The sequence below is a fragment of the Delphinus delphis genome, chromosome 1 (assembly GCF_949987515.2).
Source record: "Delphinus delphis chromosome 1, mDelDel1.2, whole genome shotgun sequence".
Taxonomy (NCBI): domain Eukaryota; kingdom Metazoa; phylum Chordata; class Mammalia; order Artiodactyla; family Delphinidae; genus Delphinus; species Delphinus delphis.
This window is the reverse complement of record NC_082683.1, coordinates 22972178-23044266: the sequence shown is the minus strand read 5'-3', so window position 1 is coordinate 23044266 and position 72089 is coordinate 22972178. Positions and strand designations below refer to the sequence as shown.

General features: G+C 48.9%; 1 pseudogene; it reads right to left on the bottom strand.

Moving 5' to 3' along the window:
• Window positions 1-46462: 46462 nt before the first annotated feature.
• On the bottom strand, window positions 46463-67555 carry LOC132422708 (cytochrome c-like; annotated as a pseudogene).
• Between the last annotated feature and the right edge of the window lie 4534 nt (window positions 67556-72089).

Here is a 72089-nt window from a genome sequence, read left to right as displayed (position 1 = left end):
GGGCGCCCAGTGGAGAGTGGAGCGGATGGGTTCCCTGCGCCTGGGATTTTACATCATCACGGGGGACAGGAAATGGGGATGGAGAAAAAAATGCAGGTTCATGTGGAAAGGCCAGAGGTGAGAAGGAGTGTGACGCTAGGAGAAGCTGGAGGAAGTGAAAGGAGACCGGAGTAGCTGCAGAGGGGTGACCGACAGGGATGTCACGTGGCTGAAAGACCCTCGTCAGGGTCCCAGTCTTCATCCCGAATACTGGGCAACCACTCAAGGGAGGGGCCCAAGGACTAGATGACCCCAGTCTTGTGCAATTCTTGTGGAAAACGGGGAGGGGGGGCAGTCCAGACTTCCCAGCAGTGACATGGCCACTCGACTTGCCACTAAACCCAGACCCAAAACCAGGAGTGATGGCCCCATTGTCTCCTTCCCCAACAGCAGCTCCAGACACACCGGCAAGATTCACCCTCCTTATGCCGCTAGCAGCTACTCCAGGAACCTGCAATGTCGTATACGAGTGAGAAACAGCCTTAATGAAATAGAGAAAGGCAAATTGACAAGGCAAACTGACGAGGCAGGAACTGGAGGGACAAGGTGTTCCTGCTGCTGTTGGAATGTCCCTCAGGGACTTCACTGTCCTGTCTGGGTTAGGAGGGCAGGGCTCCAACCTCAGGCTGTTTCTGCAACAAGATGATTTATGACCCAAATGTCAGAGGGATAGAGCAGACACATGCTGGTGCCTCCCGGCACTGTGCACTGACTCTCAGGAAAGCCCAGCCAGGTCTGTGAAGCTCATTACTAAGTCACACCGATTTTTAAATGCATTCCATACTGGGGTCAAGAGACAGTGGTTTGGGAGATGTTAACAGTTGGCAACTTTATGCCAACAGACGACATTGGCCTTTTTTTCTCATTTTATGGAGAGCCTGTTACAATTTCATCTGCTGTGACATTAGGCTGGCTGTGATCAGGACCAGGGAAACCGTCATTCAATTTTCCCTCCAAAGCCAAAGGGGTCCCTGAGTGAGGTGTCTACTCCATGGCTTAATTTCATCCCCCTCCACCCAAGCCCACGCCTCCTCTCCAGCCCTGCCCTAGTCTGTTCCAGGCTCGGAATTATGGCCCAGCCAGCCCCAGGCCTTGGATTCATGTGGAATTAGGCAGAGCTGAGAGACACCAATCATGGGTCAGAACAAGTCCTGGTTCTGCCACCAATTCACTTCATGACCTTGAACAGGTCACATCTCCACTCTGGGCCTCAGTTTCCCAACTGGATGGTGAGGGTATTTAATCTACCTAGTTCCTCTCCACTCTAGCAGCCCAGGAATCTCTGATTCTGTGTTGGAAGGTCTCACCCAAGTATTTGAAAACAAATGACACAGGATCTATTTGTTTTGTTTTGTTTTGTTTTGCGGTACGTGGGCCTCTCACTGTTGTGGCCTCTCCCGTTGCGGAGCACAGGCTCCGGACGCGCAGGCTCAGCGGCCATGGCTCACGGGCCCAGCCGCTCCGCGGCATGTGGGATCTTCCCGGACCGGGGCACAAACCCGTGTCCCCTGCATCGGCAGGCGGACTCTCAACCACTGCGCCACCAGGGAAGCCCGACACAGGATCTATTGATGACGGTGTCTATCAGGGAGGTGAGAAAGGAGAAAACAGCAGCAGCCTAATCATGAACCATAATCAGAAACCAAAAGGCTTGACCTCATGCTGGTCGCCACTGACCCAACAGAGGGAAACTTTTGTTCCAGAGTGATTAAATTCTGCTAAACAAAGAAGATGTGCCAGGACGTAAGAATTTGACCCCTCCTCTAATACGTAGGGTGTAGAATTAACTGAGCCAGTAAAAGAAATGAAGCTCCTTCTTGGTATAAGAGCCTGGGGAGGAGATGGGTCAGGGAGGAGGGGGCCTGGCCTTTGAAGACAGAAAAGGGTGGTAGGAAATGGGGGTGGGGGCGGGAAATCACAACAATAATAATAACAGCTCACGTGTGCCACGCGCCAACCTCTTTCTCAGCACTGTTTGTAAAGCGGCCAGCCCAGGGCCCGGCACACACTAGGTGTCCATGCTGGTTGGACTGATTCATCCAGCAGCCACCAGTAAGGTCTATTTTTGCTGCTGCTGAAAGGGCACCTCCTCTCATATCTGCCATGTGCAGCCTAGCTATCAGCTCTCAGCAAACTTTTAAGAAATGATGAGATTAGAGCAGGAAGTGGACAAGGCTCCCCACATCCCCAGTCACCGCAGCACTCGCAAACACCTGCCCACCGTGAACACGAGGCTGCCCCACCACACCGCCAAGGTCAGACAGCGTCTTCACATCCTGAATGAGGCATAACGCAGGCATCTCTGAAAAGCTTGGAACAGATCCCGCCCGTGCGCTCCCGCCCTTCTCAGGCACCTCTCAGGCCCGACCTCTCTGTTTCCATCAAGGTCCAGCTATTTTAAAGGGGCCTTTAAATAATCCCTCTGCTGCCAAGAAATTTGTGTCCCACAGAGACGTGTGATGCTGTGAACAGACGAACAATGAGAGAGGTTCAAGGCCCGGCGGCTGTTGGACAATGAGTACGAAGTGCCCTCCCCTTCTTTCCATCCTTGGGGATGTCAGTTTCCAGTGACTCAGCAGATGTCACCGCAGAGCACCGGCCGTGTGCAGGGCATGGAGAGAAAGCTCAGTCATGTTCTGTGCTTGAGGAGGTCACTGTCAGATGGCGGAGGCTGACCCGCCAGCAACACACACCTTCCTACCCACAAAGTCCCAGACTGGAGGGCACAGCAATGGGTGCCGTTTCATGAGCACCTCCTGTATACAGCTCTGTTCATTTAGTGCCTACTACGTGCCAGAGCAGGCGATTCACAGGTATTGGCACTAACCCTCACAACAACGTTCCCTGCTATTTAGAGATGAGGACACAGGCTCAGAGAGGTTGGGAAACTCGCTCAGAGTCACACAGCCAGGGAGGCAGTTTGAGTCAGGGTGTGCTCAGTGGACAGCCGGCATCATTGCAGATCTGTGCACCCACGCCCCCTCAGAAGGAGGCCAGGTCTGCTGGGTCACCTGACCCAGAGGGTCAGGATCCGGAGGGGGTGCTAAATTGCAGGTACACTGTCACCTGATTGTGGAGATTCCTCAAAGTGACCCATGATAGCCCAGTTGAATTTGGTCATCCCAGACCAGCGGCCAAGCAAGAGACAGGAATCAGATTTACTTGTGTATCATCCTCCTTCCCTCTCGCCCCACCCTTCCCCACTCTTTATCTCGGTTGTTTGGCTGGGGCTGAGCCCACACCTGACTCCAAGGGTGAACATGTGATTCAGTAATTCGTTCCCCCCCCCCAGCCATAGTGATTGGCTCGGAATTGGCACATGACCCCAGGTGATCCAATCAGAAATAGACCTTGGATTTTTTTCTTTTTCTGAAAAATTTAGGAGTACCTAAATTGGTCAAGATGAACCAAAGTGGTTGGTGGACATCTTGAGAAGGGCCTACCTGAGAGTGAAGCCAACACAGACAAACGCAGCTCTGAAAGATGGAAAGGAAGAAAAAAGAGAGAGCTAGACAGAGACACAGAAAGAGAGAGAGAACACGTGTAGACAGGACCGTGTGCACACCCTGATCACACTGACCAAGAGCCCAGGGAAGGCAGAGGGTATTTTCTGCTTTGCTCCCTGCTGTAACCCCAGCACTGGGCACTGCCTGGCACAGAGCAGTTGCAACTGTTGGAACCCCCAGGTCAAGGCAGGCCTGGAGCCGGCAGCCTCCAGAGTTCCCTGAGCAAAAACATTTTCTTTTATATCTAAGCCAGTATGAGTTGAGTTTGATCATAACTCAATGAGTCCCAATCTTGACCTGTAGTTGCTCATCCCCACACATCTGGGGAAACAGTGCAGTGAACAAAGAAGTGAATGAACTTGACCATTTCTCCTTTCTTGGCCCCCTCAGCTCTCTCCACTTCCCTGAGTGTTACCCCACCCTCTCAAGTACAGAGGTCCTAGCTGGGACCATCCATCACGGGTGTATAAAGGAGGCTTGATGAACACTCAGCTGACTTCCCCAGGGCAGTGTCTGCTCCTTGAGCCCTTGCAAAGCACAACTGGGCTCAGTGAAGTGGCCAGTGTTTCTGTGTGGGAGCAGCACCCCCAGGACATACTGGAAATGGGCTCAGAACTGCCAGGCTGGGCACCAGGACCCTGCCCTCCTGGCCAGTGGATGATGGATAAACAGATAACAGAAGTAACTCAGCACACATCCACATGGAGTCCACATGGAGTAAATGAGCCCATGGAAGGGGGCAGGGCTGAAATCCTGGCTCTGCCACTTACCAGCCTTGTGCCCTTGGGCAAACCACATCCCTTCCCTGGCTCTGGGGTTTTTCAACTGCAAAATGGCCCAACTGACAGGGCTGTTATGAGGAGGGAGCAGGATAAGATTCGGCTCAGAGACTGCTGCGTAGTGAGTGCACAGTAAATCACTGCTACATTATTATCAGCTCCACTCAGCTCTGCGTCCTGGGCTCCTTAGGTGACAAGAGGTTGCCTAGAGTTTCAGGAGGAGCTGGGACCCAGGGTCCCCCACGTTCTAGCAGGGAACAGCTGCCTGGATGTGCATCGCTCAGCTGGGCCCCAGGTTGCCCAGAAGGGCTGGGATCCCTGCAGAGAACACCGAGAGGAAAGCTGGGTGCACAGTGGCCAGTACGACATGCCTGACATTCCCACTGGACATTGTGTTTTAACAGAAACCATACCTTAATTTCCATCACCTGAGAATGCAAGCGTGCACCAGAGGCTCGGATGAATGAATGAATGAATAAATTCAAATACATCATTTTAAGTAAAGAAGATAGAGTCCCAGGGAAGTTAAGTGAGTTGCTTAGGGTCACAGAGCTCAGATGGCAGAGCAGGTCGAAAGCCCAGGCTTCTGCCACTAAGGTCCATGCTCCATCCTCCACCCCACACTGCCCCAGAGAGAGTTAGGAGGGGAAGAGGCCATCATGGGCTGGAAGCATCTGGGAGGGCTTCCTGGAGGAGGGGGAGCCCAAGCTGGGCCCTGAAGGACAAACTGGAGGAAAAGAGCACTCAGGGAGGGAGAAGCAGCCCACAGTTTGCTGCTCCCAGATCTCTAGGCCTCTGGGTCTGGAATTCTCCATGAGAAGCTTCAAGGTCTTCCTCAAGCAGATGCCCCAGAACCTCTCCCCAGAGCAGGTGGAGCCGCATCCTGGGCCGAGCTGGAGGCAGCCCCCAGGTAAGCGGTGGTGGGCAGGGCGGAGCAGGAGCTCCTGGGAATGAAGTGTTTACCTAGTGTCTGTTCCAGGGGCTCCTGGATGGGAGTGAGGATGGCAGTGACCTTGCCCATATGCTCTGAGAGGACGACGGTCTCACAAGCGCTCTGATGAGGCCATTAGATCATATTCCGTCAGACAATAGGCCCCACCAGACACAATTCCCCAAAATGTCTCATCAGCACTAGAATTGCCCTGTCTACAGGCCCTGTGATTTCCCTTGCAAATTCCCCCATGGGATCAGCGGCCTGCGAAGGTAAGTATCCCCTCATTTTGTCCACAGCTGGGGACATTAGTCCATTTCCCTCAAGTTCTTCCTCTGCAGCCCGTGTTGACAGCCCATCTCCCTATAATGAGCGCGCAGAAGCCGAACGCCGCCACGCTGCATGAAAACACACGTCGGCTGCTCTGTGGGGTGTTCTCCTCTGTGTGCAGGTGGAGCCAGCTAATCAGGAACTATTTTGGGAGCCAGATGCCTGAATGGGGGGGAGACACAGCCATTCTCTGCACAGCTTTCCAGATCAGGCCCCAAAGCTGAGTCAGTGATTCTTTTAAATCCCTGATCTCCTTTGCCTCCTGCCTGCCTTTCTTTGACAAGCAGTTACTGATGCCAGTTCAGTCAGAGCTCTGAGGGGACACCTGGCTGTGGGGAGACAGATTCCTGCCTCCTGGGGTCCACCTGTCTTAGGGGGACACGTACACTAATAGAAGGAGACCCTGCAGGGAGACAGCAGTCATTGCATTGTCAAGGCGGGTTCCTGTGCTGCCTCTCAGGGTCCCATGAAGGAGCCAGACTCTGAAGGGCAGGCAGGGTCACGTCTTCATCTCCTTCTGTCATCTTCCCTCCACACAGGAAGCTCCAGGATGCTTCCCTGGGCCTGGAACAGTGAGGAACGCACAGCCCAAGCTCATGAATACTGGAGAGAAAGAAGGGAGTAGTGAGGGCCTCGCTTCAGAGGTAGGGAGTAGAACTGGAGGCAGAAGAGGAAACTGGAAATTAGTAGGTGGTGGGAGTGAGGAAATTGGAAAATATTCCACAGTAAAAATGGTCCGACGGTGACCTACGACATTTGGCTCAATCAGGAACAAATTACTCTGCCCTGCGTAGATCTGAGAGTTTCTGGTGCAGAACAGTCCTTATATCTCTTACGTTTCGTGCTGAGCTGGACACGCCCCAGATTCCAGGAGCCCGAGAGCGATCCTGGCACTGGGGCCCAGGGAGGAGCAGGGGGTCTGAGCGCAGCCCCTCCTCACCAGCCATGTAAACGCAGACAAGTTCCCATCTGGCGGATGATCCTCCTGTTTCCCAAGCTTGGGAGGGATCAGAGTGATGGACGTGGGGCCCCAGACACATGGTCTGTGCACTGTCTGAGTCATGGAAACATTTGTGGGATGAAGGTCAACAGCAGAGAGACCAGCCAGGGTTCCGAGGATTCCAAGACACTGACTCACCTCCTCTCCCTCACTCCTCGCCCCAGCCCCTTGGGTTGGTACTGCTCCCACATAGGCATGCGGAAACCAAGGCTCAGAGGGGTCACGTGCATTGCCCAAGGCCACACAGCTAGCCCACGAGGGTCCAGGTCAGATCCTGCCCCCATGCTCTTCCCATGACCCCGGGTTGCATTTCTGCCACCAAAGGCACCTTCTGCAGCCCTTAGGGTCATATCCCTGGGGGTGAGAGGGACCTCCCAGGCCATTCCATAGGACCCTGGCACTCAGCCAAGCCAGGCGACCAACTCCTCTTCCTCACAGGCCCTGACCCCTCCCTGATCCATGAAGGCAAGTCGATCCCCGCCAGGCCCTTCCTGCGTGTGTGACTTGACCCCTTCGCCCCACCTCCCTGGGGCCACAGTCCCTCCTCTGTAAAACAGGCAATAACAGTCCCCAGCCGCTGAGGTTGTTTTGAAGGTGAAGTGAAGTAATTTGCATAAAGCTGGGGGCACCTGATCAGCAACCTGTCCTCTCTGCAGGAAGCTCTTCCTACCCTGCTGCTCCCCCATCCCTCACTCCCTTCCCAGCCCCCCACCCAAGGTCCCCCAGTGGCCTCCCCAAACCTGGCATTTGTTTTTCAGCATCCTTTGTTTTTTTTCCTTCACAGCACTTTTCATAGCATGTAATTTTTTTTTTTTTTTGGTTCATTTACTCATTTTGTTCGGCTGTTTCCCAAACTGCCCAAGAGCTCCTTGAGGGCAGGGACCTGTCTATCTTGTTCACAGCTATGTCTGAGTGCTTGGCACAGAGCCTGCCACCCAGAGGAGCCTTATAAGCACCTGCTGGATGAATGGTTGGATGAGGAGTGGGACTGGTTTTATCAGTCAGTACAGGTGAGGTGCTGTAACAAATAGCCCTCAGATCCCAGTGGCTTCACCCGGGAAGAGCTGATTTCTCTTCCACGTGAAGACCACGTGAATGTTCCTGGTCTGAGGATCTCCTGAAGGGAGGCACCTCCTCTGAGCAGTGATGCAGGGATACAGGCTCCTTCCATCTGTGATGATGTCATCTCCACACATGGCCTCTGGGATCACCAGGGAAGGGGAGTGAGTGAGGTGAAGGTCACCTGACGATTAACATTAACCAGCTCAGCCCAGAGGGGTCCATATCATTTCCACCCACATTCCTTTGGCCAGAAGTGTCACCTGGCCCCACCTGGATCTTGATACACAGGGAGGGGCAACTGGGAAATGTCATCCCAGGCTGGGCAGTCACCCCCCCACCCTGCACGTGGAAGGAGAGAGTGAACCAGTGGGCAGCAGCCGTCTCTGCTCCTCCGCGGTGGCAACTGACAACTCCCATCATTTTTCTCCTCTTCCTGAGACCCTTGGGCCCGGAGTCCTCTCTCTGGGCCTCTGGCTGGCACCATACCTGGGTCAGGAGGGCACAGAGGGAGGAGCAACGACCCAGGAAAGGGCTCACAGCGCTGCTCCCCACACTTGGCTGGGTGGGGAGAAGTTCTGGCTGGTTTGAGCTGATTGTGTTTAGAACCTTCTGTATCTGCTGAGCCGCTAATTCCGGTACCATCTGCCTGTGTTCCCAGCACCAAAGCCCTGGGATAAACAACTTTTTTTCTGTGGTTCTTAAAGAAAGTTTCATCAGGGAGTGGGGAGAGGGAGAGGAGGGAGGCCTCTGAATGTCTTGCCTCTGAAGAGGATGTGCTGCCCAGCCAAGGGATGAGTGACATTGGAGGGACTGTACTGTCATTTGCGTGGAGCTCAGAGCCTCCTAAGAATCACCTGAGACGGCTGTGATTTGCCCCATTTTACAGAGGAGGAAGCTGAGGCCCAAAGAAATTAAGGAATTTGCTTAAGGTCCAACATCCGTGATCGCTGAGCAGAGCTGGCGGCTCATTTTCCGTTACTGCCTCTTCACACATCAGTCCCTCCAGCTGGAAGCACCCTGCCCTTCGGCCCTCCCATGAAGACCCTCCCCCACTGCCGAATTCCAGGGATCAGAAAAGCTCAGGACTAGAAAGGGGGCTCAGGAGAGTAGCGGGTCTGGCAGGCAGGGTCACACAGCGTGGTGAAGCTGGGCGATGGAGGGGTGCAAAGGACATAGACTTGGAAGAGCTGCACTAGGAATGAATCCCGGCTCCGTTGAGCACCAGTTCTGTGATCCCGTGTGGGTTTCACCTCTCTGTGAAACAGCAATAAAACCTCTCTTTTCTCCACCACCATGGAGTGGCTGGCACGTGGCACGTGGTAACAGATGTTTGTTCCTCTTCCTTTCAGATGCACGACTCAGGGTTTTAATCATCACCTCCAAGAACACCCAGCCTCAACTCTCACCCCCGCCCCAACACAGTTTCTCAGGAAATCTCATTACTTTCCAAGGCTCCATGCAAATGTCGCTGTGATTTGGGTCAATAATAGTAACATGGAAAGGATTTGGAATCTGCCTCCCAGATCTCAGCTGCCTTGTTTCTGGGGTAAATTGACTTGAGACAGGATGCCAACTCTGTCACCTGCCCACCGAGTGAGGTAGCACTTGGGACTTCGCTATGCCAAAGTATGCTTACTCATGAAATGAGGCTTATACTGGAATCTCCCTCATACTGTATTTAAAAATAAAAACAAAACCCCAAATGTATAAAAGCTCTTCGTACTAAGCCAGAGACCAAATATTAACCATACCTAGGATTTAATTTTAATAGGCTTACTGACGGATAATTGGCATATGATAAACTGCATATTTAAGTGTACAATTCGATAAGTTTTGACATACGTGTACCTCTGTGAAACCATCACCACAGTCAAAATGATGAGTACATTCATCAGCCCAAACTTTGCTTTGTGTCCCTTTGTAATCCTTACCTACAACCCATGCTCACCCCTCTGTCCTCAGGCAACCATCCATCTGCCTTTTATCACTACAGATTGGTTTGCATTTTTCAGAATTTTTTATAAGTGGAACCATACCACATGTAATCTTTTTGTCTGGCTTCTTTAACTCAGCATAATTATTTTCAGATTTATTCATGTTGTTGCAATAGTGTATCAAAACATGTGTATCAAAAGTTCATTCTTTTTTATTTTTGAGTAGTTTTCCCTTGCATGGATAGAATTTTTTTCATCCATTTGATGACCCTGTTAATGGGCTGTTAGGTTGTCTCAGATTAGGAACTGTTACAGACAGAACTGCTCTGAGCCTCTGTGTACCATTTCCCTCTAATTTCTGTCTTAGCAGCACCTCACAGATGTGTCTGCGTTGTGTTTCAATTTTCATTCACTTAAAGATACTTCATAATTTCCCCTTGCATTTCTTCTTTGTACTATGGATTATTTAGAAGTGCGTTACTTAGTTTCCAAATATTCGGGTATTTTCCAGATACCTTTCTATTATCAATTTCTAATTTAATTCCATTGTGGTCGGAGAACATATGTTGTATGACTTGAACCCTTTTAAGATTTTTGAGATTTGTTGTACATAGCCCAGAATCTTGTCTATCTTAGTAAGTGTTTGTGTGCCCTTCAAAAGAATGTGTGTTCTGCTGTTGCTGGGTAGAATGTTCTCTAAATGCCAATTAGGTTCAGTTTGTTGATGGCATTGTTCAAGCCTTCTCTGTCCTGACTAATTTTCTGCCTATTTGTTCTCTCAGTTACAGAGAGAGGGGTATTTTGCAATCTTTAGCCAACTGAAGTTTGTTTATTTCTCCTTGAAGTTTCATAAGTTTTCCCTCGTGTATTTTGAACCTCTGTTATTATGTTCGTAAACGTTAATAATTGATGCGTCCTCCCAATGAATTGACACTTCTGTCATGAAATGGCCGTCTTTATCCCAGGCAACATTGTTTGCACTGAAGTCTACTTCATCTGCTATTGATAACACCACTCTAGCTTTCTTTTGATTAGTGTTACGTGGTATATAATTTTCCATCCCTTACTTTTAACCTATTCTGTCTTTTTATATTTAAAATGTGTTTCTTAGAGGCTGCTTATAGCTGGGTCTTGCTTTTGTATCTAGTATGATGATCTATGCCTTTTAGTTGAATATTATTTAATGTGATGACTGGTATGGTTGGGTTTTGGATGTACCATCTTGCTACTTATTTTCTATTTCTTCCATCTGTTCCTTGTTCCCTTTTCCCTCTTTTTCTGCCTTCTTTTGGATTAATTGGGTAGTTTTTATGATTCCATTTAATCTCCTTTGTTGGCTTCTTAGTTATAACTCCTTGTTTTGTTATTTTGGTCTTCGCCTCAAGATTTACAGTATACATTTTTAACTTATCACTGCCTACTCTCAAGTGCTATTATACCACTTCACATTTAGTGTAAGAACCTTACAAGAGCCTCTCCGAGTCTTTGTGTTAAAGTGGTTGTACATTTACTTCTACATAACAAATGGTAAATAGTCAATTATCCTTTAAAGATATTTACATAGAGAAAAAAACGTATTTTATATTTACTCACATAGTTCTCAATTTCAGAGCTCTTTATGCCTAGATGGTTGGATCCATATTTCTACCTGTTGTTATTTTTCCTTCTGCGCACCTTTAACGTTTCTTGTAGTGCATATCATCTAGGGATGAAGCCTTTCAACATCTGTGTATCTGAAAACATCTTTAATTTGCCTTTATTTGTGAAAAATATTTTTCTTGTCTATAGACTTCTAGGATGACTGTTTTGTGTTCTTTTGGTTTTTTCCTTTTCAGTACTTTAAAGATTTTGCTCCGTTGTCATCTGGTTTACATTGTTTCTGATGAGAAATCAGCTGTCCTCATTTCTTTCTTCCTCTGTAAGTAATGTGTCTCTTTCCTCTGGCTGCTTTGAAGATTTTCTCCTTATCACTGGTTTTGTTGAATTGCATTGTAATATGCCTTGGTATAATTTTTTCATGTTCCTTGGGCTTGAATTTTGTTGAGCTTCTTGGACCTATAAATTCAAAGTAGTGACCAAATATGGGGAGAAAATCGGCCATTATTTCCTCAAATGTATTTCTGAACCCCTGCCCTTAATTTTAGGGACTCCAGTTACACATATAACAGGCAATTTGAAGTGGTCCCACAGATCACTGGTAATCTGTTTATCTTTTTTATATTATTCTTTTTCTCTGTGTGTTTCCTTTTAGACACTTTGTATTTCTATGTCATCAAGTTAGACAGTCCTTTTTTTCTGCAGTGTCAAATATGCCATTACAACCATCTAGTGTTGTTTTCATCTCACACATTGTTACTTTCATCTCTAGAAGTTCAACTTTGGTCTTTTGTGTATCTTCCATGGCTCTACTTATCACTTCCAATCTTTCTCCTATATTTCTGTACGTATGAAATAATGTTATAATCATTGGTTTTACCATTCTTTTCTGCTAATTATACATTTGTTTCATTTCTAAGTTTTGATTGATTGATTTTTATACTTATTATAGGTCATATTTTCTTTGCTTGCCTGGACATTTCTGACTGAATGCTAGTCATTATCAATTTTGTCTTTCAGGGTACTTAATATTTGTGTATTCTTATAAATACTCTTAAACTTTGTCCTGGGACACAGTTAAGTAACATGGGCACATATATTTCAAGTCTTGCTTTTAAGCTTTATTAAACATGAACACAGCAGCATTTAGCCTAGAGCCGATTTTCCCACTGACGCAATTTTCCCACATAGCACTGAAGCAAGACCCTTCTGAAAACTCTGCCCCATGACTGATTTGGTTTTCCACTCCGGTGGAGTAGGAACTGTTTGAGTTTCAGGATTGTTCCCTCCGATCCTTTTGGCTGTGTTCCCCCAGACTCAGGTGGCGTCCACACACCAAGATTTGAGCAGACTCTTGCAAATCTTCGGTGTCGTCTCTGTGTGAAGTCTTCTCGCCTCCAGTACTCTGCCCTGCAAACTCAAGCTGCCTCATTCTCCCCAAATTGCAGCTCAGTCTCCTTAACTCAGGAAGACAACCCAGTTCTGCCTGGATTTCCCCTCTCTGACACCTGGCCTATGATTTCTCTTTAGGCAGTAAGCTTAGGAAATTATAGAGCTATTTCCCATTTCTCAGGGATCATTATTCTTTGTGGCTTGGTGGCTAATGTCTTGGAAACTGTTGTTTCATATATTTGGTCTGTTTTTTAGTTGTTTCATGTAAGCAGGTAAGTGTGACCCCTGTTATTCCATCTTGGCTGGAAGAAGAATTCTTGGTAATTTACGGAGCACTCATAGATGCCAGGCCCTGTTCGTAGCACTTTCCTTGCATTAATTCATTTTATCTTCACAGCAACCTATAATATAGGAACCATCATTGTCCCCATTTTACAGATGAGAAAACTGAGAGGCAAGAAGTGGAGTTACCTCCCCAAGGCCACTCAGCTGGTAAATGGTACAGCCAGGATTCTTACCTGGCCAGGCTGTCCCATAGGCTGCCCTCTTCACTCTACCCAGCACTTCCTGACCCCGGTGCCTCAAATGGGTTATGCGTGTGTTTCACTTATCCAGGGGTCCGATGGCTGGTAGCTCTCACTCAGGAAGCAACATTGTCTCCTTCCCAGGGTGCTGGAGAAATGCCACCATTTTTCTAGGTGGTCCCTGACAATGGAAAGCACAGCTATGCCCCATGCTGTGCATCCTCTCACAGTAAGCACTTCATAAAGTAGCTGTCACTGTTGTTATTATTTATATTATTCTCACGACGAGAGTCAGGACTCAACATGGTGCCTCAGGATGTCTGCACATACCAGCAATTCAGAAAAATGCACATCACTTAAGCGCACATAGGTGTCAGCTAGAAATTCCCACTGGGGCTCCTGCTCTGGAGAACTCAACCAAGACATTTCTGACTGTCCCAGACCCCCTGTACTCATTAGCCCAGATTAGGAGGGGGTCCTCCCGTGGGCCTCCAAGGAATGAGGCTGTAATCTTGTTGCCAAAACAGGTCTGCTGTTCTCCTCTGTGGGCTTCAGGAAGAATAAAGACATGTGGGGAACATTCATAATATGAACGTTAGGGCAAGAGACACACAAGTTCAAACCCTGAGTCCTTATGAGCTCTGTGACCCTGAACTTCAGTTTCTTCATTTATAAACAGGGAGTTGCAATAGCCACCTTACAGGGCTATGGAGAGGGTTAAACCAGATCATGGATGGGGATGGGCTTAGCACAATGCCTAGAACAGTTCTCTCTGGTCAGAACCGTTGCAATCATCACCTACTAGCCCAGTGACCTTGGATAAGTTATCTCACATCTGTAAAATGGGGGAAATAATAGGATTTTCCTTATAGTCAGATTATAAGGGTGAAGTGAAATAATCACATCTGCCTGATTCCTACGTCACTCACTCCACCCCTTTTGTTTCACTGACCCTCAAACCCCCTTTCTTAGCGCTACCATCCTGGCAAGTCCCATGCTCTGAGGCTGGCGGGAGCAGAGGCAAAGGGTCTCCATGCCCCTGTCTCAGAGCAGACTAGGCAACCACGGCACTGGAGTTGGCTTGGTAGTTTACCAACTTCCCATAAAGCCAAACAGCCTGTCAGAGGAACAAGGGTGTCATCTTTAATTTCTCTGATGCTTCATTTAAATGCAGCCATTGCCCAAAGGCCTCCAGGTATTTAGAGAAACAACATAACAGTATGGTCCCTGCCTCATGTGCATGTGGAATTATGCTCTTCCTGAAGCCCTGTGAGTGCTACACATGTTTATTTGAAAACCAGGTGAGTCTCAGCCATGAGAGATGGAGGAGACTCTGCCCCCACAGAACATCTGGATGGTGCTGAGTTGGCTGGGGGTCATGAGACCCACAGTATGGACTGGCAACAACATACATCAAATGGTTCAGGGTCACACCCACCACCTCATCCGGTCCTGTGGGTCTGAGTGAGCTAAGGCAGGCCAGAGTGCCAGAGTCTGCAGATATAGCAATCGGCAACCACTATGTAAGGTCAACAGACTAGCAGCCAATGTTTCCTGAGCACTTACCATGTTCCAGTCACTGCTCATCATCCCCATTTAGCAGATGAGAAAACTGAGACACAGAGAGGTGAAATGACCTACCCAAGGTCCCACAGCTGGGAAGTGGCAGAGTGGGATTTGAACCCAGACCACCAGGTTCCAGAGCTTGCAGTAAAGTCACTGTAATGAAGTCCAGACTCCCCACCTAGCACAGAAGGCAACTCCCCTCCCCAATTTGACTCCTCATGTGTATCAGTTAGCGTTTGCTGCATAACAAATCATCCTAAAACTTAGAGCTTAAAACACAATCGTGAACGTTTCTAATGGCTCTGCTGGTCAGCAAGACAGCTCTTCCAGGTCAGGCTGGCCTGACTGGGGCTGATGGTTCCAAATGGCCTCAGCCAACTGTATGGGTCTCCAATGGAACAGCTGAGATGCCTGGGGCATCTGTCTACATAGTCTCTCATCCCCAGAAAGCCAGCCTGAGCTTGCCCAGGAGTGGCAGTCACAAGTCTCCCAGCAGCAGGAAAGGGTTGGCCCCTTGCACAGCATTTTTCAAGTCCCTGCATGTGTTATGTTATTAATGTCATCTTGATCAAAGCAGGTCATTGGGCCAGGCCCAGATTCAAGGTAGAGAAACAGGTTCAACCTCCTGGTCACCCCTGCATAGCAAAGGGCATACACTGTGGGGGAGGTTGGGGTTTGTGAGCACATTGCAATCTGTCACACCACGTCTCCAGCTTCACCTGTTGCCAGCCTTCCCTCCACTTGTCTGCTGCTGAAGTTGCCAAAATACTCCGGATTGCCACACATGCTGTTCCCTCTGCCTGGAGTGCTGTTTCTTCAACTTCCCCCGAGAAGATCTTTCAAAATTCAGCTGAGGGGACAAAAGACTCCCCTGAGCACCCAGCCCAGCCCCCGGCAGGCTGGATAGGGCCTCCCCTTCTCATCCCTCTCACAGCACACAGGGGGTGAGTATACCCCCTCTGGGAGGCTGGGAGCCCTGAGGTCAGGAGCAGCGTCTTACAACCCCAGGGCCCAGCAGAGAGCCTAGAATAAGCAATTAGCTCAGTAACTGCCTTGGAGGCTGGGAGGGAGGGAAGGAGGCATGAAGGGAGGGAGAGAGGGAGGCAGGACAGGAGCGAAGGAGGGGGGGAGGCAAACGAATGAGCCTTGGGTGAAAGAGACGAGGTAATCTAGGGTCAGATGCTGGGTCAGCGACCAGGCAGGGCCAGGCCCAGGGCAGGTAGCAGCTGCCCAAACACCCACCAAGCCTGGCACAGAAGAGCCTGAGCGCAGGGTATATATGCTGGTGGGGGGAGGAGGGTAAAACATTTACTAACTGATAACAGAGTTAATTCCCACAGGCAGGTGTTGCCAAGGAGAAGGGCAGGAGCCTGAGATGGGTGACAGGGCTTGATACGGTCCCAGGTGAGGCTGGGGCCAAGGAGAAGGGCAGGAGCCTGAGACGGGTGACAGGGCTTGATACGGTCCCAGGTGAGGTTGGGGGAGCCTTCTTGAAGGAGGTGACATTTGATCGGAGACTGAAGGATGCAGTGAGGTAAGTAGAGGCAGGGGTGTGGCAGGCAGAAGGAGCAGCGTGGAAGTCCTCTCCTGAGGTGGGAGGGGCAGGGCTGGTCTAAGGAGCTGAAGGAAGACCCCCCAGGCTGCTACCCAGAAAGGGAAACAGGAGGGCTTTATGTGAGGCTGGGAGGGTAGCCAGAGCCTGGGGTGGAGGCTTAGGCCCTCCTCGGAAATCCTGTACAGCTTGAAGGTATCTTTGGGATGGCAGGAGGGGCTGAGTCTCAGCCCTGGAAGGTCTGGGGTCTCAGGAGAAGGAGCAAAGCAGCAGCTCAGATGCTGAAATCTAGAACAATAAGGATAAGAGCAAATCCTCACACACCACGTACTGATACAGGCCAGGTCGGTGCCACATGTACTCACTTAATCCTTACAACAACACAATGAGGCATGGTGTCCTGTTGTTCCTATTGACCAGATGAGAAAACTGAGGCACAGGGAGACTGAGCAGCTTGACCAGGGTCACACAGCTGAGAAAGTGGTGGAGCTGGGCTTCAAACACAGATCATGTCACTGCAAAGCTTGTGCTCTTACCCACTGTCCTCGCCTGCCTTGTTATTTGACAGTCATTCAACAAGCATTCATTAATCATGTAACACATGCAGACACTGCCCTTGGTGCTGAGGATACGGCAAGGGACAAGAGACACCTGGTCTTGGTCTCTTGGCACTGATGCTCCAGCTGGGCAAAGAAGTAGAGCAGCAAATGTCAGATAGCAATAGAGGCTATGATGCAAATAAAACAGGGCAATGCAATAGAAATTATGGCTGGGTAGGGTATGGGGGCAAAGTTGGGTGAGTGAATGGAGAGTCCCCAGAGGAGGTGACATTTGTGCCAAGACCTCAATGCCATGAATGGATGAGGAAGAAGAGCGCCTCCCAGGGAGAGGAAACAGCAAGTGCAAAGGCCCTGAGGCAGGAGTGAGTTCCGTGTATTTGAGAAGCTGAACAAAGGTCAGTGTGGTGGAAACAGGGTGAGTGAGGGACAGAGGGCAGAAGATGAGGTCCGAGGGGCAGGCAGGGAAGATCTGGTTGGGTCTCAGGGGCCACATGTGTTGCTGTCCTCTGTGTGCCCTCCAGATTCACCCTCACCCTCCTCCCCTGCTCTGTACCTGGGACACTGACCTGCAGGGGCAACACCAACAGGGCCCTGCACCCTCCTGGGCCCCAGCTTCTTTTGGGTCCTGGAGGCAACAGAGGAGACTAGGGGGAGGAGGAGAGAGGTCAGGTGTTTATTCGCGGTTCTTCCCGCTAAGCCATGTTTGACAGTGGCTGCATCTCTCTCCTGTAGCCCCAGCTCCATCAGGTAGCCCCTCTCTCACGGCTGCAGCTCTCTCTGGAGTCTGATAACCACCCCTCCTTTGGCCCCGTCAGGACTGAGGTGGACACAGCTCCCCACTGTTGCTCATCCCAGGGGTCCCACCATCCCTTGTTGGTTTCCTGTATCCTGTCTATACCTTGGTGAATCATTCCCCCATCAAACTCCCTTCAATCACCCTCCCTCATTTGTCATTTGCTCCCTGAAAAGACCATACTTGACTCTCCATGATGAGTTCAGATTTTATGTGAAGTTCAATGGGGAAGCCACTAGCGAGGGAATGGACTTATTCTGACTCACCTTTTAGACTTTCGGACTTTTAGACTTTTGGATTTATTCTGACTCACCCCCCTGGCTGCTGTGGAAATGGATGAGAAGAGGAGGCAAGGATGGATGGGGGGCACATTAGGGTCCAGGCAGATTTAATGAAGTTGGTCCAAGGTGGACACATTAGAGATAGGACCCTGGCCAGACAGGACCAGTTGCATCATCTACTGAACCCATGGCTCCCAAGCTCCTTGTCCAGGGTCTTGAAATCCCCAGTGAAGGGGAACTGGAGGGCGTAGAACCGAAGACCCTGCTGAGTCTGGGGCAGGGGCAGGGGAGCTCAGTGTGGGAGTGCCCCCTGGGGCCAGCCCTCTAGGATTTAAGAAGGAAGGACAGGAGTGGGGGCACCAGTGGGAGCCAGGAGCTGCTCTGGGCCTTGAGGAAGAGCTGCCTTGAGCTGGGATGTCAGGAAGCCCGTACATTCCTGCAGCTCCATGCAGCCTGCGTCTAGACAAGGGACCATTAAGGCACTAAACCAGCAGCCATAAGCCTCATTTTTTCTCTCCATCTAATTGTTTCAGTCTTGGGAAGGGGGGACAGCATGGGGCAGGGCAGTGATGCAACTGACCCTCCATCATCTCCTAATGAGCGGAACCCAGATGCATCTCAGACTCCAGCAAAGGTCTCTGGTCCTAACCCGCATCTTTCCCTCTATGCTCCGTCCCTGGAGGACAGGAAGTGGAAGTGTTGGGGGATCTCTGGTTGGTGCAAAAGCCAGGAAGGTCACGTGTCTTTTCCCAACTGGTCAGTTTTGTGTTTAGGAGGGATTTGCTGTGGGGCACTGAGCAAGTCACTTAATCTCTGTGAGCCTTACTTACCTCATCTGGGAAATGGGATAATACCGGCATCACAGGGCTGGTGTGAACCCTGAGTGAGGTAACCCTGGTGCTGTGCCTGGCCCTCAGCTGGGGCCCATGTGGGTGAGCCCCGTCCCTACTGCGGAGAGCTTGGCACTAAAGATGCTCCTAAAATGCAGCCCCTGCCCCATCCTCCCTTTGACATCCCCATGTCTGCCTTCGTCCCCCATCTGGACAGTCAAGGCATTGAGTGGATGGTCACCAAGGCCCTTTTCAGCTTGGACAATATGGGGTCAATTATTTCTTTTTGGTTTTTTTGCGGTACGCGGGCCTCTCACTGTTGTGGCCTCTCCCGTTGCGGAGCACAGGCTCTGGACGCACAGGCTCAGCGGCCACGGCTCACGGGCCCAGCCGCTCCGCAGCGTGTGGGATCTTCCTGGACCGGGGCACGAACCCGTGTCCCCTGCAACGGCAGGCAGACTCCCAACCACTGCGCCACCAGGGAAGCGAGCCCCTATTTCTTTACCTAGCAAGAGCCTTGCAGCCCAAGCCCTGAACCACTGCACCCCCAGCCTCAGGAGCCTGTCAGGGGCATTCAGGAGACCCTGAAACCTCCCCTGCTGGGCCCCTAGAGCTGCAGGCAGGAGAAGACAGCCCCGCTGAGTAAGGACCCGCTGTGTCCAGGTCCTGGGCTCCCAGGGAGGCCCTCTTCCCGCTGAGGTCACGTGCCTGTCGGCAGGAGGGAGCAGAAACCACAGGGACGGACCCTGGACCCCCAGGCACCCCTGGGAGCAGGGTGCTCACCTGGAGACCCGGGAATAGACACGCTGGGTGCCTGCGTGAGTGCTGGGCGGCGGCGGCAGCTCTGGCCCTGCAGCCTGTCAGCACCGGGAACAATTAGAATCCTGAAAAAGCCCTCATTATTTCTCCCAGGGCTGAGGCACCCTTTGGAAAAAGGAATGTTTCCTGCCAGATCGTCCCCTGAAGATGAGCTTGTCACAGGCTATTGTGTAAATCCGCGTTTGCCCCATTTGAAAAGACGTGACTTAGCCACTTGACTGGCCTTAAGGCTCCTTCTCCAAACCCTCAAAATGCGGCAGAGAGTCACCCCCTGGGCTCTGAGCCCCTCTTCTTCGTGCTGCACAGGAGCTGGGACACTTTAGGACACAGGTTTGTCCTCAAGGAGACAACCTGGGATGCCAGACAAAGGCCCAATGTCACGTTCACTCATGCCACCACCAGGCTTATTGAGGTCCTACTGTGTGCCGGCCCAGATGGGGGTGAGGGTGCAGCAGCGAACAGACGAGGTCCCTGCCCCCAGGATCTGACGTCTGGAGTGGGGAGGCAGGAAGGAACAGGTAGACCATCATCCTCGAGTATCCCAGGTGGGAAGAGGCTGGAAGAAGATAAACGGGGTGACGTTATAGAGTCTCGCTCTGGCGTGGACAATGAACTGTGCCCATCAGATGGACAGGTCAGTGAAGGTCTTTCTTTCTTTTTTTTTTTTTTTTGCGGTACGCGGGCCTCTCACCGCTGTGGCCTCTCCCGTTGTGGAGCACAGGCTCCGGACGTGCAGGCTCAGCGGCCATGGCTCACGGGCCCAGCCACTCTGCGGCATGTGGAATCCTCCCGGACCAGGGCACGAACCCATGTCCCCTGCATTGGCAGGCGGACTCCCAACGACTGCGCCACCAGGGAAGCCCACGTGAAGGTCTTTCTGAGAAGGGAATCCAAGATGAGACGTCAGTGAGAGGATGGAGGACAGAGTGGTTAGTCCTGCCTGCAGGAAGGGGAAGGCTCTAGGGAGGAGAAGACATCTGGTCTACTCTTGACGGATGCTTAGAATGGCACCAAGTGGCAGAGAGGAAGAGAACCCAGACATGGAGACAGGAGCAAAGGCCCAGAGCAGTGCAGGTTCACAATATGTTGGGGAAGCATTTATTGTGGCCAGAAGTGGGGCTGGAAGTGTCCTGAGGGCTGCACGAGACAGACCTCAAATCTGTGCCAAAGAGATGGGATGCTATCCTGAGGCAAGGGACTCTTCGGACATGTTTATCAGCGAGCTAGTCCCACCTCTGAAGAGGATACACTCTGTGGCTTCTAAGCTCCCTTCCGGTTCTAAATCTCCATGAGCCAGAAGGGCAAAAACTTTAGTTGAATGAACATTTAATGCTAATAGACTCGTACTCAAATAATCTTGAGTGTCTGGGGTTCCCAGAGACCAGAGCTGGTGGGCAAGACCCGAGCCTCAGTAACCAAGGCTCTCTTGCATGGGGACCTCACACAGATGGACACAGCGAGGGCAGGGACTCCCACCCTCCTCCAAACAGCCTCTCCACTCAGCTCTACGGCCCAGAAGCGCCAGCAGCACCTGGACCGCCCACTGCCCCTCACCCAGCACCCTCGGGAGCAGCCCGCAAGGCCAGCCCCCAATAACCGGCCCCGAACCAGGTCAACCTCCCTCCCCTTCTATTTTATTTTATTTTTTCCCCCTTCTATTTTAGATCAACCCAGTCAGGCTCCCCTTGGGGAGCAGCAGACTCTCATTTCTCTCCCGGGCTCGCTAAATTGGTAAGACCCTGTGCCTGGCCCAGCAAGCAACAGAGGGAAAAGTTTCCCAGAATTTCAGGCCCTTTGATGGAGAAAGCCTGCCTAATACATAATTGAGAGGTACCTCGGCTTCCCGAGAACAATGCCAAGCAGTGAAGGTGTCCGTCCCAGTTCCCCCAGCAAAGCGGAGCTTCTGAGCACTCCAGCAGAGGTGAGGAAAAGCCTTTACTTAAGGATGAGTCAGGAAAGGCAAGAGGGCTGGGGTGGAGAGAGGCTGGAGGCACCAGGAGAGGGTAGGCGCAGCGAGGGGGCTGCTTCAGGGAAGGATGCAACCAGGTAATTAGTGATTATGACCACGTGCTCCACACTCAGACCCAGGTAGAAGAGCCATTTACGCAGCATAACGCAGGTCAGAAGCCCAGCTCATCCTTTCTTCCAAATGGCCAGATGCATGGAGCGGACAGGGTGGAAAGACACCACCAGGCTTACCGTGGCCCAGAGGAAAGAGAGACCTTGCCCTGCCCAGCAACCATTCATCAATCTCTAGAGAAGAGCTCTGATTGGCCTGGCTTGAGCCATGTGCCTATCCCTGCACCAATCACAGTAGCCACTTGGGTTGGGTACTGTGATTGGTCACTTCTGAGTCACATGCTCCTTCCTTTGTTGGGAGGGAGGTGGTTGATTGACAACCAGTCCAGAACCACAGAGAGTGGGGAAGGGGCAAACAAGAAGGAAATGAAAGGCTGTTAGCAGAAGGATGGAGAGAGGAGGGAGTGTTGCTGGGCACTTGACCAGGTACTCAAATCCTTTCATGATCTGGCCCCAGGCTACCTGTCCAGCCCCTTCCAGACACACCCAACCTGCACTGTGCACTCACCTGAATATTTGCAGGGTCCTCATGCCACACTCTCTGTCACCTTACCTCCATGCCTTGGCCGTGTGTTCCCTCTGCCTCTGATTGCTTCCCTTCCACCACCTGCACAGAAAACACTCACTTCTTTAAGTTTCAGGTGTCACCTCCTCTGCTAAACCTTCAGTTCTGCCTCCTGACAAACTGCTCCATTCCCACCACCCCCTGTAAAACTGTGATGATGCTCATAATGGCGACAATGACTATGAAGAGGAGGATGTGATGTTTTCTGGTTGGTATGCCTCTGCTCCCACTCCAACTCGACTTGAGATCAGAGATTTCACCTTATTATCCTCTATTTTCCTCGTTCTTGCTCATTATTGGGCACGTGGTAGCTGTCAGTGGATGTCTTTGGAAGGAATCAATTAATGAATTAATTGCAGTTATTGGCAGAACTGGTCCTTTGCATACCTGGGAAGGGCAGCTGCTCTCCATGTGCTGTGGGTTAAGGGGTTTGTGGGAGATATCCTTGTCCCAGATCATATTCCCAGTAGACACCCTGGAGAATTCTCTTTTCTCTGACCTTGGTTTCCTCATCTGTGAAATGAAGGGCTGGGCTCCTCAGCCTTTAGCTCTGCTTCCAGTCCTGTGAGTCATTGAAAGGAACCTCCTTGGGAAACACAGAGCCAAGCTGGGGGCCCCTGGACATCCAGGAGGGCCCGGGGAGACTGACTTTCTGGGGAGCATAGGGCAAGGAGCCAAGACAAGAGAATTTTCCAAGTGCATAAAAGGAATTCTGTGGAGCTTACAGTTTTACTAATATTAGACTACTGTCAGATATTTCCAAAACTCAAAAAAAAAAAAGGAGTTCTGAGTCTTGAATTAGCCTTTGCATTTTAAAGGGGAAATTTAGACATGTCTTTGAAAATACAAGAAAATGTCACTAACACAAGCTGATCATAATTCCAGGGAGGGAACAAAATATATTTTGTGAAGCCATTTAATATTATAAAAAGGACTGGAAGTGAGAGTATTTACCCTACTAAAATTAGCAAATTGTTTTCAAGTCTCTTAGTCACAAATTCTTGGGTTTGGAAAGGACCTCAAGAATCTCTCACGGGTCTCCTCTCTCTCCTCCCACTCATGTTATCTGTAGCCAGGTGAGCTCTCAGAAGTAGGGAAAGGTTATAAAGGACCTACTGTGCGCTAGCGACTGAGCTAAACACTTTTAATCCTTGCAATTCTATTTCTGCTTCTCTGACCTCATCTCCTACTGCTCTCCCCTCCCTCACTCTGCTCCGGCCACACTGGCCTTTCCTCAGGGCCTAGAACATAGCCAGCTAGTGTGCACCTCCAGCCCTTTACACATGCTGTTCCCTCTGCCTGCAGCTCTCTGCCCCCTGATCTCCACATGACTGGATCCTTCTTATTGTTAAGTCCTGAGTCCAAATATCGTCTCCCTCGAGAAGCCCTCCCTGATCATCCGATCGTGCATTTCCGTCCTCCTGTCCCACAGCATCCCCTGTTCAAGCACATCACCCTCAGTTACTACCTGCATCGCCTTCATCATGGTCTGAAGTCCATCTACTTATTGATATACTTGTATATTTACCTGCTTCCCCTTCCAGAATGTGAGTTCCTGCAGGGTGGAGCCCTTGTCTATCTTTTTCATGGTTGTATTCCCAGTGCCCAGAACAGTGATTGTCACAGAGCTGGGACTCCATAACCATGTGTTCAGTGAGTGGATGAATAAATGATTGAAGGGTTTCCATTTCCCCAAACCCTAACCTTGCCCATGGTGCTTTCCAATAAGCGCTTATTAAACTAACAAATGGATGTAGGCAGTAGAGTAGACCCAAATAACTCAGAATATATCATGATCCAGGCATGAGTTTATCTCTACTTCATCAACAAGTTTTCCCGAGTCATTTGAAAGATTGTAAAAGGCATATCTGTCCTATTTTTGAAAGTTCCTCGTTTTCCAGCTATCTATTCACAAATTCATCACCTGAATAGGATTTCAGTGATCACATAGACCACGGCTAATTTAACAGATGAAAGAACTGACACTCAGAAAGAGGGACAAGGGTTCAGCAAGATTATATGTGTCAGATGAAGACCCAGGTAAAGAAGCCAGCTCTCTCCATCCTGCCCTTTCCACGTCTAAAACACTCGAGAGGTGCTGTCAGTCACTAAAATTAGCACAGCATTTCTGGAGGCGCTCTAAGAATAACAATAAAAAACAATAGTAGTAGCTATAATTTCTTGAGTGTTTTCTTGAGTGGAGGGTGTAGTAACACTTTAATTTTTCACAACAATCCTAGGAGGGGTGGGTACTGTTATCATCCCCATTTTTCAGATGAGGAGACGGAGGCACAGAGAGAGGAAGTAGTCTGCATACCGTCACACAGCGAGTAGATGGTGGAGCCCAGGCTTGACCCAAGGCATTCTGGCAAAGTGCCTCAAAAGCATCTGTCTTGACAAGTCCACCCCTGGATACTTCTCTTAAGGAAATGATCATGGTCCAGGGAACGATGCATATTTAAAATGAGTGACCCTCTCTGGTGTGCCCCCTTTACATGGACTTCAAGGCTGCCCATGAGGAGAGGGAAGGAGTGAGCCTCACGGCCTATCACTGGGGGAGACCTTTGTGAGGAGGGCCAAGCCCTTCCCCCTGCAACACCCCTCCCCCCAAGACAGGGACTCGTGGGGGAGATCCCGGCACACTTTCTATCATCTCACTCACCTGGACTCATGTATGGAGACATTAAGACACACTAAACGCTGAGTTCACTGAGATCTCTCCATCCTACAGTTTCAACTGAAAATTATATCTCTCGCTTTCTTTTTTTCCTTCTCCTACATGTCAAATGTGTCTTTTCTAGAAGCACTGAATGGAAATAAAGGGGCTTAGAGGATAATTTTATCCCATTTAAATGTAACCTGCAGCGAGTGGGAGTAAACAGACCCACTTGGCAGCCACACCTCACCCCCCTTCTCCCTCCAGGCCCCTGCCTTCCTGCCCCCACTTCCCACCTCCTCAAAGGCACCCTGGGAGCTCCTGATACAGGGAGGATTCAGGCCTCCACTGGGGCCCTTGCCAAGGCCTGCCTTCCAGAAGTCCAGTTCCCATATTCACCTCGTGTGAGGCAGGTTGCCAGTGAAAGGTTGTGGTCTTCTGGAAAAGTAAAGGGAGGAGTCTCCTGGGGAGAAGGAAGGAGCCCCTCAAGCCTTGGCCTGGGATGACTTTGCCAACACTCCGCTCCCACTCTCAACCTCCCCTCCCGCTGCTGCATCCCCAAGCAGGGCTGCCAGATAAAATACAGGGCATCCAGTTACATTTGAATTCCAGATGAACAATGGATTTCTTTTTTATGATAAGTATATCTCAAGCAGAATTAATTGGACCATTCTGTGTAGGAAAACAGAGAGTTATTAAGAACAGGAGCTCTGAAGACCTGAGCTGGCTTGACACTGATTCCCAGCTGCAGTGCCTATGTTGTGTGTCACTGATCATTTCTCCAAGTCTTAGACGTTATCTATAAAATGGATTTATTACTAGTACGTATCTCATGGGATGGCTGGGAAAATTATTTTTAAAAGTCTAACTCCAGTACCTGGATTTCAATAAATGTATTAACTGAATAAAAAACAGTTAAAAACAGAATAGGTATATCCTAAATATTGTATAGGTCATACTCATACTAAAAAAATATTCATTGTTTAACTGACATTCAAATGTAATGAAGAGTCCGTCTTACAGTTTTATTTGCTAAATCCGGCAACCCAACCATTGAGCCACCTCAGAGGAAGCAGGCCGCAAAACTCTTTGGTCTCCAGGATAGATTTCAAACTCCTTAGCCTGGCATTACAAGTCTGGCCTTGGGCAAAGTCTGTAGACTCATTGCCTGCCCCTACTTTTCCATCCCCCGCCCCCACTTTTCCATCCCCCGCCCCCACCATCACCATCCACCTCGAGCTCCTTCTTGCTTCCTTCCACACTTCTGTGCCTTTGCCTACACTATTTCCCCTGCCCAGGCCGCTTCCACACACCTGCCCACGCTCAGCTTTGCCTCTTGGCCAGTGCTGCAGAGTCACCTCCTACAAGGTATCCGGCTGCAAACACGGCACGTGCAGGCAGGTAAACGGAATCTAGGAAACAACAGATCAGACCTCCTGATGTAGGTTCATTGCGGACTGTGGCTGACGATGCAGCGCGTCAGCTCTGCCGGTGGAGCATGAACACAGCCTTAGGCAGTACAGGAGAGGATGAGTGGGGCCGTGTTCCAATAAAACTTTATTTGCAAAAACAGACTGTGGGTCAGATGTGGCCTAGATCCCTGGCCTAGACCGTTGGGCACCCTCAGGGCCAGCTGAAGGAAACTGTGTTCTTTCCCCTGCCATCCATAAAATCTCTTTGTGCCACTGATTTATAGGGGGATCGAGAAACAGGCTGCCTTTCCTTCCCCAGGTCTTAGGGGGCCCACGTCTAAGATGAGGTCGTTGGACCCTCAGGATCTTCCCCAAATCGGAGTTGATGACCCGGTCCTGCCAGAGAACACCTGTCTCCGAAGTGGTAGATGCCTTTCTCCCTGTCTCCTTTCCTGGAACTCCCCACTGCCTGGCCAACAGGTTGCAAGATAAGACACCCATTTCTTATTCTGTCCACTTCCACAATTAAGGACTATGGTTTCTGCCTTCCAGGGACTCCAGAACCTCTGGCAACCCTCCACCTCTGCCGCCTCCTCAGTCACTTAGCTGGGTGGAATACCCCAGAACAGGAGCACTGATTCAACCTCCCACCAACTCCCCTCCTGCAAATAAATAGGTGCTAACTCACTGCAAGTTGCCAAGGGCCCTCATCACAGGGAGCTTGCACATAACTGGAAATATCTTTAACACCCTATTGATGGTTCCCCACCCAACCCCCCCATTGCTCTGTGACAAAGTTGAAACAGTGAAAGGCATCGATTTTCCAGGTCTGAGCTGTGAGCCCAAGATCAAAGCGGGGAAGAGGTGGGAGGGACACGGTACAAGAGGGCGTGTTTTACAATGAAATTATGGTTATCATTGACCTGGGGGCGTTTCTTCTGTGCCACCACGGCAGACAGCTCTCTGAGTAATAGCGGGTTTGTGTTTCATAGGATACTTTAGTCAAAAGATCAATGATACTCTCAGAACGGCTCTGTCAGTCCACAGGGGCGGATGAGCCTGGTGAGAAGCCTGCAAAGATCTAGCTAAAATTAGGCAACTGCTGACAGACACTGGATTTGCAATCATAGCGAATCGATTTCCAAAGTGACGCTGAATCCAAGTGAATTTCATCAGCCTCCGTGTTGTGTCTTTGTGGAGGGGAGCCTTTCATAATGAAGTGGGTCCCTCTCTGGGGAAATGGAGTTGTTAAAGGCAGGCTTGGGTTTGGCAGAGTGAGGGGGTAGGAGAAGGTGGTCAGCAGGTTGGGAGCTGTACATGCTCTTTTAACCCAAAGCTTGGTTGTCAGGCTCTGGGGCTCGTAAGGAAGAGCAAAGGGGTGCAAGTGGCAAGAGAGAGCTCAGCTTCTGACCAGCTGAGTGAACTCAGACATCAACTTTTCCGGCCTCCATTTTCCTCATCTGTAAAATGGTACCTTATTCGTTGGTACTATCCAATGGTACCTCATCAGGGGGTTGCTCTGAGAATTCAGTGATTGAATTGGTGCAGAGCGATTGGCAGGGCGCCTGGCACAAAGGAACAGTTCACTATCCAGAGGCTGTCATTGATGCCTCTTACTAAGTAAGCATTGCAGCCCCACACACGGCACCTTGTATTTTCCTCACCCACCTCGATGTGACCCCTCCAGACCCTCCCGGGTTCTTAGGCTCTTGGTGGCCTGTGGCACTGTCTGCACCCCACCATTCATCCCAGTCTCTCCACTGCTCTGCCAATTTTCTGATCATTTTGAGGAGCAGCACGGTTCAGGGAGAAGAGGATTGGGCTTTGAGCCAGACAAACCTGGATTCCAGTCCCAGCCCAGTCACTTCCAAGCTCTGTGATCACCCTCAGCTCATTTACCTGCTGAATCTCCGACTTTCGGGATAATTACGTCCACAGACCCCTGGGATTGAATGGGAGGAAAATCAGCACAGTCACCCTGCCGAAGCTGTAAGCCCCCTGGGGTGGTGTGCAGGGTGGGAGGTGGTATGAAGGGGGAGGTGGGGGCAGAGTCACCACCCTTCACAACCCCCTGGTGCCTGGGGTAGTCATACCTTCTGCCAAATATTTTCGCATCTCCCCCTTCCAGGTGTGCGATGGTATTGAACTTCCTGTCCCCTGTGGCCCAGTGGGACCATGTGACTTGTTCTGGTCAATGAGTTGTGTGAATGAAGTAATGCATGTCATTCCCCTGCTGAGCATTTAATGGCTAGTGTAAACCCACCAGGACTCTCTCCATCTCTGGCTTGATGACTACTTTGTCACCTGGGGTCCGTGAATGGCCCTGATGAGCAGAGCAACCTCACCCAACTCACAACGGGCAGGTAGGATTAGCAAGAAATAAACATGTGGGGTTTTATATGTGGAATCCAAAAAAATAAAACAACAAAATGTGTGTAACAAATGTACCTAACAAAACAGAAACAGATTCACAGATATAGAGAATAACTAGTGGTTACCAGTGGGGAGAGGGAAGCGGGGAGCGGAAAGATAGAGGTACGGGATTAAGAGACGCTCAACTATATGTAAATTAAATAAGCAACAGGGATATATTGAACAGCACAGGGAAATATAACAATTATTTTGTAATAACTTTAAATGGAGTATAATCTATAAAAATACCGAATCACTATGTTGTAACCTGAAACTAATACAATATTGTAAATCAACTATCCTTCAATTTCAAAATAAATTAATAAAGAAACAAATAAATAAAATATCAGTAACATATATATATATTTTTTTTAAGCCACTGGGGACTGTTTGTTACTAAGTAAAGCCTCACCTATGCTGACTGATACAGTACTCCCACAGGCAAGGCCTCAAACTAGGTGTCCTCCATGATTGGCTATTGAATTACATGCACAAGCTGCCCCTCTGATGCTGCTCCAGTAGGGCCAGGGATGGGGGCAGCAGTGACTGGAGGCATTGGTCTAACCATTGAGAAGAAGGGACAGTGATGATCAAGTCCCTCCCCCCCCACCCCACCCCCACTGTGGAGACTGTCAGAGTCCTGGTAAAGGTGACCTTAAGTGACACAAAGCATCTGGGTTTGCAAGTCAAAACCAGAGCCCTTTAACCACAGAGGCCGTAATTCAGGGCAGAACAGCCACCCAGGCTGCAGCCAGCACAGGAGCTCAGCCCATCCATCCTCAAAACAGCCTGAAGGTGACACAGAGCTTTGGGTTCCTGGTTTCTGGTTACCAGAACCGAGGACAAGTTTGTTCTTGTTCCTCTGTTTTCCCCTTACAGAAGTCAGACTCAGAGAACTCCCCCTGCTCAGGAGTTCAGAACAAGGGCTCTGGAGTCAGTTGTTGACGCCAGGCGCTGCCTAGCTGTGTGACCTTGGACAAGTCCCTTTGCGTCTCTGAGTTACATTGCTCTCAGTTGGAAAACAGAGATAACTAAACTGGCCTCTTGGGGTTGGGGGGAGTTAGGAGGACTAGAGGAGATCTTTGTAGAGGGCTTAGTATAGGGCCAGCACAGGGAAGCATTCAGTACCTGGGAGTCACAGCTGAATAGATGCCATCCTCTGTGCTCAGAGAGGCCAGGAACAAGGAAGGATGTGACAGTCCAGCTTCTTAAATAGTTATTTTATTTATTTTTTTTACATGTTGGAATGGTTTAGTAGAAAAGTTCAGAGAATAAGGAGTACCACAAAAGAGGCAGCCGGTGATACAGCACCGCTGTTAAAGCACGGACCTGGGACATGGGAATGACGTCAAACCTTGGTCATGGGAATGCTGTGAGGGTGACATGAGGGGTGACATGCACAGTGCGAGAAGAGGGGCTGGCTCACAGCAAGAGCTCACGGACATCAGTTTTGTAGAACTGCAGTTATTAAATCTAACCTATTTTTATCGATGACCTGGAGGGTGACTAGAGGCATAATGAGGACTGAGGATGGGAAGGGTTGCAGCACCCTGTCTTTAAACCTGAGAAGAGAGGCATCCGTGGGCGGAGGCAAGGCCACTTGCAGGTGTCTCTGGCTGTCCCGGAGAGACACACAAATACATCCTGTCCCATGGGGCTCAGGAGAAAAGCTAAAACAAAAGAGGGTAAGCTGGGACAAAGTAAGAGAGTGGCGTGGACATATATACACTACCAAATGTAAAATAGATAGCTAATGGGAAGCAGCCGCCTAGCACAGGGAGATCAGCTCGGTGCTTTGTGACGGCCTGGAGGGGTGGGATAGGGAGGGTGGGAGGGAGGGAGACGAAAGAGGGAAGAGATATGGGAACATATGTATATGTATTACTGATTCACTGTGTTATAAAGCAGAAACTAACACACAATTGTAAAGCAATTATACTCCAATAAAGATGTTAAAAATTTTTAATTTAATTTAATTTTAAAAATAAATAAATAAAATAAAACAAAAGAGTGGGGCTGAAGGGGGCCAGGTTCAGCCTACCACATGGAAGAACTTTCTGAAATCCACAAGTTCTCTGACTGCTGAGCCCAAGCTTCCTGGCTTGGCATCCAAGGCCCCGCAGGACCAGGCCTCCTCTCCAGCATCCTCTCCCAGCCAGCCCTTTGCCTCCAGCCCCAGAGACCCACCTACAGGTCCCTCCCCTCCCCTGCCTTTGCCCCTCTCCCTTCATGCCTGCCTGGTGAACAGCGCTCAGGGATCTCCAGGACCCAGCTCAGAGAGTCCCTCCTCTCCAAGTCCACCTCCCCAGGCACTGGAGGGGCTCCATAAATGCTCCGTGTTATTATTTTTAATCTGTTAGCTCCAGGCTCTGCCACTTCCTGGCTGTGCATTCTCATGTAAGTGACTCAGCCCCCCTGAAATGCTACTGCACGGGGATGCTGTGGAGAGAGTCAAGTCCACATGTGAAGCTCTTGGGCCAGGGCTTGGAGACACTGGGGTCCACTGAAAGGAAACCTCTCTGCAGCCTCCCAGGGCCTGAGGGGCCTGCAGGGCACGAGGCATTTATTTGCAAGAGAGATGGTTGGTTATTCCAGAAAGGAAGTGGGGGAAGGAAAAAGAAATTACATCCCTCCCGCCCAACTTTGTAAGCATTATTGATTGGAGGCAGAAGTCACCAGCCTCGCAGGTGCATTGATTGACTGGGCTGGGCTGGGCTCTTCAGGGTAATGTGAGCTGCGTACACAGTCAGTTCTGTCCCTGCCCTCCTGACACATTGATTATGGATTAAAGGTTCTGCGCCCCGCCCCCTTTTCCAGGAGGGATGCAGGGGCAGAGGCCAGGGGATCCACAGAGGAGGGAGCAGCAGTAAAGAAAAGGAACTCCCTGCCCCCGTAGCTTCCATTCTGTCCATTACAGTGACGTTTTCATATTTCATGAGTGAATTTCCTCTCTCTAGATCTGTTCTTTGAGGCCAAGAAATGGATCCACTTCCTTGGGACACAGCCTTGTGCCTGGGTAGGTCCATATCTGTTTCATAAATAAAGCCTTTGAGCTCCCCTTTGCCTGGACCCTCACACTCCCGGAACATTCAGACTCTAAGTATCAGAGTTGATGAAGGAGATGCTGAGACCCAGAGAGAGGGAACCACTCTCCCAAAGCTGCACAACGAGCTCTCAGCACATCCGGGACTGATTCTCAGCGCAGGGCCTCTTCCAGCTCCTGTTCACATCCACTGGGCATGTCTGAGGCTGCAGAACGGTCACTTTACGAGAGTGTAAACAATTTATTTTCCCCGAAATATAAATGACTGAAGAAGATACCCAAATGCTTATGAATGTGCTGAAACCACCTTATCAGCACATAAACTGCAGAAGCGTACAGGGGAAGAAGGCCCCGCCCGCCAGGCAACAACAGGCCCGTTCAGTGTGCCCTTGATGGCACCAGCTCTATAGGCACCCACTAAAACCCAGCGGGAAATTCTGTGCACAAGGGCAGCCGGACCCCCAGAAGGTGAGTTTCAGATGCCTTCACTATTCCAACTTCATAGCAGCAAGAGCAGAAGACAAAATCTACGTTGTCATATAAAAGTACCAACCAACCTAGCACCTTTCACAGAAAATCACAAACTACTTTTACTTGTCTAAGGGGGAAAGCTGGCTACTTCTCATGGAGAATTTGATGGGTTCTGACAAAGAAAAGAAAACGTGGTATAGAACAAGAAGGAGAAAAAGCACATCATTTATTGCAGTCCTACTGTGTGTGACACAGAGACGGGCACTTTTAACTCATTTTCTAAATTCACCCACGAACCCTGTGGAACGGGTATTATTATTCCCAAAGCCCAGCTCTGCACCTGCTCCACAAATATCTGCTGACGTCAAACACCCACTGTTGGACCTGTTCAATTCACCTGATGGCGGAACAGAGCCTCTCTACCCAGTGGCACCCATCCGCCAAGCATGACAGTGTCTGTTTCAGCAGCTACCTGCTTTCTCAGCTCTGTATCCCAGCATCTGGGGGCAGGCACTGAGGTTTCTCTCTCTCTCTCTCTCTCTCTCTCTCTCTCTCTCACTCAGTCTGGACATCTCTTCTCTGCCTCTCACCCTGGCCCTCCTTCACCTCTATGCCCTCCTTTCTCTCCCCCTTCCCTCCTTCCCTTCCTTGCCGATGTTTATTTTCAGAACCTCAAAATCCTTCCCAAGCCTCTGACATTTACTCTTTAGAATTAGAAAAGTTTCCAGTTCTCTTTCCCAGAGCAAAACTAGTGGATAAGGTTTCCCCCGGGATCTTGCCTGCCTTTCTGGAGGTGAAGTTCTGGAGGCAGAGCTGGCTTATGTCAGCCCAGCACCGATTGTGTCAACCAGCAGTTATTAGGCACCCACTGTGCAGCAAGCCCTTCTCGTGAACATTCAATCCATTCAATCCATTTAAGAAGCCTGTGGGGCTGGCGTTACCATCTGCACGTGCAGGATGAATGAACCGAGGCTTAGAGCAGTTAGATAACAAGTCTAAGGGGCAGGGAGAGGAGGGAGGAGGAAGAAGAAGGGGGGGAGGAGGAAGAAGAAGGGGGGAGGGGGAGTAACAGATCACCAGAATGAGCAGGTGGTGAGGGCTCTACACACACTAACTCATCTATCCTCATAACAACGGCATGAGATACATATTATCATGATCTCCAGTTTATAAATGAAGAAACTGAGGTGTTAAGAAATTAAGTAACTCATTCAGGGCCATGGCCACGCCAAGATTTTGACCAGGGAAGCCTGGCTTCAGAGTTGGGCTCTTAACCACTGCACTGCACAGCCTTCCTGCAGGACTGTTAATGGGCTCAGTCAAGGTCAGCCTCACCTGCAAAGTTGAGCGGCTTCCTTTGGTAGGAGAGGAAGAATCCTGGAATGTCGCTAAGCAGGGAGGGGGCTGGCATGGTCAGGGCTGTGCCTGAGACACAGCGCATGGCAACTGGGTGACGGTAGGTCTGGGGCAGGGCAGGGGGGAGGACTGGGTGGTGTCCAGGCAGGGCCGGTGAAGACCTGATGCAGGCAGGGCAGTGAGGAATGGGGCGGGGCGGGGGAGGGCTCTGAGATGCCCATTCATCTCCCCTTGGCCATTTGCCTTTGTGCCTGCGAGCCTGGGGCGGGGCCTTGTTGATGGTATACAGCCTGGCTCTGAAAGTGTGCCTGCCTGGGTAGGCGTCCTTTCACAGTGCTCCTTGCCTCGCAAAGGAAGCAGCCAGTGCCAAACTCTGCAAACCCTCCCCGTTGTTGGGCCACAGGAACAGGCCTGGCTACACGGAGGGCGGCTCACCCAGCTCTGCTCAGGATGGATGAAGGCACCTCAGCTGCAGCCCTGCCACAATGTTCCCCTTCCAAAGGGAAGACCAGGGATTCCCTGGGGATCCAGCGGGAGTCAGGGACACAGTCTGTCTCCACTGGGCTGTGTTCTGGGCATTTGGCAGAAAAGCTGGTTGACTCCAGGTAAGATGGATGGAACCATGCCTCACAGGGTAACTGACTTTGTCAGAGAAGGAAACAGGCAAGGAGACAAACCACCCATCACCTGCTTTTCCATTTGAGGGATGGAGGGAAGCAGAGAGCAGAGCCTGGCTCTGGAGAGGGCAGAGGTTACTCTTCTCTGTGGCCAGTGTGGAGGGTGGCAGTGCACTGGCATTCTTCCTCATTGCCATCCACTGGGGAACACCAGGGAGGCTCTGATTTGCTAAGACCAATAAGGACCATCAGACCAGGGATATCCCTTTCCTCGGCTCCCAAATGGCCCACTTAGCTGTGCTGCTGGACCCAGCTGTCTTTCTTTTCAGGCCTTGCCGCAACTCTAAACCCATCATCAAAGGAATGAAAAATAAACCACCCGGCACTCGAGATCTCCATTCCCCGGTCCCAGGAGTCCCGGCCAGTCCTCTGGGCTGCAGCCAAATCGAAGCACTTTGTTTGTTGATTTTTCCATTCATTCATGACCATTAATTGAGTATCTGCTATGTCCTGGGCTCCGGCTGTTGGTGTTAGGGGTGCAGAAGTGAACAAGACAGGCACAACTGCCCCTGCCTGTGGAGGATACAGATGTTATACAAGTAGAAACTGTCCCCCACTATAAACTTCCCGCCTCTGAGCATTTGCACTTGCTGTGCCCTTTGACTAGTTCATCCAGCTATTGATCCATCACCTACGTCTGTAATTCTGGACACAGGACTGCAATTGGGAAAACGGAGGCCAGGGCCAGAACAGAGACACTGTCCAAGTCCTGGATCCCCATATCTCAGCGATGACGCCACCATCCCCAGGCCTGAAAACTACACACCATCCTTTATCCCTCCCTTTCCCTCATCCTCCCTCGAAATCCATCACTAAGGCCTGTTGACTCTAAATCCTGAATTCCCCTAAAAGCCACGCCTATGTCCTCTGCCTCAGTTCTGCCCCTGCACTTTCTCCCAGTGCACTGGGCCAGCCTCCCTCCCGGTCTTGCCGCCTTCCATCTTTCCTTCTCCAATCCAGCCCACGCTGGGAGCCAGAGGGCCCTTTCGAATGCACGAGTGTGACCATGTGATCACATGGTCCTTCTGCTCAAAAGCATTCAATAGCCACCCTGCAGGGACTCAGCATGCTTCCCAAAGTCCCCGACATGACACCAAGCCTACCCAGGACCCAGCTCCCATCCACCTCTCTGCCTTGGGGTCTCCTCTCTCCCCATCACAGGATATACCCTAACCACACAAACTACTGGAGGTTCCCAGGGCTCAGCTTCTCTCCCCTGGGCCTCTGCACGTGCTGTCTCCTCTGCCTGGTGCACTTTGCCCCTTCCCACTGGTCTCTTACTTTTTCAAGGCCGTGCACAGGCATCACCTCCTCTGGGTTAAATCTGCCGCATGTTCTCAGAGCTCTGACACTGGCAGCCAGCAGGCGGCTTTCCTCCCTGCGGTGATTTAGGGCCCAGGCTCCTTCCACCTCATGGCTCCGCCTTCCTCCAAGGCCTCAAATTGCTCTGCTTCCAGCTTGCAGAGGGGAAAGAGAGAGTGGAGAAGACACACCTGCTTCTTAATCACCTCAGCCAGAAGTGACAATCACATCACTTCTTCCAACCCACTGGTGAGAGCTGATCCTATGGCTCCACCTACACGCAGGGGGTGCTGGGAAAGGTAGTCCCAGGCAGCCCCTTCCCAGCAATGTCTCTACACAGCCCCTCACATGCATCGCCACCTTGTCATCATCTCTGTATTAGTTTACTAGGGCTGCTGTAACAAGATACAACAAACTGGGTGGCTTAGAGCAACAGAAATTTACTTCTCACAGTTCTGGAAGCCAGAACTCTGTATCAAGGTGTCAGCAGGGCCGTGCTGCCTCGGAAGGCTCTGGAGGAGGTCCTGGTCCTGAGGCCTCCGCGGGCTCAGGCGTTCCTTGGCTCACGGCCATCTTCTCCCTGTGCCTCCTGACATGGTCTCCTGTGTCTGTCCCTGTGTCCAAATTTCTCCTTTTTATAAGGACACCAGTCATACTGGACAAGGACCCACCCTAACGATCTCATTTTAACTTGATTACCTCAGGCAAGATCCAGTTTCCAAGTAAGGTTACATTCTGAGGAATTGGGGGTAGGACTTGCATGTATCTTTTTGGAGAAACACAATTCAACTTACAGCAATCATCAGCTCCCTTCATCTGCAACACCTGGACCATTTTTACCACCATCATCATCTACATCTGGGGGCCTGCAGGAGGGTGGAGTAGGTTGTTAAGAGGCTTTGAGGCAGACAGAAGTGGATTCAAGCCCTTCTTTCCAAGGGAGCAACAATCAGGAGGAGACCAGCCCACTGAGGGGCGGGGAGGAGAAGCAGGAAGGTGCTGGGAATGGACCGCTCCAAACGGCATCCCAGCTGGTCTTTAACGCTGCAGATTCTGAAATGTGACGCACAAAAAGAAAACAGACTCAACTGAAATGGAAATGCCTTATGATGGGTAAGAGGGGGAGAAAATGGAAACTGTACTTCCTTTCAGGAAATGTTTTATGTCACTCCTGAAAGGAGATCTCCTAATAAAAGCAGCCCTGATGCTAATTGAGACAATGGAGATGAGAGAGCATGGAGCCCCCATGGAAAGATGCCAACAGTAACTGTGGTCACAGTAAAGCTTGTCTGCTCTGGACACAGCCCAGAGAAGAGGGTCTGGCGCTGACGATGGGGAGCCTGGAAGGAGCTGGGAGCCCCACTGGCACTGACTTGCCGAGTGACCCTGGGGAGGTCACATAAGGACTCCTCCCTCCCCACCCACCTCCAGCAGCCACAATGGCCTCCAACCTCCTTCCAGGGTCAGAAGGTCAAAGGCCATGGGCAGGCCAAGTACTGTGCAGGGGAAGAAGAGGCTCTGGGTTTAGCTACGCCGCGGGAGCCTGGGAGGCATTCAGATACTCCATCTGCACAGGCATGAGTTACAGGTTCACCACTTTCCTGCAGGAGCCGGGCCAGAGGGGGGCTCCAGGGCCCAGTGCTCACCCCTGACCTTGCCACCTGGCAGGCAGCTTTCCTTTCTCCTGGGCAGAGGTTCAGGGCCCAGGGATGAGGGCAGCCCCCTCCTGCCTCTCAGGAGCTGACCATCCCTGTGCAGGACAGACGGTGGCAAGTCTGTGGGGTCGTTCGGAGGTGGATTGGGAGAAGGTGAGGACAGGAGACTCACAGCCCTGCAGGAATCACCCTGGGCTATTTCTTCATGTAGGGCAGCCCATCTAAGCCTCATAGCAAACAGTGGCCCCATTTTGCAGATGAGGAAACTGAGGTCGGAGGGATATGCCCAAGTCACGCAGCAGGAGAGTGGTAGAGCTGGGGCTTGAAGCCAGGCCTCCTGGCTCCAGAGCTGGTGGCTTGCTCAGCCTCGCACTGAAGCTCTTTACAAGTGGGCATCGCCCCTCTAGCCCCTGTGCCCCGTCATTCATCTCTACGTCCCATACCCCAGACTAAGGAACCCCTTCGTCAGCCTCCTCTGGGAAGCTCATTAAAGATGCAGGTTCCTGGACCCCATCCACAGCTGCTGCATCAGCATCTCTGGTGCTAGGGGGCCTGAATCTGCAGTTTCTTAAAAACTTCCCTGGGGAGCTATGTCCAAGGAGTACTGCCCCAAGCCCTAAGTGCCACTCTCTCTGTGCCTTTGGGCCTGGGGGGCAGACACCGTGCTAAATGCTTTACATCTAGTGATTCAGCCAAACCTCACTGCAACCTACGAGGTCTCCACCATTATGTCCCCATTCTATGTCCCTAGAGAGTTTACCTCAGTGCCTGGCATATAGTTGTCACTCAAAACACACCTGTTGACGAACTCGCGTCATATATGTGAACTCATTTAAGGCCCAACAGAAGTATGAAGTGGATTTAGTTCCCATTTTACAGAAAGGGAGACTGAGGCTCAGAGAGGTTAAGTGATTGGAAGAGACAGGGTCAGGATTCAACAGGGCCAGAGCTGGCTGGTTTGCAGAGCACTGTCCAGGGCAAACTGGGCTCTCCCCCTCCCCCCGCGCACTGAGTGGCAGCAAGGGCTGTGTCAACGAAGGGAGAATTGATCCTATGGCCCAGTGGCTTTGCTGAGGCCTGAGGCCAGGAGCCACAGGGTGCCAGCTGGGCAAGGAGTCCAGTTGAAGCCAGAGAGGCTATTTTCATGTCTCGTGTGTGCTCAGAAGCTGTAACTGTGCTGTCTGCTTCCATCACTGGTTTATCCCCCAGAACGCCCCCAACCCAAGCTAGAAGCACTGGAGGCAGGGTGGCCTGAGTCCCTGCCACAGGGTCTCCCTCCAGGCCTGACCTGGCTGTGCCTGACGTCTGGGGAGGGGCGCTGTCCGCTGCCCTGTGCTGAGCAGCTCACCTGATCAGAAGGTCCCTTCTCCTGAGCTGAACTCTGCCGCCTGGTGGTTCGTCTTGAAGATCCCAGCTCCACATCCAGGGACGACACAGAACAAGCGGAATCACCCACCCGACAGCCTTCACACAGCATCAACCACGGCAACAGCGCCGGCGACAAGAGCTATTTACTGAGTGCTCACCACCTACCAGGCGCCACACAAAGGGATTCACTCGGACCATCTCATGGAATCTCATGACAACCTGTGAGGTGGGGGCAGTTACTGTCCAGCTGTACACATGGGGACGGAGGCTCATTGAGGCAGAAGATCCTGCAACATGAGTGCTCGAGAAATAGTTCACTCGCCCCCTTTCCCCTCCCTTGGATCCTGCTGAAACCTTGCTGGTGTCCCTTTCTGAACTCTCCTAAAATCCTAGAATAGCCCTCGGGCTGTCAATTCAACCAAATCTGTAACCTCATCCACCCCTGGATTCTCTTCACGTGAGATAATGTATGTCATTATGATGCAAGCCACTTTGATTGGGGTTTTATTGATTTGGAGTCTGAACAATATTATAGACACAAGTTTCACGATAATGCAAAGGGCTGACATGACTGTTAGAAGTGATTATCAATGAAGTAGACACAGAGCCAGGAGACAGAGACACCGGGGTAATTCTGACCTCTTGCGCCAATGCCCCCTGCTGTCTGCATTCCCTTTCACAGCTCTCCAAGCACATTTTGCTCTGGACAACCCCACTCACCCTTTACAGGTGATGCTCAGAGAGGTGAGGTCACCTAAGGTGACTCAGCTAGTGAGGGGCAGAGCCTGGGAGTGGACCCACTTTGGTGACAAATAGGGAGCATTTCCCTGCACCATGGTCCTCAACTGGGCCAATATTGCTGGTCCAATTAGATAGGTTCAATCTAACTGTGTGGATTACAGAATGACAATGACAATTGAATGCACTCAGCAGACAAGCCCCTGCTTCTCCCTTAAATAAGAGAAAGTGAGAGGTGGAAACTGAGGCAAATGCTTTTGGACAAGAGTGCGGCGGCTCCTACTTTAAGAGTCAGTAGGAAAATTGGAAGGGGGAGATGGTGATGCCCTCATTACCCCAACTATTAATATTACATCATTCATGGTCACTGACCACAGGCCATGGTACAGGTGAGGTGGACTAAACTTCTACCCAAGCCCCTAGCCAGCTGTAAGCCCACCCCTTCCCTCTATTCGAGAGAGCATGGGAACACAAGGGAACAGGCAAGGGAGACAGAGTTAATGCTGCTCCCAAGATCACCCACTCAGGCCTTCCTGGAATGGGTTGAGCGGTTTCCCCAAATAGGAAGTGCTTTGGCTCTCTGTGTCCTGAAAGGATTGATCTTTCCCTGTTTATGCTGAGTCTCAAAGGGCCAAGTTTAATCCAGAGAAGCCTTTACACTTGGTTATTAGACAAGAGTGGGGTCAACAAGGGCTAATGGGGACTATTTCCATCCAGGCACATGGTCACTGCAGCCGCCAAGAAAAGGGCGTTCGCAGGCAAGGTCTGTCCGGGACTCAACACCAGCGGCGGGAACCAGGGGCGTCACCGCAGCCAGTGTTCTGCTCTGGATTCTTTCTTTCCCCCACAGACTGCAGTGAATCTGGCTCTGACATAAGCGAATCCAGATGTGTGGGAACGCAGTTGGTTGAAGACAGCAAAAGGATCGCAGTGGCCTCAGCTCTCTCCGGAAGTGGAGGATGTTTTAGGAGACTGCCTGACTAGGGCTCACACTTCCCTGTTCAAATGCCTCCAAAGGCTTCCTGCAGCCCTGACTGGAGAGACAGCCTGGGCCAATGTTGCCCCAGCCCCACCTTACCCCGCTCCCCTCACTTTATCTGCTAACCTGCCCACCCCAGAGCCTTTGCACACGCTGTTCTTTTTGCCTAGAATGATTTTTTCTTCCCACTTACCTGAGAAACTCGCATTCATCACTTGCTCAAGACAGCGTTCCCTGACCCTTTACTAGAGCTCTAACTGTACATAGATGATTTACTTTTTATACTGTCTGCTCCCACTGTAGTCTAAGCTCCAGGAGGGCAGGAACCATATCTGATTCTTCTCTCTTTTATCCCCAACCCCTAGCACAGATCCTGTCACAGAGCAAGTAGCCAGTAAATACTGAGTGAGTGAGTGAGAGTGAGTGAGTGAGTGCGTGAATAAACAAGGAGTTTCAGCAGTGGTTACCATAGCTGTATAAGGCTCTGTCAATGGAAACGTTACCTAATTATCCAAATGTTCAGAGGGGTCTCCCTAGTTTGAGGGATCCCAGAGCTAAGCGATGATCCAGAAGGCGCTTTGAGAGATCCAAATCAAGGCAGCAAAAGAACCACGCGTCAGTGTCAAGTTTGAGAAACATGGAGTGGAAAGCAGGTCTTGGGGGAGGGAAAGAAGGTGGAGAGGACAGAATGGACCCAGCTCCTTCCTCTCCCACTACCAGCTCCACCCCAACTCCCAGAAACAGCCCCCATCAACGTGCCTGAGTGGGACGGGTCTGCCAGTGCCCCCCAGCAGGTTCTCCCATCTTCCTTCAATAACTGAACCTCAGATTTCAGCTTTGTCTGTGGTTGCTCAGACTACATCTCCCAAGGCTAAGAAAACCTTTGCCTCAGCCCATCACTGCCGCCTTGACTTGGGCACAGTCAGCCCACAGAGCAAGGGAAAGTGAAGGAAGGAAAATTTATAGCACCACTGATGGGGATGATGGTTACAAATGGGCGGATGTCCAGCCACACACCCATCGCACCCGCCGATGGAAGCCTCGGGCAGGCGGGCTCGGGGGCCGAGTGTCCTCCTCACTGCAGGGCTCGCTCTGGCCCCCACCACCAGGCCTAGTGGAGTCATCAAATAAATCCAACATTAAGAAAAGGGGGGCAGGGCTGGGGGACTCAGCAGACACTTTCCTGAAACTCAATGGTAATAAAAGAGAAAAATGGACCTGCTCGCTCTAGACAACTAGTGTCAGAAAAGTAATTATCCCACTTTCTGGTCCTCCGCGAGGATGCCGGTGGCAGAGGCACCTGCCCAGGTAATTCATCAGCCTCAGGTTTATGGACTCCCCGGGAGCCTAATGTACAAAGACTCCTCTCCAGCTCACTTGAAACCATGCTGTTTACATTTTGTCAAGATTATTGCTCTTCTCTGCCATCCCTGAGTGGGGAGGCAGGCACCATAATGGGTGGCACAAGTGAATATCGATTTGCCAGCACCAACCCTGAAGAAAAATCACTACAAATGAGCCAGTTGTTGCCAACTGCCCAAGCCCTCCGCCGTGGAGGGCCGTGGTTTCCCCGTGAGTCACTAAGCTGCCGCTGTCACACCAGGCAGACAGAGAGCCCAGCTGCGTGATCATAGGGGAATAAGGTGTTGTATAGAAAGTACCTCAGTTTCCTCATCTGTGGAATGGGAATCACAGCACGTGCTGATGAGGGCTCTCATCTTCTTTATTGCTTAAAAGGGTTTTTAAGGACTTCCCTGGTGGCGCAGTGGTTGGGAGTCTGCCTGCTGATGCAGGGGTCACGGGTTCGTGCCCCAGTCTGGGAAGATCCCACATGCCGCGGAGCAGCTGGGCCCGTGAGCCATGGCCGCTGAGCCTGCGTGTCCGGAGCCCGTGCTCTGCAACGGGAGAGGCCACAACAGTGAGAGGCCCACGTACCATAGAAAAAAAAAAAAAAAGAGTTTTTAAGATGAGCATATATTCCTTTTGTATGGAGAAAACTAAGCACAACGAAACATAGATAAAATGAGGGTGTAGTACACACCCCACTGATGTGCAGTGAGAGCTGAATTAGATGATACTCACGGCGCCCACCGCACAGGGCTGGGCAGGTGCTGAGCGCACAATGCCTGGGGCTGCCAGGCCGCTCTGATGACTGTGGCGGATGCTGGATGTGCCTGTCGCAAATCAAGGCTCTTGGCAGGGTGCTGCCTGTGACACTGGACAGGGAGGGTGACTTCTCTGATTCATCCATCAAATAAGAAAGACACTGGCTTCCAGCCTAGAGGCAGGGACATGGACTGCAGACCTTCTCATGCCATTTCCAGTCCCTGAAACCCCTGTTTGAGTCAACGAGGGGTTGGTGACCTTTGATGTCAACCCTTCAGGAGAACAAGACATGACCGCCGGGGTCTCTTCACTTTTCCATGGTCCAAAGCCTTCACTCACCTGATCACTCATTCATTCATTCAGGCGCCCAGAAGCACTTATTTAACACTTTATAAGCCATACCCTGGTCCTCCGGGAGCTCTAAGCCTGGTGGGTGAGGAATACAGGAGCAGGAGAGTCTGGTGCAGTTGGAAGGGCTGGCTGCAGGGATGTGTGGGATCTGGGGGAGCTCCGAGCAGGGCTTGTGTGAATCTGCCTGGGGAGGTTGGGCAAGCTTCACAGAGTGACATTGAACTGAGGGGGGGCGGGGGAGTTTGTTGGGATGTCATGGTGGGAAGGGCACACCAGACAGAGGGAACAGCATGTGCAGAGGTTCAGAGGCTGGGAAGCATTTGGCCTGTTCAAGGAGGAGCACACGGTCTGGAATGGCTGGAGGATGGGCTGTAACTTTAAGGGGTGGAGCAGAGGTGAGAGATGAGGCTAGAGAGGCTGGTGCCTGGCAGACAGTTATGTCACCTCTCAGAGCCTCAGTTTCCTTATCTGTAAAATAAAGGCAGTAACAGTTCCATCCTCATAGAGTTAAATGAGAAGCATAGCATTGTGTGAAGCACACAGTAGGCACTCACTACTTGGTCCCCATCACTGGTCTGACAGGTATTGAGCTCCCCCTCAGCCCCTCTCAGGTCCTCCCTCTGGCTACCCTGTCTCCCCATCCTGGAACCCACCCCTGCTTGTGCTCCAGGCCTGATGTCGCCCCAAGGTTCTGAGTAGCTCTAGCCCAGCTCCAGGCTAGCCCACAAGCTCAGCGCCTGGCGCAGGGTGGGCATTTGTGCACGTGGGTGAGCAGTCCTGTCAGGACAGCGTCCTCCTCCCACTGCCCAGAGCTGCCCATGCCTCAGCCACTGCCCTTTTCTGTGGCCAACCCCACCCCCTGCCCTCCCACACCACACCCCTCTCCCCGCGCAGGGCACCATCCCAGCCTGCAGCCCTGCTCATGGTTCCTGGGACCCACATATGGGATCTGCTGCATCCCAAAGGCCCCTGTGAAGGGCACACCCATGAGATCCACTTCCTGTGGCTCCCAGCTTTCTAAACTCTCTTGTCTGACAGGACAGCCTTGTCATCTATCTGGGGCCTCCAAGGTTAACTGTACTCTGAGCTGCAATCAGCTGGTGTCTGGGCTTGGGGAAACCTGGGTCTTCTGAAGGCAGGCTGGGGGCACAGAACATGCCAAAGTGAAGCCCTCCTGATTTCCTGATTCTGCCCGGTCTTAGAATGAGGTCATTTCCAGGAAAAAGAAACTGAGAGAAAGAATTAACAGCCAGACTGGTAAAAATAAAACATGAACATATGGGCATTCACAATAACATCATAAATAAGAAAATACTTAGGAATACATTTAACAAATGAAGGGCAAGATTGTGCACTGAACACTATGAAACAGGGCTGAGATCAATTAAAGAACGTCTAAATAAATGGAGAGATATTTCATGTTCATGGGCTACAAGACTCCATATTGTCAAGTTGGCAATTCTCCCCAAATGGATCTACATATTAAATGCAATCCTTATAAAAATCTCAGCAAGCTTTTTTATTGAAATTGACAAACTGACTCTAAAATTTATATGGAAATTCTAAGGACAGAGAATAGACCAAACTATTTGGAAAAAGAACGAAGTTGGAGGACTGATACTACCTGACCTTGAAACATATTATAAAGCCATAGTAATCAAGATAGTGTGGCATTGGTGCAAGATAGGCATATAGATCAAAGAAAAGAAACTGAGTCCTAAAGTAAGTCATTAAATTTTTTTTTTTTCGGTACGCGGACCTCTCACTGTTGTGGCCTCTCCCGTTGCGGAGCACAGGCTCCGGTCGCGCAGGCTCAGCGGCCATGGCTCACGGGCCCAGCCGCTCCACGGCATGAGGGATCTTCCCGGACCGGGGCACGAACCCGTGTCCCCCGCATCAGCAGGCGGACTCTCAACCACTGCGCCACCAGGGAAGCCCTAGTAAGCCATTAAATTTATGGTGAATTGTTTTTTAACTAAGATCCAAAGACAATTCAATGTCTTGTTGAATTGTCAAGGCATGTTTGACCATTTGTTCAAAACTGTCAACTAATGATGCTGGGGCAGTTGGCTACCCACGTGAACTTAAACCCTCACCTCATTCCATACACAAAAATTAACCCCAAATGGATTAAAGACTTAAATATAAGAGATAAAACTCCCAGAAGAAAACAAAGGAATACATCTTCATGATGTGTGTTAGGCGAAGAATTTTTCGCCTTTTGGAAGAGACCAAAAAGAAGATCCACAAAAGAAAAAAAAATCAGCAAATTTACTTTATCAAAATTTTAAAAATTTGTTTCAAAGGACACCATTAAGAAAATGAAAAGACAAGCCCACAGACTGGGAGGAAGTATTTGTTAATCACATACTGATTAAGGTATTGTATCCAAAATATATCAAGAACACTTATAATTCAATAATAAGAAGACAAACAACTCAATTTAAAAATAGGCTAAAGACTTGTGTAGACATTTCACCAAAGAAAATATATGGATGGCTAATTAGCTCAAAAAAACATACTTAACATATTCAACTAATGAGATTAGTCATTAGGTAAATGCAAACTAAAACCAGCAGTGAGATACCAATTCACACCCACTTGAATAACTATATTTTTTAAAAGGACACCATCAAGTGTCGTTAAAGAAGTAGAGAAATAGAAACTCTCTTATACTGCAGGTAGGAATGTAAAATAGTATAATTACCATAATACCCAGCAATTCCATTCCCAGGAATCTCCCTAAAAGAAATAAAAAACCTATGTTCACAAAAAGATTCATATGCAGACGTTCACAGCAGCATTATTCATGACAACCAAAATGCAGAACAGCCCAAACGTCCATCAGATTTGAGTGGATACATAAATGTGGTATCCATCCAGTGGATACCACTCAGCAATAAAAAGGAAGAACTACTGACACGTACTGCACATGAATGACCTCAAATATGTTATGCAAAGAAGCCAGATGCAAAAGACTACATACAGTAAGATTCCCTTTATATGAAGAGTCCACAAAAGGCAAACTTACAGAGACAGAAATCAGACCTCGAATGCCTGGGACATTATGTGTGTTTGGAGGGGAGGGGAAGGTGGGGATTAACTGCAAGCAAACACGAGGGAACTTTGGGGGTGATAGAAATGTTCAATAGCTGTATTTCGGTGATGGTTACACAACTCTTGTTTGTGTGTGTGTGTGTATGTGTTCGATATTCTTTGATATTATACATAAACTACACTAAAATGCCTTTCATTAAATAAAAGGCAACATTTTAGATACAGGGAATTTTAATTAAATAGGCATAGTTAAGACCAAAAAGATAAAGTAGACATTGCCAGCTTATCTTCAACCCTTGCCTTAACAGGCTGGTAAACACAACTTGAAACACACAGGTGAGTCTTGCTCTGTTTTATGAAACAATAAAGGAATCTCCTCAGTACTTAAATATGTTAATATAACCTGTTGTATAGATCTACCTATAAAACCAAACTCCTATAGGTTTTGAGATGGCATTCACCATCTCTGTGAAAAGTTGAACATTACTAATCAAATTAAATCATATCTTTAGAAGGGGAAAACAGTGACAGCCCTTGCTGAACCAGAATACTATCAAAACTCAAAAAGCTGATCATCGTTTAGCCACAAGCCAATCTTATTTATATCAGGACTGTCCAACAGAAATATTCTAGCAGCCATTCATCATCTGAATTCTGGTATATGAGATCAGTTTAGATACGGTATGCATAAAAAGGTCATAGACATTTCTGTGCCGTAATAAATAGGGCAGTAGCCATCTATTACTCATTAGTAGCTTTTCTGAGAGAAGTTACTAAGTCTACGCTTTCTGCCTTCTTAATGCCAGTGAAGATTACTTTTGTTCCAGGGATGTACTACTTAGGATTCTCCAAATACTCCCCAGTGATGCCTTTGGTCTTTTTTTTTTTTTTTTTTTTTTGATAATTTCTTCTTTATTTGTTGGCTGTAACTCTTCTACAAGGAAGAAACCTCTGTTCAGCTGTTTGTTTACTCTGAATTACAATTTTCACAGGAAAGGCAGGAGACACACACGATTCTGCTTACTTTAGCAATGTTTAAATCAGAACCTCAACAGATTTCTCTTTTTTTTTTTTTTTTTTGCGGTATGCGGGCCTCTCACTGCTGTGGCCTCTCCCGTTGCGGAGCACAGGCTCCGGATGCGCAGGCCCAGCGGCCATGGCTCACGGGCTCAGCCACTCCGCGGCATGTGGGATCTTCCCGGACCGGGGCACGAACCCGCGTCCCCTGCATCGGCAGGCGGACTCTCAACCACTGCGCCACCAGGGAAGCCCCATGCCTTTGTTCTTGATGACATCTGCGTAAGAGAATCCAGGGTCCTGAACTGTTTTTCGCCCAAATAGAGCATGGAGGTTTGGTCCAGTCTTGTGCTTGCCTCCCTTTTCCACGGTAGGGCACTGGACACACTGCTGAAAAATCGTCTTGCCCCTCTCCACATCACCCACTTTGAAATTGTTCCTTTGTCATATGTGATACGAAAGTTCCAATACAAGTTGGATGTCCACTTTCTCCACAACTCTTGAAGTTTACTAAAAATCACTGAATCATATTCTTAAAATGGGTGAATTTTATTATAACTTATATGCCAATAAAACTATTTAAAAGAAACAACTACATGGGAATGCCCCACAGAGCTGGCTAAATGATGAAGACAATAGGTGATGAACACAGTTCTCTGCCAGCTCCCATTTCCTTCTGAGAAAAGAAGAGGGAGCTGGAGAGTGGTCTTAGTGTTTTGGACCAGTCTTAGCAGGAACAACTCCCACAACTCTTAGAATAAAGGCCCAACTCCATCCTGGCCAGGTCTTGCCCTCTCCAGCATCAGTTCCCAACACTCTTCCATGCCTTATGTCCTCCCCAAATACACTGGCCTTCTTTCAAGACTTAATATTGATGTAGTCCTTCCCACCTCAGGGCCCCTGCATGTGCTGTCACCCCTACCAGAAACACATTTCACTTTCTGCCTAGGTACCTTCTACTCAATCTTGAGACCTCAGCTCCATTGTCTCTTCCTTGGGGAAGCTTTCCTTGATTTCCTGAGCTTGGTCAAATTCCTCTATGAATTGGTATCATAGACCCTTTCTCCCTATATAATTTACCACAGTAGCAACTTTTTATTTATCTGTGATATCATGACTCATGTTAGACCAGTCACCATGAAGATAGGAAACATGTCTAATTTGCTCACCATTGTATCCCAGGGCCCAGCACAGTGCCTGCCACATAGTAGATGCTCAGTTAATTGTTAATGACTTGCTGAAAGTTAAAATTCTAAACTTCTTAAGATCAGGGGGTTGTAGTATTCAAAACTTCTGTCATTTTGAGATATAACAACTCAATACATTATGCAATTATTATGTTCCTGAAACATTTCTTGTGCCAGAGAGCAAAAATATCTACAAAAAACTAGTAAAACCTGACCTTGAAGTTTATGGTTTCATCATTTAAGGAGCTTTTTTCTCTTCTCTAGCCAGGCTGAACAAGAAAACAGGAGAGAATGTACAAATTACCAATATCAGAAATGAAAAAACGGTCATCCGTACTGATCCCATGGACATCAAAAAGATACTAAGGGAATAATAAGGGAACAACTTTATGCACACAAATTTGATAATTTAGCTGAAATGGACCAGCTCCTTGAAAGACACAAACTACCAACACTCACAGAAAGGCAAATAGATAACCTGCATAGCCCTTCAGCTATTAAAGAAATCAAATCAATAATTCTTTTAAAGTCTTCCCAAAAAGCAAACAACAGGCCCAGATGGTTTTGCTGGTGAATTCTACCAAACATTTAAGGAAGAAATATTACCAATCCTCTACAATCTTTTCCAAAAAATAGAAACAGAGGAAACACATCTTAATTCATCCTATGAAGTCAATAGTATCACAATACCTTAAAAAAAAAGACATTATAACAAAAGAAAAGTGCAGATCAATATCTCTTACGAACAGACACAAAAATTATCAAGAAAGTATTAGCGAATCAAATCTGACAACGTATAACAAGGATGAATATGTCAACCGAGTGGATTTTATTCCAGGTTTATGGGCTAGAAGACTCTGTATTGTCAAGAACTGTTAACATTTGAAAATGCAAGGATAGTTCAACATTTGAAAATCAGTCAGTGTAATCCACCATAGCAAAAGGCTAAAGAAGAAAAATCATATCAATTGATGCAGTAAAAGCATTTAACAAAATCTAATGCCTATTCATCATCATTCAAAAAAAAAAAAAAAACAGAAACCTCTCAGCAAACTAGGAATAGAGGAAAACTTCTTCAACACAATAAAGAACATCTACAAAAAACCTACAGCCAACATCATATCAATACTTAATGGTGAGATTAAGATCAAGAATAAAGTAAGGATATCTTCTTTCTTATCACTCCTATTCAACGTCATACTGGAAATCCTAGCTAGTGCAATGAGACATGAAAAAAAATTAAAAGCGTATATATCCCTGTCTTCATTCATAGTTGGCATGGTTTTTTACAGAAAACCACCAAAATTCTGCAAAAAAAAAAACCTAAAATAAGTATAGCAAAGCCACAGGATACAAGGTTAATATACAAAAGTCTATTGCTTTTCTACATACCAGCAATGAACAAATGGAATTTGAATTTTTTAAATACCACTTACAATAGCACCAAAAAACCAAAGAACTTAGGTATATATATAACAAAACATGTTCAGGATCTATATACTAAAAAACACAGATAAAAGAAATTTTTGCAGGTCTAAGTAGAAGGGACAGTCCATATTCATGAACTGAGGTTCAATATTGTTAAGACATCAGTTCTTTTCAACTTGACATATAGACTCAATGCAATACCAGTCAAAATCCCAGTAGGTTATTTTGTAGATATCAACAAGCTGATTTATGTGGAAACATAATACTGAAAAAGAACAAAGTCGGAAGACTCACATTATCCAATTTCAAGATTAACTATAAAGCTACAGTTTTCAAGACAATGAAAGTTAGACACTTAGATCAGTGGAACAGAATAGAGAGCCCCAAAATAGACCCACATAAAAATAGTCAACTGGTTTTTTACAAAAGGGCGTGGCAAGTCAATGGAAAAATAATAGTGTTTGCAACAAATGGTGCTGGAATAATTGCATAACTATTTGCAAAAACAAATGAACCCAGGCACAGACCTTAACATCTTTCACAAAAATTAACACAAAATTGATCATAGACCTAAATGTAAAATGCAAACTATAAAATTTCTAGAAGAAAACATAGGAGAAAATCTAGGTGACTTTGGCAGCTACTCCCCCTGCCATCCCCCAGCTACACTTCTGTGTATAGTTATGCCCCTTCCAGCTACCCCACCAGCCTGAGAGATGTTGAGGATAAACACAGCCAGACATTAGTTACAGCAGTGAAAACAGAATTTATTCAATAACTACTGACACTAAGGGAAAGAGCTGAGCTCTACCCCAATCTGTGATTGGGTGTTTTAAAGGGAGAATGATGAGGAAGAGAGGCAATGGCAGGGTCTTGAGCAGAGTCAGGAAAGTGAAAAATTACAAAGAGTGAGAAGGAAGGCTGGTCCACGTAAAACCCATCTGGGTTTGCTAAGTGGCACTCATTGAGTTAGGCTCCTGCCCTCCCATGAAGGTTGGGAGACAGCAGCCATATCTTCAGGTGTTGGCTGGAACAAACAAAACTTCTTTGGGCATCCTTGAGCTTTGTCAGGCAGGCTCTTTAAGAGGGGCTAAGGACATCCTTGAGCTGTTAGAAACTGTTAGTGTTTTGTTCAGTTCTTTAGAGCTAAGGTTAGGCTTAGTCAAAAGGAGGGTTCAGAGGAACCAGGCTAGAGTCCAATCAAGGAAAGAATTTTTGTCAGAAACCAGGGGCATTTATTCATTCTGGGCTGTCAGTTCAATCTGCTTATGGTGCTTAGGGTTTTGTTAGATTTCCTGTGGCATCAGCTACCCAGGTAAGTTCTTCTTAAAAGCTTTCTCTGTAAGAGAGTTGACAGTGTCAGTTTCCCTTGGAACATGGATCTTATTCATCTCTGTCCCCCCACAGTGCCAAGCACAGCACCCAGCTCTTAGTAAGAACATGGGAAAATACTGGTTGAATTGGACAGAACTTGAAACAGAAATTGAGAAGGTTTTTCAGGGGTGCATTGGAGCATAAAAGAAACGGGTTTATAAATCAAAATCATTTTCTGTAGCTCTCTGGAGAGTGTAGCATTTCAAGGAAGGCTCTGGAAATCTTTTCTGTAAAGCGTGGAATTGCTTTCTATCGAAAATAGTTCTTGCTTGTAAGGGTGTTTCACACACACGCATGAGCTTGTGTGCACAAATTATAGAGATAATATCTGATTTTTTGGTAGAAAGAAAGAGAGGGAGAAGAAGGAGGTAGGTAGGAAGAAAGAAAGGGAAGAAGGGAGGCAGGAGGCCAGGAAGGTAGGGAGGGAGGAATGAATAGACATCTGGATGTATAAGCCTAAAGTTCAGGGAGAGGTCCAGGTTGAGATGTACATTTCGGAGCCATCAGCATATGAATGGCATGTAAAGGCCACAAGTCTGGTGAAGTCCCCAAGGGGGTGAGGGAGGATAAGGAGAAGAGAACCAATGGCAGAACTCTAGAATAACTCAAGGGTTACAGGTTGAGAAGCCAAGAAAGAACGAGCAAAGGAGATGGAGGAGGAGTAACCAGGGAAGCAGAGAAAACCAAGAGAGGGTGGGATCCCAGAGCGGAGAGGAGGGAAGGTTTGAGAGCCATGAGCAACTATTCCAAATACTGATAGGTCAAATGTCATTGAAAGTTGACCATTGGATTTATCGGTGCATAGGTAATTGATGACCTTGACAAGGGCAGTTATGGTGGAGTATGAAGGGATGAAATCCAATTCGAGTGCAATGAAAAGAAACTGGGAGGAGGGGAATTAAAGATAGTAATAATCGTGACTTTTGTTTTATTGTAAAGGGAAACAAAAGTAGCAGAAGAGGTTGGATATTGACTTGTTTTTATTTGGGGGGGATTAGAGAATTAATGGTGTGTTTGTACACTGATTGGAATGATCCAGAAGAGATGGGAACATTACTGATGTAGGCAAAAAGGGAAGGGATCTCAGCACAAATGGCTTGGATAAGGGACATAGAGTTCATGTAATGAGAGGGCCTCAATGCATGAGGAATTTTCCTGAGAGTCTCTCACACAGGCACATATCCTTCCAGATACTCACTTATCTGTATACAAACCAAGATTATTAGAATCTTTATAATGCTATTTGTCTTTTTCATCAGTCTACTTTCTTTATTCAAAAACACATCATGGGGCTTCCCTGGTGGCGCAGTGGTTGAGAGTCCACCTGCCGATGCAGGGGACACGGGTCCGTGCCCCGGTCCGGGAAGATCCCACATGCCGCGGAGCGGCTGGGCCCGTGAGCCATGGCCGCTGAGCCTGCGCTTCCGGAGCCTGTGCTCTGCAGCGGGAGAGGCCACAGCAGTGAGAGGCCTGCGTACCGCAAAAAAACAAAACAAAACAAAACAAAAGCACATCATGGACATTCTCCCAAGTCAGATCATAGAGGCCAAATTCAATCATTTTAATGGCTGCTCCGTACTCAATGTGCCATAATTTAAGGAACCAATCTCCTACTGATAGACGTTTGGATTTCTCCAGCTTTGCTATTACAAGTAACATTGTAGTGAAGATCCTTACATAGCTTTGTACTCTAGCGTACTTCAGAATGATCAACTCCTAGAAGTTAAATTGCTGCGACAAAGGACATGTGCATTTTGAATTTTGATAGACACTGCCCAGCTGTCTTCCGCTAAGGTTACCCCAGTGAATATCCCACCAGCAGGATGTGAGAGAGGGAGTGTTAACACCAGGGGATTGGTCTGAGTTTGGACTTTCCATAGCAGACTTGCTTAAGGTAGTTCAGCCTGAAAGTATGTCTGTGTCAGAACCATAAGTGATAAACAATTGGCCTCTATCTCCAGCCTGCAGGACTGTGCTGACCCCATCTGGTCTGGGGAGCTGGAGAAGCGGAGAACTGGGATGGCAAGAGAGGAGAGAGCAGACAACGCGGGGCAGGAGGGCAGATCTGGGGAGCTGCAGGGAGCCGGGCGCTAGCCTGGTTCCTCAGGCCACTCTTGTGGGGTCCCGGGCAAGTGGCTCAGCCTCTCACTGCCTGATCACAACAAACATGCTTGTGTGGATCCAGGGAGGTAGCAAACATGAAAATGAGATTGTAAATGTTGGGGCAGAGACGGCAGGCTGCCCACCAATAGTCACCCTCCTCTTCTTTCCTCCTGACACGACCCCTATTTTGTCCAGGACAACAATTTCCCCTACTTAAAAACATTACATTTCCCATCTTTCTACAGGCTGTCACGTGACACAGCTCCAGCCAATGAGATGGGGCAGAGGTGGCTGTGGGGCATTCTGGGAAATTCCCTGGAAGGGCAGGGGCCTCTGGCTTCTCCCAGAGGACCGCTGGCTGCCCAGCCTGAAAGGAGGCCCAGGTGGAGCAGCCACGCTGTGACCCCAAGGACGTCCGCACACCCTGAGGACACTGAGGGGAGATACAGGGGGAAGCTGGCCAGATGGTATCTTGGAGCTGCTGGGCTTTCACCACCTCCCACCCCAATGATTCACTGAGTGAATCTCGCCTCACTGAGTGAGAAAAATAACCCCTGACTTGTCTAGAGCTCCACTGATCAGGTTCCAGTTACTGTCAGGAAGGCCAGTCCCAACTGTACAAGTGACAGTGTGCAGGGTGACAGGGTACCAGACTGGACTCCAGGCACGCTGGCCCACCCCCCCTTCACCACTGACCAGCTGCGTGAGGGAGCCCAGAGGGCTGGGCCCCTCTGAGCCCCATTATTTCATCTATAACCAAGGCAACAGTTACAGGGACTCCAGCCTTGCAGGGATCAAGGAGGGTAAGTGACACAAACTCTTTAAAGGCTTCTGTCCTGAGACACAGGGGGCGGCCCTGACCTCTGACTGCTGGGCAGCTGACCTTGGACAACCCCCAACTGCTTTCTGGCCCTCATTTGTTTCATGTTTAACACACCTTGCAAAGTGTGATACTGTTTAAGGGAGAGAGGTTGTCCGTGTGTAAATATGTGGCTGGTTGGTAGTCCCCATCAGAGGCCACAAGAAGGGCAGCTCAGGGCTCATGCAACCAGCAAGGCCAGTGGGGTGGTGGGAAAGCATCAGACTGGGAGCCGGGAGCCCTTCTACCTGGATCGCTCTGCCTGCACTGGAATGCCCCTCCTCTTCTGGGCCTCAGTTTGCCTCCTATAAAATGCAGGGTTTGGGGTAGATGACCATGAAGAGTCTCACCATTTTTCATACTCTTGGAGTTCATTTTTCTGCTTTCACAGACCTGCAGGGAGGCGTGGTCAGGTGGCAGAGGTTGGGGTCAGCTACCGATCAGGAGTGTGAAACGTGAAGAGCCCCAGGATCCTCTGAGAGAGTCTCCAGCAGGGCGCAGCTGGGTGTATCTACTGAGACACCTGCCCATGCTGGGGGGGTGGGGGCAGGGAGGTGATGAGGGACCCGTTTTTCCACTCACCCAAGGCAGGATGGACTCTAGCCCATGTAGGCTGCCCTGCCTGGTTTGCGTGAGAGCCAGGCTTGCCTTGCACAGCGTTCACTGTAATTCAGCAGCACCTCTGAGCAGATGGACACCGGCTGGACCGACCTGTCTGGGAAGACCTGAGTCTTCTACTAATGAACCATGTGACCCTGAGGGAGCCACTTAACGTTTCTGGGTCTGTTGCCTCATCTCTAAACATAAGGATGTCAGACCAGGTGCTTTTGAAGATCCTTCCAACACTAAAATATAGGATTCTTGATTTAGGATAATAGTACTCACACTCTAATTAGACTATTGGGAAGATGAATTAAGATCAGCCATGCTTCAAGTATATTAGGCTTTTCTCCCACTATTCCTCTTGATTTTATACGTTAGCTATTCTTGCCCTCTACCCTAACCCAGTGGAGCATATCTGTAGGCTGTTGCCATCCAGTATCCTGTCACCCTTTTACTAGTAAAGCTGTAATTTCCCCCAGAATTTCCCCCTCCCCTACTCTCAGCCCATCCCAGGCTTAGGCTGGATCAACCCCACCTCCAGATTGCAGGATCTTTCTTGATTGGATTAAGCCAATCACCACATTCCTTCCCACTGACCCAGATCAGTTCAGGGATAGGTGTGTGACCCTTGGAGCCAATGGGAATCGGCCCAGGACTTTTGATTAGTTGTTGAGGAAGCTTTCTCTTCTCTGCTGGACTCCAGTCTGGATGGAAAACCATCTGGCCTCCAAGAAGTGAGATCTGAGCATGGCCTTGCATGGGGGAGAGATGCTAAAAGAGAACGTCCTGGTGGCATCCTTTGAGCCCCTGAAACAAGGTGGAGCTAAAGGTCCATCCCTGAGCTTGTCAGTGGCATAAAACCAATAAATCGCTTCTGAGCTCAAGCCAGGTTTACGCACTGAGGTTCCTGTCACAGGAGATGAAAGAGCCTAATGGCTGCCTCCCCTCCAGCATCTAAGTCTCCAAGCTGAGACCAGCACAAAACTTTGCCGTGTCAGCCTCTCCCCCAGGGGTGTGAGTCAGGTTCATCTCCCGCTGCCCCTTCTCCCCGTTCTCTTCCCTCCCAAGGAGGAAGCTGCAGAAACCACCCCATAATGGCATCTCCAAGGGCGAGGGCACATTATCCCCAGACTTTAATGAACCGAGCAGCCTTGTCACTGCCAGACCTGCGTCACGCAGTGACCGTGAGGGCTGCTGACTCACCCTGTGGGTTCCTGGTGCTGACTGGCCTTCTGGCAGGAGGCAGGTTTGAGCTGGGAAGCCACGGGTCATATTTAAGGTGGGGGCTGGATGGGAGCATTCACATAGAACTCTTTAGAGTCAAGGCTCTGGGAGGGCTCTTAGAAGCGCCTTGTTCTGCAGATGTGCAGAGAGGTCATGGGACTTGCCTCGGGTCACACAGGGATCTGGAGACTGAGTTGGGCCCAGAACCCAGATCTCGCTGTTCTGAGTCCAGTTGCTCCTTTCACTCTGCCATGGCTTCTTCCCAGGATGAGATCTGTTTCCTCTCCGGGTCCTAAGCAGCCTCTCTCATAGAATCCTTGCTATCTCCCGGAGTCTACACTACACTGAACACCCCCAGTTATTCCATCAGCGGTCCCGGCGCCGGTGGGTGCAGAAGGGATATGGATGGGTACCGCAGGGTCTGCTGCACTCATTCCCAGGGCCTGAGCTGAGCTCTGGGCTCAGGCACTGCCCCTCTTCTCAGATCTTATGCATGCCCTTCTTCACCCTGAGTCAGGATCTCCCCTCACCACCGGCTCCCGGGCCCCACAGCGGGTGGAGCTCCGCCTGCCTGCAGGACACACCCTTGCTCTGTTTTGTTGCTGGAAGGCCTGGGCTGACCTTGCTGGCCATCTCTAACCTGCCCCAGTTTCTCTAAATGCTGTCTGGCCTCCTATCAGCCATGACTGGGGCTGCCTCCGAAGTGCTGCTGTCTCTTTGAGCAGGAAAGTCTATTGCCCGCATCCCTGAGTCTCCATGTCTGGTCGGCCTCCATGTAGACCCCTCTCCCACTGCCCAGCGGTGCCCAGAGCCTCTGCAGACCATCAGCGGTGGGACGGGGAGGGCTGGAGGCCAGGGCTCCCCATCACCTCTCACCCAGCTCAGCAAGTCATCTGGCACCCAATTCAAGTCAACAGCCACTTATCTGAGCAGCTACTGTGTGCAGGCAGCGTGCTCAGAGCTTCCCACGGCCCCTCCTGTGACCCCCGCAAGTGCCCTGTGGAGGAGGGTTCATCAGCTCCACCTGCCAAGTGGGGAAACTGAGGACCTGCCCCAAGGTCACCTGCCTAGCCCTAAGACACCCTGAAGGGGATGCACACACATTCCCTCCCTCCCACTGCCCCTGCAGGGATGTGGTTTTCTGTAACCTCCAGGTACAACCCGCTCTGCAGTCTCCCTTCTTAAATCCTTGGCCACTGTTTACCTGGAATCATCCCATGGATCTCACTGGGTAAATGTCAGAGACTGTCTCCTGGAACCAGAGGCCAGGACCAAGCGGCCAGCAGACCCCACAGCCCTGCTCCGGCGAGGGCCTTCTTCAACCACAGTCACCAGGGTGCTGCATCTGCCCCACTTTGGACTTTGCGACAATCACAAGAGGGCTTGTTGTCAGAACTGATTTGTGAGGGTTGAAAGGCTTCGGATGAAGATCTCTGCTGTGGGACCGCTGGACTCAGGCAAAAATCCAAGGCCATCATCAGCTGTTTGGGTGAAACATGATGACTGTCGTGAAATTTTAATTAAACTCTTACTGGCATGAATAATTGAGCATGACGGTCAGGTGCACTGACTTCCTCAGGCCCGCTCTGGAAGGAGAGCAGGGGCAACCTCGGTGTCAGGTGCAGGGCTCTGGGGGAGTCTGCAGATGCCCCAGGTGCTGAGGGGGCAGCGAGCGACAGGACTTTCACCCTCACCGGCCCCAGGAGCTGCCCCCATTATCTCTCACCTCAGGGGAGTCATTTTTCCCTGTTTCCTGCTCTGCTTGGCCCAGCAGGAAGCGGCAGGTGAGAGGAGCAGATGGGAGGAAGAGACGGAAAAGCAAGAGGTGTTGAGGGTTGCGGTCTGGATTGCAGCTGAACCTCAGGTATAAATCGCGATTACCCAGCTTGCTAGCTGTGCTATCTTTAGCAACTCACTGTACCTCTCTGAGCTTCAATTTCCTTATCTGAAAAATAAGGACCATAACTCCCATCATTTGAGAAATACTGATTATTTTCTCCTGACCCACTCCTCCCTGCTCAGCCCGCAGCCCCAAAGTTCCTCTCCCGCTCCCACACCACCAGCAACCCTCAGCTGATGAACAGTATTGAGGTGGACGCCTGGTCCACACTGGCCAGGTTAGCAGATCTCCCCTCTCGGGAATCTCAATTTGGAACATGGAGACAGAGTCATTAAACTGTGGCAGCCGGCTGGAAGAGGGGTAGCTCAGGGCAGGTAGGGGCCACCATTTTGGTGTGGCCACAGTGGGTCAGAGTGGGCAGAGGAGGCCCCACCCCCGGCCGTACCACGTAAACACACATACTCATGAATGAGTACAAATGAAAACTGGGGAAATCTGAGTAAGGCGGGTGGGTTGTATCAATGTCAATCTCCTCATTGTGATATAGTCCTGCGGTTTTAGAGGATGTTACCATTGGGGGAAACTGGACAAAGGGTACACAAGATCTCTCTCATTCCTTTCTTTTTTAAAATTCAGCTAACTATCAATTCCCCCACAGGAGGATGAATGCTTGCCCAGCTGGGGGCTGTGGTAGGATCCATCTGGCCAGTGTCACCTGATTGTGTGGGCAGGGCTCCCGTTAGATCCAGTGAGGAAGGAGCTTACCTGGGTTGCCTTCTGTGGCCAGGTTGGAGCTAATAGAGAAACTGGGCCTGGGTCTCCTTCTTCTGTGGGTGGGTGGGATCTAAGACATCCTGCCGCCGTGTTGTTCCTCCAGTCCTGGGGCCCTTAACCTGTCTGCCTTCCTCAGTCCACTTTACAGAGTGCTCCTTTGGTCCTCTTGTCATTTCCAACAACGATAGTTATGCTTCATGGGGAGGAACAGGGAAAGACCTCTGTATTATTTCTTATAACTTCACAGGGCTCTTCAATTACCTCCCCCCACAAAAAGGTTAACTTTAAAAATAAATTATCTGCCAGAAAAAAATAAATAAATAAGACGAATACCACCAAGCTCATTGCATCATTGTGAAAATTAAGTAAATTAACATATGCAAAGAACTTAGACCATGCCTGCCATGCAGGGGTGCAAGACAGATATTCATTCTTCTCCAAGAATTTAGGAATGTTATGTTTCTAAAGTGTTTTTGAAGTTCAAAATATAATTTTCCCTAAAACTCTGTTATACACTGGGGTTGGACCAAAAGTCCTAACGGCTTCTACCACTACTAACCATGATAACAAGGCTTCTTTGGGGAAATGTAGTGCAAACGCCAGACACCAACAACACATCCTCCCTTCCCTGGGCCATTCCCAAGAAATGGGGGAAAAAATTGTACGGGTGCCCTAAGCAGAGAGAGCAAAGCAGAGTGAGACCAGGCTCTGTAGACATAAGAAGTCACAGTCAGGGTCGACGGAGACCAGGAGCCTGAATGTGCCTCCGATCCACGTCCCTTTAGAACACCAGTGACACCGCCCACGGTCGGTTGGTGGCTTACTGTGCGCCAGGCTACCGCCCACGGTCGGTTGGGGGCTTACTGTGCGCCAGGCTGTGTGTGCACCACCTCATTAATTCTCACCACCACTCTCCAAGGAAGGGACTGTGTTAACCTGTTTTACAGCTGAGGAAACTGACACTGAGAAGTTAAGGGACGGAACTTCCCAAGGTCACAGCTTGGATCTAAATCCCAGACCTGTGGCGACTCCACCCCTGGCCCCTGACCACTGCCCTCACTGCCCCTCTACTCCTGGGTGTCCATTTGTATGGCTTTTAGGGCTCATGTCCTCAACTCCCCTGTGAGGGAAGAGCTGTTTAAATCACTGTCCCCCATCTACAGATGAGGAAACTAAGGCCCAGAGAGGGAAGGCAACTTGCCCAAGGTCACACAGCAGGGAGTTGGGGGATCCCCATGTACCTAACTCCTCCTCTAGGGCTACCTTGCCTACCCCCCACCGCCCTCCCCACAACAATCCTCAGAGGAAAACACAGACTGAGGCCCCCTTCTCCCTGGGACGGGGGTGTCGTGGGCTCACAGAAAAGCCTCCATTTGCGGTATCTCCTGTCCTGGTGGCCAAACCCCTCTTTCTAAGTCTGCACCACATCCACCTTATCCTCCCCACCCCCGAGCCCATGACACAATAAAGATGTTTAAAAAAATAAAACAAAAACCAAAAAAAAAATTTAATGATATCAGCTTCCAGCCACTGGGAAACTGTGCCTGACCCTTTTAGTGTTCTACATGTGTTACTTCAGTTTAGTCTCGTAATACTTTAGTGAAGTATAATATAATTGACATAAACTGCATGCATTTAAAACATACAATTTGGTAAGGTTTTTTTTTTTTTTTTTTTTCCGGTACGCGTGCCTCTCACTGTTGTGGCCTCTCCCGTTGCGGAGCACAGGCTCGGGACGCGCAGGCTCAGCGGCCATGGCTCACGGGCCCAGCCGCTCCGCGGCATGTGGGATCTTCCCGGACCAGGGCGCGAACCCGTGTCCCCTGCATTGGCAAGCGGACTCTCAACCACTGCGCCACCAGGGAAGCCCAGTAAGTTTTTTTATATACATCCTTGAAACCATCACTGCAATCAAGATAATCAAAGTACCCATCACCCCCCAAAATCTCCATGTGCTCCCTTATAATCCCTCTCTCCTGTCCGTCTCTGCTCTCCCCCATCCCTGGACAGCCATCCCTGGACAGCCATGGATCCGCTTTCTGTCACTATCAATGAGTTGGCATTTTCTAGAATTTTATGTAAATAGAATCATACAGCAATGTGATCCTTTATAGCTGGCATCAGTGTAATTATTTTGAGATCCACTCATGTTGCATGTATCGATAGTTATTTTATTGCTAAGTAGTATCACATTATATAAATATGCTGAATTTGTCCATCCATTGACCTGTCAATGGACATTTGGGTTGTTTCTAGTTTGAGGCTATTATATTTAAAGTTGCTATGACTTTCACGTTCCCCTTTGGTGAATAACTGGGAGTGGAAGAGCTAGATCATATGGTACGTGTTTAACTTTGTAAGAAACTATCGAACTGTTCTCCAAATTGGCTGTATGATTTTATATTCCCACCAGCAATGTACGAGCATTCCAGTTCTTCCATACCCTGGGCAAAACTTGATATGGTCCATCTTTTAAATTTTAGCCATTGTGATACCCCAGGTCTATAGAGGCATTTCACTGTGGTTCTAATTCGTGCTTTCCTAATCACTAATGGTGTTTGGCATCTTTTCATGTGTTATTTATTTGCCATTCACAGATCTTCTTTGATTACGTGCTCAACTCCTTTGTCTACCATTTATTGGTTGTTTGTTTTGAGGGTTCTTTACACGCTCTGGATATAAATCTTTTATCAGATATATGCTTTGCAAATATTTTCTCCCAGTCCATGGCTTGTATTTTAATTCTCTGACTATCTTTCAAAGAGTAAATGTTTTTTTTAACTTTCATTAACTTCAATTTATCAGTGTTTTCTTTTACAGATCATGCTCTTGGTGTCATCTAAGAAAGTTTGCCTAACCCAAGGTCACAAAGATTTTTTCCTCTGTATTCTTCTAGAAGTTATATCATTTTAGGATGTATATTTAGATCTGTAATCAATTTTAAATTAAGTTTTTGTGTGATGTAAGGTATGAACTGAAGCTCACTTTTTTGCATAGGGACATCCAATAGTGCCAGGACCATTTGATGAAAAAACAATTTCTCTACTGAATTTCCTTTTCACCTTTGGCAAAATTCAGTTGTGCATATATCTATGGGTCTCTTTCTGGACCCTCTATCTTGCTCTATTGATCTTTCTGACAAATATGTCAATATGACACTGTTTTGAGTCCTTGAGCCTTATAAGTCTTGAAGTTAAGTAGCGTTAATCCTCCAAATATATCCTTTTTCACAGTGTTTTGACTATTCTAGGTCTTTTGCATTTCCCTATGAATTTTAAAAACAGCTTGTACATTTCTAAAAAAAACAAATGCCTGTTGGGCTTTCAATTAGATTGAGTTGACCGAGAGAACTGACGCATCAATATTAGGTCCCCTGACCTTGAACGGTATATGTCTCTTCATATATTTGGATCCTGTTTAATTTCTCACACCGATGCTTTTTTTTAGTCCAGAGTGTATAGGTCTCATACATCTTTTTTCAGAGTTATCCCTGAGCATTTAAAAATTTTTGATGCTGTTGTAAATGGTATTTTTTATTTCAATCTCTAATTGTTCATTACTAGTAAATATACAGTTGATTTTTCTATATTGATCTTGCATCCTGCAACCTTGCTAAGCTCATTTATTAGTTCTAATAACTTAGATTCCTTTGGGTTTTCTATGTAGCTGATCACGTTGTTTGCAACTAAAGTTTTACTTATTCCCTTCCTGTGTGGATGCATTTCATTTCTTTTTCACACCTCATTGTACTGGCTAGACCCTTAAGTACAGTGTTGAACAGAGCAGATTTTGAAAAAGGACATCCTTCTCTTGTTCCTGATCTTAGGGGTAGAATATTCACTCTTTCACCATTAAGTATGTTAGCTGTTGGCTTTCACAGGTTCTCTATGACAGTTTGCAAAAGTTCCTTTTTATTCCTGGTTTGCTGAGAATTTTCATAAGGAATATAAATGGCAAATAATGAAATGTTAAAACATGTGTAAAAACTGATTGGAAAGTGGCCACCATACTTCTTCTCTGTCTGCATCTGTCTCCTGACCTTTGAAATATGACTTTGCTTCTCTTCCCATCAAGAGATGAGGTCTTTTTCCCCAGCTCTTGAATCTGGGATGGCCCTGTGACTTGCTTTGGCCCATAGAATGTGGTAGAAGTGACATGCCAGTTCCCAGCTGTTCTAGAATATGCCCAGGGTTGTTGTCTTTTTGTGTTTTTTTAAACTTTTTATTTTATACTGGAATATAGTGGGTTAACTATATGTGTGTTAGTTTCAGGTGTACAGCAAAGTGATTCCATTATACATATACACGTACCTATTCTTTTTCAAATCCTTTTCCCATTTTAAGTTGTTACATAATATTGAGCAGAGTTCCCTGTGCTACACAGTAGGTCCTTGTTGGTTATCCTTTTTTGAGTACAATTAGAGGATAGATGTGTGGACACAGAGGCGGAAGGGGAGGGTGGGATGAATTAGGAAATTAGGTTTGACATAAATACACTACCATGGGTAAAATAGATAGCTAGTTGGAACCTGTTGTATAGCACAGGGAGTACAACTCGCTGCTCTGTGATGACACAGATGGGTGGGATGGGGGGTGGGAGGAGGGAGGTCCAAGAGGGAGGGGACATATGTATACATATAGCTGATTCACTTCATTGTACAGCAGAAACTAACACAACATTGTAAAGGGCTGTTGTTTTTTTTAAAATCAGGTATGGTAAGACACGCAGACACAGAAATGATTGTCATTAAGGAGGAAGTTTATCCTCACAGATCCCTAGAAGAGCAGAGCACACTGCACAGGGCCATCTGGGGAAGCACTAGGGTGGGTTAGGAGGCAGAAGGAGAGTAAGGGAGAACATGGCCCAGAGTCTTTATTAGGGTTTTTGTGAGAAGGAATGGGTGGGGCAAGGTAGGTATGCTGAGTAACCTTCGGATTGGACAGTTGGAATAATTTTTGCAGACTATGGACTATTGGAGTCACCCCGAGGTGCCTGGTAACTGGCTCTGGGGTCATTTAGGGCAGGGGAAATATTGGCATGGTATGTGAGAGTTTGATAAAGAAGAAGAGTGGGGTATGGGCTCTGGCTTGTATCTCTAGGTGAGTAACTTTTTTTCCTTTTTTTTTTTTCATGTCTGTCTTTGACCATAGTTTTCTTTTTTTCCTTTTCCCTTAGGGTGCTTACTAGCTGGACTCTGAGTGGTCCCCAGTGGCCTCTGCTGTGAGCGGTGGCCTCCCTTTCTAGGGCATCCCACTCAAGCTCAGGGGGGCTGGGGTTTACATCTGAGAAAGCACCAGTGCTATCAGCTTTCTTTTTCAAGTTTTTTTCTTTTGAGTGTGGAATTCCCTGGTACTGACACGCAGTACTTCAGAGAGCCCTTGCACATTGATTAGATGTTTTACTTTTTTTTGTTAATTGAACCATATCCTCGGGGAGTGAGGGGTCTGAAGGGAACCAGGACTGGGATGTTCCTTTCCTTTCCCCTCTTTTTTTTTGTTTTTTGTTTGTTTGTTTTGCGGTACGCGGGCCTCTCACTGTCGTGGCCTCTCCCATTGCGGAGCACAGGCTCCGGACGCACAGGCTCAGCGGCCATGGCTCACGGGCCCAGGAGCTCCGCGGCATGTGGGATCCTCCCGGACCGGGGCATGAACCCGTGTCCCCTGCATCGGCAGGCGGACTCTCAACCACTGCGCCTCCAGGGAAGCCCTCCTTTCCCCTCTTTTATTAAACATTGAGCCTCTGGTGTCCAGGGAGGGGCCCTTTTATATCCCACTGGGTGGGGAAACAAATCGCAACAGCAGGAAGCAGATGACAGCAGAGAAGCTTGCAGCCTGAACCACAAGGATTGCAGGGCATCACGCTCCCCGGAGGAGGAGGAGAAACTCGCACTGACCTCGCAAATGGGACCCTCGACACGTGGCAAAGGTTCAGGTGGCGCACTTCCCGACTACTCTACAGAACAGGCGCAAATGTGACTCCGCGAAGCTCCCACGGGAAAGGGGAGGTGGTGACCGTCACCTTGAGTATATAACGTCCCAGGTACTAGGCACGTTCATCGAAATGACTCAGATGGCCCCAAGGCTTGTAGGTCCTGCCCAATCAGCTGGTCAGACTTGTCCCACAGCACCAGAAGTGTGGTCACTCCTTGTCCCCTGCAGAGGGGTCTCTTGGGGAAACGGAAGTAGCTAATCACCTCCACACCCCCAGATGCTCTGTCCTGAACACCTGAAACTCTAGACCACCAACAGCTCCGGGAGGACTCAGCTTTTCGAGCTCCACAATCCGCGGTTGGGAAATCACGGCGCCACCCGACAGAAACAGCACAATGCTGTCACCATCAAGCAGCACGCGCCCCAACACCTGGCTGTGCCTCTCAGGGCAGTGGCCGCTGTCTGTGGGGTCCGGTCAGTAAGCAGAGGGCAGTCTGAAGACATAGCATCTCCACCTAGTGTCAAACCACCCCGCTTTGCTGTACCAGTTGTGTTAAAATATACCCAGTGTTGAGCATCTTTTCATGTGCCTGTTGGCTAGTAAAATAATACAAAAGAATCTCTATACAAAACAGAAACAGACTCACAGGCATAGAAAGCAAACTTATGGTTACCAAAGGGGAAAGGGAGGGGGAAGGGAAAAATTAGGAGTATGGGATTAACAGATACAAACTACTATACATAAAATAGATAAGCAACAAGGATCGACTGTATAGCACAGGGAACTGCATTCAATATATTATAATAACTTATAATGAAAAATAATCTAAAAATATATATATATATATATATAACTGAATCTCTTTGCTGTGCACCTGAAACTAACACAATATTGTAAATCAACTATACTTCAATTTTTAAAAATATACTCAGGGTTTTTTTTAACCAGGTATGGTAAGACGTGAAAACTTGTTATAGAGGAGGAAGTTTAAACGCATAGATCCCTAGAAAAATGAGGCACAGCACAGCATGCAGGGCCACATGGGGAAGCACAAAGGTGGGTCAGGAAGCAGAAGGGGAAGAAGGGAAGGCATGGCCCAGAGCTTTTTTCAGGGCTTTTGTGGGAAGAAATGGGCAAGGCAAGGTAGGAATGCTGAGTAAGCTTAGGATCAGATAATCTGAGTAATTTGGGCAGCTCTGGGCTATAGGGGTGGTCCCTGGTTGCCAGCACCTAGCTTGGGGTGATTTAGAGCAGCAAGAATATTGACTTGGTATGTGAGAGTTAGATAGAGGTGGTCAGGGCTGGAGGCTCTGGATTGGTTGGTTTGTACATCAAAGCCATTCTCACAGGAGAGTCGCTTGCTATCTCTAGGAACTAACTAGCCCTTCCTGGAGAGAACCAGCCTCTAACACAGAGCATCAAGAATATGGAAAACAAGAATATGTGGTCAGTCTGCCAACCCATGTCTCAAAACAACTCTGTGCGCTTTCACTCCCTCTTTTGTACCTTTATCTTCACCATGAAGATAGGAACAGGCCCACTGTCAGATGAGGCCACATGAAAGAGAAATGAGCCATCCCAACTGAGGCCATGCTAAACCAGGGACTGCCCCCGCCCTAAGCCAGTCCACAGCTGACGGCAGGTGCATGAGTGAACCCAATCAAGATCAAGCAGACCCACTCCATCAGCAGAAGCACCCAGCTTATGTACACACTCCTGAGCTAAATAAATGCTTATATCTTAAGCCAGTAAGTTTCTGGGTGGTTTGTTATGCAGTATTAGCTAACTGATACACCACATCTCTCTCACTGCAGAGCTGCGGGACTCAATAGCTTTGCAGTGTTTCCTCTAGTGCCTTGGTTCTTCTCAATCGTCTCTTCACCATTATCTTTGTTCCTAAGATTCCACAGGTATTTCACCCTGCCTAAAGAAACTGAGCTGCTAGAACTCACATCCCCCTTTCAGTGCATCCTTTATTCAACCACCCAGCAGATACTTAAAATGTGCCTACTGTATGCGCCAGGCACCAAAGAATAGAAAATGACGAAGATAGTGATAGAACCTGCCACCAAAGGACTTACAGGAGATATGAAAATTAAATAAATAATTGCAGAAATAACTACAGTGGAGTTAAACATAGCATTTCACCCAGAATTTGTTCCATTCAGCATAGCCCAATGTAGCCCAATGTGCAATTAAGTTGCAGCCACAACACTCAGCCAGAACTGTCAGAGCTTACCTTGTGAGAGAGCAGGTGCCCATAGTGATCGGAACTCACACCCCTCCATGAACAGCGGGACTGCCTCTGCGAGGGGGTACACCAGCTCCAGACCAGAGGAGTCCCGCACAGCTGTAATGAAGGAATTACAGGGTCCTGGAGAAGGAGTCTGGAGGACTTTGAAGACAGACCATCAGGAGGGAGAGGCCGGGTGGGTTGGAAGAGGAAGCCTCCACCAGGGTCAGCCAGGCTGGATCTCGGTCTCAGATCTCCCACCCACTCACTGGTGACCTTGGGAAAGCCCCTTAACTCCTCTGAGCCTCAGTTTCCCTAGGATCCTGTGAGGGTTGATGAATATAATGCATGTGAATATGCCCAGCACAGCGCTTGGCTCAGAAAAGATGGGCTGGAATGAAATTTCGTCCACTGTGATGAGGAGACCTGGGACCAGGACCCAGTGTTCTGATGTCTGAACTCTGAGCCTTCTGCCTTCCCTCCTGTTCTAGAAGCTAAACCCAGTGTCCCTCCCTTTGGACCCAACAATGAGTCACTTTACACTGGGTGCCTCCCTTGGCCATGTGCCCCTCACAGCATTCAAAGATGCCGGGATTCATCAGGGCACCGCTCCCTGGGATGACCGCAGCTCCACACCAGCTCCTTTCCCATCTCCCTCCCTCCCTCTCTCGAGATTCCACATCCTTGGGACAATAGCTGAGTGCATTTGCAGAGAGTTTCTAATGGCTGGTTGGGTCCCTTGAGGACTACTGTGCATTCCCTATAATGACATTCATTAGTCTCTCTGACATCAATACCGTTCTCAGGTTAATATGTTTAACTTAATGAGGCATTATTTTCAGTTAGAAAACTCCTGAAGAAGCATGTTTTCTCCTGGTGAACGAAGCTGATGAATAGATTAATACCAGGCTTGAAAAGCTGACCAAGAATTTGAGTCTAACCAGCTCCTTTTTCTTCTTCACGTATGAACTGAGCTTGAGTTAATTTGCATTAAACTTGTCATTTCTTAGAGTAAGAAACAGGAGGAAGATCCCCACTTTGGCTCTGTGATTTGTCTTCCATGTGCCTGCTGTTTCCCTCCTCCCATCCCCAGCCCCAGCTCTAAGACCAAGGATCAGCAAATGATGCGGGGGGAGGGGGACGTAGCATCTGAAATTGAGCAGCAGGAGGGGGCAGAGTGTGAAAGGGGAGCCCCCACGTGGCTACAGAGGCCACCAGCACAGTGCGCACAGCGGGATTCTGGCTGGCCCGTCTCTGTCATCGCCCGCTTTGTGGGGTTCACTGTGCCCAGAACCTCAATAGACATTTGCTGAATGAGTTCAGTAGATGATCAACAAATGGCTCTTATGTATTCAAGGAATCACATGATACCAAGAGAGAGAAAATACTCAATGTCCCAGATACATCTGGTGGGTGAGTCAGTGTTTATGACTCCTGGCCTAAGGGCCAAGTATGACCCAAAGGCCAACCTCCTTTGATTAATCGACCAGTGGATATTCCCACATCCCTTTTCCCAAGGGCACCTAGAGACACTGCCAGCCATAAGATGCCAGCTTCTCCCAGAAACGGGCTTCCAAGTCATACCAGTTCAATGTGCTGTGTTTGCACAAAAGTCAGGTGGCAGGAAGGGACTCAGCACACTTGCTGTACCCACCCTCCCCACTCACTCCGGACAAGTCCAGCCCTGTTTCCATTGCGTTCAGAGTCAGGGTGGGAGTGTTTGCTATGGAATGAATGAGGGTTTTACAGGCAGACGGAGTTTATTCCAAACTCACTTCTGTCCCCTCCCCAGCCTGAGAGAGCTTGGGCAAGTCCCTCCACCACTCTGAGGCTACGTTTACTTAGTTGTAAAGTGGCAATAATGCTGCATTCTTTATTGTGTCACTAAAACGAATTAAATGAAACCACACGTGTAACACAGGGAGTGCTCGGTGAATGCAAAATTAAATTGGAAGGAGATGATTTCATCAGGCCCTTCCCAGGATTTTACCTTCCGGCCTCCTCAAATCTACGTTCCCTCCTGCAGTTCTCCAGCCCAACTGATCCAAGTTGTGAGTCTGACCATGGGATCTCCTGCCTTCCTGGCCCATCTTTTCCACATCCCTGGTCTCCCACTCTGTTGGCTGTAGCTGCTCCTACAGGGTCTTGACAGCCAGCCCATCTAAGGTCTTAGATAATAACCTGCCCACAGCTTGCGCATGTGCCCTTTAGTATATCCAAGAGTGCCCCTCCCCCATCATATGGTATCATGGCTGATGGAGAGAGCTTAGCTTTGGCGTTCTTTTTTCTGGACCACCCAAACCTAGGACAGAGTTTCAGTGCCTCATCAGTGAGAAAACAAAGCTAACATACCATTCACCACTGCTGTTTTCTCTCCAAAGGCCCCTGTCATATACGGTTTCCAAGGCTTAGTTGGGGAGGGCACCAAGAGCCTGGCACATGGGGGAGCCATGAGATAGTAGAAATAATGATTCTAGGGTGGATGGAATGAGGTTCTGAAGCCAATTGTGCCCTCCTCCCCTTGGCTGTGGGGGCCTGGTTGTAGGGACAGGCCCTCACTCTCCTTTAGAACCTTGGATAGTGGCCATGCTGGCCTAGGTTCTAACCCCAGCTTCCGTATGTCTTTCATGACTCAAGGAACAGTAAATTAATATAGTGAGAAGGAATCTCGGAGAGAGAGTTTGACAATCTCTCTCTTCATTTTACAGGTGAAGAAATGCCAAGAGTGTTGGAGTAGTGACGTAAATTGATAAAATGGTCACTGGACTAAAAGGCCAGTGACCTGGATCAGCTTTATATCCCCTTGGGCAAAATAAATTCCCTCCATGAGCCACAATCCTCTGCTTCTAGGATGCCTGGTTTGAGGTACAATGCAGGTGCTATCTCTGAGGTCCACAGCCCTAATTCTGTCCCCATGTGGGGAAAACCACCCAACAGGCTTGTGAGTCTGCTGATTGCCCACCAAATTTTTGTACTCCAAGTATCTTATCCCTTCTGTTCTCCTATACAGAAGATCCTTGATGAGTGGCTAATAAATGTGGCCATATTCGTCAACACCAAACTAGTTAGATCTTTTAGAAGCTTCTTCAGCAGACACCTCATGAGACGTTGAAATGTTTTTCAACAGGTCAAGAAAGCAACTCCCAGATTCAGAGAATGTTCTAGCTGGAAGTGTTTTGGCAATTGTTCCATCCAAACTTCCGTATTTTATAGATGAGAAAACTGAGGTCCAGGGAGAGAAAAAGTCCTACCGAGGGTCCCTCCGTGAGTTAGTGGCAGAGCTGGAACCGGAACCAAGATCAGCTCCTGGCCCCAGACAACATCCCTGTCTACTTCCCTCTGCAAGTGCTGCAGAAATCCACCCAAAATATTTCAGTCATGTCCCTGGGCTGAAGACCCTAAACATCAGCCCTGCTATGATGATAGCTAACAATAGCAATGACGTCACTGTGTGTTGGCTACTCTGCACGCATTATTCCATTGATGCTTCACGAGAGCTCTATGAAGTAATCCCCAATGTTAGTGGCATTTGAAAGATGAGGAAATTGGGGATATAGATACTTGGCTGGTTGGTGTGAAATAGGAGATACGTGCTCTGAACCACATGGCTCTTTACTTCTCAAAGGCCCTCTAAGCCAACTGGATCTTCAGCTTACTCTACCTACTCCGAGACCTCACCCTACCTCTCTCCCCCCAGATCTCTGCTTCTCCAGTTGGTGGAGTCCCAGGCACAGCACCTTTTGGAATATAAGCCAACCTTCCTAGAGCGTCAATACGACTCAAAGATTTAGTGGAAGATTTTTTTTAATTCAAGAAAATACAAATATATAATGGAATACAGGGAAAATTAACATGACTTTTTTCAAGATCAGTGCACAGTCCTCAAAATGTTCCTTTCCGTGGTGGCTCATTTCTGTCATTCTCAGATGCCCAGAGAGCATTCACTACTCCCTGCCCTAAGAGGGTTTTGTAAGAAAAGTTTCAGGAGCATTGCCCTTAATAATAACTGGCATCCTAAAGATCATCTAAGCCCTCAGTAACCTTAATCCCTAAAGGTCAACTGGATCATAAAAGGTGTGACCCATGAGGGTACCTGGGGAGAACGCTCCAGGCCACAGGAACCACAATTGTGAGACAGGAGGTGGGAGTGTGCCTGGCATACTCGAGGGTCATCAAGGAGGGTTGGCCCCCATGTGACTGGGGCAGAGTGGGGAGGGAGAGTTAGGGGAGGGGAGGAGAGAGAGGTCACAGGCATCTTGGGTGCCCGTGAAGGACTCTTTAATCTGAAGAAGATGGGAGCCATGGAGCGTGTAAGCAGAAAGGACCTGGTTGCACTGGCACTTTCAAAGACTCTATTCTTCTGCTCCATGGAGACAAGACCATAGAGGCAAAAATGGAACCAGGGAGAACGTTGAACAGCTCCCGCAGTAATCCAGGCAGATGTAGCTGTGATAAAGGTGGGAGCTTAAATAAACGTATTTTCCAGGTTTACAGTAAGGATCATGAATAACGAACAATAACTAAACAAACAGGCACCCAACACGGTGCATGGCACATTGTAGGCCCTCTGGAGATGGTAGCTATTATCATCAGTAAATGGAAAGGGCTGATAAATCTGAAATCAAGTCTTGTCGCTGCCTGTCTTCATCCGAGTCTAGTAGCTCCGTCTGGTCTCTTGGAGGTAACTAAAGAAACAAACCCTCAGGCTGCAAAGAGAAATTGCTGATGATGCAGTGCAGCAGGGAGTCCCTGGTCTAGGTCTTCCCATCCCCGGGGAAAGGCTTAGATAAGTGATAAAACACTCACATTTCACACATTCAACATGTGCTCAAGCAACGTCATCTGGGGTGTTTTTAAGGTGAAGGTAATATTTTAAAATAATTTGCTGTCCCCTGACTTAAAAATTAAAGTAAAAGTTTGAAAGCAACTTGAGTTCCCCCAAATCAAAGCCCTTCACTTGTCATAAACTTTTTAATGGCATTTTTAATTACATCAATAGCATGCTATGTTCACATAGGCAATAGCTCAAGTGTGCTCGCTTTGGAGTGAAGCTGACAGCCAGTTCAGATCAGAAAACGTGGTTTTGGGTGAGTCGAAAAGGAAAATAGGGCCCCAAGACAAATTAGCTTCCAGCTTTTCAAAGGCAGCGTTCGTGCTTGTTGGCTTTTGTTCTTTCTGAGAATATCAGTCAGAAAATTCCCAGACGAGGTTGAACATCTCCCTGGAACATAGAGTAGGAGCCACACTGAGCAAAGACATTGATCCTGAGTGGAGCTGGGAGCTGGACCACAGCTGGCTGGGTGACCTCGAGCCCGTTGCTCTACTTCTCCGGGCCTCAGTTTCCCCAATGTGTAAAGCAAGGGGTTGGGCCAGTTGGTCTCTCACAATCTTTTTGAGTCTAAACTTAAAATAAGTCAAAGAAAAACGGAGACAAAGGGAAGTAAGTGAGCAGGGAGTGGAAGGAAGGAGGGAAGTGGAATCCTGAAGGGTGATGCACAGAACCAAAGTGAGGGAAACACCACCCTCCGAGAGAACGTGAGAACGTGATGACCAACCCAGGGTGGATCAGGCGGCAGGGTCTGTTAACCCCTTCACCCCCACCGTCTCACTCAATCTTCCGCATAGTCCCAGGAGGCCGGTCTTTTTATCCCCATTTCATGATTGTGGCACCTGAGATACAAACAGGTGAAGGGACTTTCCCAAGGTCACACTGCTGGAGAATCAGAGAAGGAAACAGAAGGAAAAGTGGGTTTGGCCAACTGCAGTCCCTAGAGAGGGTCACAGAGGTGAGACTC